Source organism: Taurulus bubalis (assembly GCF_910589615.1).
Source record: "Taurulus bubalis genome assembly, chromosome: 12".
NCBI classification, from domain to species: Eukaryota; Metazoa; Chordata; class Actinopteri; order Perciformes; family Cottidae; genus Taurulus; species Taurulus bubalis.
The window spans coordinates 13345877-13417965 of NC_136600.1; the positions used below are offsets into that span (position 1 = coordinate 13345877).

General features: G+C 40.7%; 2 protein-coding genes across 4 annotated transcripts; one reads left to right on the forward strand and one right to left on the reverse strand.

The window, feature by feature from the left end:
* Positions 1-2350: 2350 nt before the first annotated feature.
* Positions 2351-12477, reverse strand: LOC306744978 (protein argonaute-1; the record flags this gene model as incomplete). 2 transcript variants are annotated; one of them, XM_079227692.1, is made up of 17 exons in its annotated part: positions 12358-12477; positions 10517-10698; positions 9830-9966; positions 9379-9513; positions 9134-9221; positions 8137-8284; positions 7835-7954; positions 7601-7723; positions 7343-7476; positions 6836-7020; positions 6549-6708; positions 6077-6167; positions 3882-4076; positions 3591-3725; positions 3392-3493; positions 2854-3053; positions 2351-2459 (listed from the first exon to the last, which is right to left on the reverse strand). In XM_079227692.1, exons 1-17 carry the CDS (start codon positions 12460-12462, stop codon positions 2351-2353), a joined length of 2349 nt encoding a protein of 782 aa, XP_079083818.1. In that variant the 5' UTR covers positions 12463-12477. The 2 variants fall into 2 exon arrangements, with proteins under 2 accessions (XP_079083818.1, XP_079083819.1); XM_079227693.1 differs by lacking the exon at positions 3392-3493.
* A 9448-nt stretch (positions 12478-21925) lies between these two features.
* Positions 21926-29336, forward strand: dhdds (dehydrodolichyl diphosphate synthase). Of its 2 annotated transcripts, none has more exons than XM_079227783.1 (9): positions 21926-21952; positions 22298-22378; positions 23145-23261; positions 23353-23495; positions 24407-24523; positions 24671-24772; positions 24876-24990; positions 27748-27855; positions 28617-29336. In XM_079227783.1, exons 2-9 carry the CDS (start codon positions 22316-22318, stop codon positions 28857-28859), a joined length of 1008 nt encoding a protein of 335 aa, XP_079083909.1. In that variant the 5' UTR covers positions 21926-21952; positions 22298-22315; the 3' UTR covers positions 28860-29336. The 2 variants fall into 2 exon arrangements, with proteins under 2 accessions (XP_079083909.1, XP_079083908.1); XM_079227782.1 differs by lacking the exon at positions 21926-21952 and adding an exon at positions 22033-22174.
* Positions 29337-72089: the final 42753 nt, after the last annotated feature.

Consider the following 72089-nt stretch of genomic DNA (forward strand, 5'->3'; position numbering starts at 1 on the left):
TTCAGACAGTGAGGCTGTGTGGAGAGGAGCGGACTCTCCTGTATCCACATTATGCATTACCAGGGTGACTGCCATTTCGTCTTCCCCCTTTGCAAGGTGCTTTGTGGCTTCAGTGAGTGAAGAACTGCATCTGGTTTCAGTGATACTGGGAAATGCCCCAAGACTGATTTTCTTTTCTTTTTTTTAAAGCACAGAATGAGGGTAAAACATTGGCCCCAACTGTGAAAGGCCTGGCAACTGGTGAGCCGAAATACATAACAGGTTAATATTATATATTTATATATACAAATTACCTTGGACAGGATGACTGATCAGTACAAAGGCATTTTGATTATGCAAGTTAATAAACATGATTTTTAAAATCAAACTCATCTGATCCATTATCTTTTTATCCCTTTCAGCTCAAAGGGGCTTTAATCCTCAGATGAGATTTGAGGCGCTTAAAGGGCAACTGAGGTGAAATTGTGAGACCGTCTCCACAGTGCCCTCTTGAGGATGCACCCTGACACTAATCACAATATTCATAATAATAATGACAAAGAAAAAAGCAGTCTTTAAAACCATTACACAATTGAGGCAAAATGTCCAACAGGCATTCCTCTAAGGAAACCAAAATAAGGTGGCTCAGAATATCCAGTCATAAAAAATAATTACATGCATTTTCTTTTTCCTCCATCCAGAAAGTGACTAGATGTAAAGGCAGGGCATATTAAGTAGTAGTAATAGTGGCCCACCCTGTCCAAAGTAGCAATCCCCTATCTGTGCTGCCCATGCACACAGAGCACCAATGGGTATTGGCTAACACAAGCTAGGGGATTGGGGCAGGGGATGCTGCAGGTGTGTGATGCTAAAAGTGAGGATAGACAGTAAGGATACAAGCTGACAATGGAAAGATTGACAAGTGATAGTTTGGCTTTGGAAGGAAATAAGGGGACAAGTGCATTTGAAGAGGTTGGTCTCTATATGCTAAGAAAGAGACTGAGAGGGCAGCTATGTGTGTGCTTCTGCTATTCAGGCTATGAGTTGTAAATGCCTGCAGAGGGAAGAGCTTTGTGGAAAGTAAAAACGGGGAGGTGTGTGTATGTTTCGGGGCGCGTGGGAAAGTTGAGAGTGCACTGTGTGGTATCATCTCCACTGATGCATGTTGGAATGTGCAGAATGATCGGTGCAAGGTAAATTTGCTGAACGCGAGTTCAGCTTTGCAGCACTTAAGTGATCGCAGACTTTATATTTGCCTGCATTCAAATCGACGGAAGAGTGTTGACCTTACCTATTGCCTTAGTTACCTATTAGTTCGGAAAGCTATGCAGGTGTGGGTGTCTAGCCTTAGGACAGACAACTCCTATTGAACTATTTGGAAGTAAAACAAATCAATAAGTCAATTTTTTTAAAAGTGCCTCATAAATACTAAAAGAGCAACGCATACAGAAATGAAAGATTATCGTCATGTTTAAGTGCCCCTTTTCCATTGCTTGGCATCACTTTTGGCTGGTTATAATGCTGGTTTAGGTGCATGGGGTGCAAGTATATTTGATAAACTCTATGCAAATAGTCGCTCTATCATTATGGTAAGCTTGCCTCTATAGGCTAAATCTCTAAGGGACTGGCCAACCAGCACAGAGTGCTGCAGCACTTCTCTCCTATGAGAAGTGCTACATATGCTACACCTGCTCTTTCTGTCTCTGCTAAAATAAAGACCAGAGGGCTAGCCTCACATATTATCACATGTTCTAACAAACGCTTATGTGCAAGACTGGTGGCACCTACATGCTAACACTAAGTGCTAATGTATCATACCTCAGACTCCTCAAGGCAGTTAAAAAAAACAGATAAAACATAAAAAACATGATACATGCAGGTGTGCGTGCCTAGTACCACCCCTCTGGAGGATCCCCGTACTAAGGGCTTCGAACACTGGCATCCGGCAATTCGGATGGGTAAAGAGGCAGCATCGTGGTGGCAGTTAAAAAGGTTTGCGATTTCTGTTTTTCCTCCCATCCGTATTGCATACTGACATACAGTTCAGAGTGTGAAGGTAGCGTACAATACAATTACATAATAATAGCAACATAAACAAATTCAACATAAAAAGAGCAACAGTCCTGGTAAAGTCAAAACAATAAAAAAGACAATAATAATATTCATAACCGTTTTGAGTGCATCAGGCTGTAAAGTCTGCCTGTGTTTTACAGGTGAAGGGCCTTATGTTTGAAGGATTTGGGTGAATGACTGGCAGGTCTGGGGAGTATGTCTGGTGGGCAGTCATTTGGAATATGGGGATGAGGTGGTGGTGGGCTGTGTGCCCACTCAGGTAGAAATGAGGTGGAAGGGGATCGATGGTTGGTGTAGCTCAGGCGAAGTACATGGTCCTCAGGGTGTCGTGGTGAATCTGAACAGCTTTGGCCAGCGCCTGGGGATCCCGACCGTTACTCTGACCAGACACATGGCTGCCCTCTCCACTGCAGAGAGATGACAAGGAGAGAAGTTGCAGAGCGAAGATCAGTCACACTTCATTTGCGAAATGAAAGCAGACAGAGTGAGCATCCTTGAAGGCTTGCTGTACATTCCCTCTTACACATCAATAGCACTGTCTCTCAAACCTGGGGTCACTTCATATGCAGACAGTGTCGCAGAGCAGGTATATTAGGACGGGTGTACTTTATAATTTATATATTTGTGATAATGTAAGTAAATACGTTTTAAATATTTCAATGAAAATGACAAAAGCCTACGTCAGACTTTAATTTACATAACAAAATTATTTTAAGATTTTTTTTCCAATCGCTGTAGGGTGTAAAAGTGTTGGGGACCAAAAGTGGCGTCGCAAGCATCGTCTTTCACAACCGCACTCACCTGTCATGTTCTTTGTCCACTAGATGGTAGCGAGCGCGGAAGGCCACCAGACGGGCGTAGTAGGCTGGCGCAGGGATGGAGACCGAGCGGGTACAGCGCACGTAGGTGTGGCACAACTGGTACGTTAGAATCTGCAACTCATCTGCCGTGAAACGATTGTCATCCCATAAGACATAGTAATGAGACGGCCGGCTGGTACCCTGGAGACGGAAATAAAAATTAGATGAAATACAAATGTATCTGCAATAGTACTGGGGTTGGACACCTTTTATATATTCTTTATAATAAATCACCTCTGGCCAGATCCTCCTTTTATTATTACATTTTCTGAATATGTTCTGCTCTGCCATTTTATTGTATTGTGTATATATTGGGTATTACCCATACTTCATGTTTAGTATGTAAAATGATTGCTGCTGCCACAAACAAATCCCCCCCCGGGAATGAATAAATGTGAATAAAGTACAGTATCTATCTATCTATCTATCTATTCAGGGGTTTTAAAAACACCAACACATGTTTCTTCTGTCAATAATACCTGTATACCCGCGTGGCTGCACAGGTAGAAGTCAAACTCAAAGGGATGAGTGATGCTGGTGTCCACTGTAGTCCCTGCAGGAATATTCCCACTCTTCCCAATCTATCACACAAAAAAATAATATCATTACCCATATCAAAACAAGTAATTATGAAAAGAGAGCCATTATTAAAAATGTGTTAGAAAATTGAAAGCGCACCCTTTCAGACTTGTCAGCACAGAAGAGGCGTGTGTGGTGGCGTTTCTGCACCACAATGTAAGTGATGCCTGGCTGATAGTCTTTCTCCAGCTTGATGCACGCATCTCTGATGGCCAGGAGCTCGTAGTGGAGAATCTGCACACCAGAACATAGTTTTTTGAGCACCAACTATGATATAATGAATTTGAGAGAAAAATGCACCTTGCCAAAAACAAATGAGGTGACAAGGAAGGCATTTTTACACATTTAGGACAATCCATTGAGTCTAGTAGTCATCAGCATCAACCGTACCTGTGGCAACTGTCCCTCAGGAACTCCATCTCTGTAGAAAATGATCCTGGTGGGCTTGAACCGGGTCGACTTGTAGAATTGAATTAACAGTTCGCGCACCATGTACGACAAATCTTCAATGATCTCCTGCCTGGGCCTCTGGACTCGCACTGTGGCACAGTATCTGCTGGGATGAGCATCCATACTGCCTACCACCTGGAGGAGACGGGAGGAAGGGCTTAGTGACATATATGCATATGATAAGGTGCTTTACATTAAGGCATCCATCAAATGTAAGACAGAGAAACAGAGAAAATTATGTTGGTTAGACTCCACCTCAATCCAGTGTTACCACTCATTGGTCCCAATGCGTACATTTGTGCGTTAGCATCCCCTAGAGGCCGCCACTGGGAATGTGGGAGGCTCTTCATCAGCCTTTTATTTTTCTTCCCTCAAATCCTTCCACTGCACAACAATCATCATTTTTAAACCAGTTTTCTCCACAGTCGGGAGGAACCAGACAGACCCACTCTCCTCTCCCATCCTGTCTGTGTGTGACTCCTGCGTTTGTCATAATTGCTAGGCAACAACACAGCCAACCACAGCTGAGCCGAGGTCAAGGGCGGGCGGGGGCTGACGTCATTTCCTTTTTAGATGTGAGTCAGAGATGAGCCATTTGTTTCCCTTCATCCCTCCCTGACCCCTTTAGAACTGCTTTTCTTTTTTTCGCGTTCAGCCTCTTATTGTGTATCTGACGAAAAGTCAGCTTGACTGCAATTTCTCAGGAAGTGGACTTTTAAAAGCAGGACATTGCAACTAATTTAATGCAAGAAAAAAAAGAAAAAACAAAGCACCTTGACAGTTTTAGGCTTTAAGCTTTAGGCTTAATTGCTTGTTAAGTGTAATGAATTGCCTGAGAGGGTATATACTTATTTTACTATAAAATAGGGCTTTATTAATGATGTTTTACTGAAAATGCCAAAATGAATCAAATGCCATCCAAAGGTACCAGAGCTCAAGGTGATGAATTGATCTATTCAGATTAATCCATCAAACGGTCAAAATAAATCAGAGCATTTCCCCATTTCTGTAAATGATGAATACTCAAATATGTGTGCAATGTAATGACACAGTGTTAAAGATTAAAAAGGTGTTGAAGCTCTTCTGCCTCAAACTTACTATTCATGGCTGTAGGGTTCTTCTTTTACCGGCATTGCTGTGCGCCACGGTCACACAGTGCCACTGTCACCCAGCAACCACGACCATGTGCATTTTCCGTTCCATGACATCTTGAGGTCATTTGCATTATTTACATAATCTTTTTATTTTTTTGCCTATAAAATAGGAGTGCCTCTGCCAACGTAGCAGAATGCACTGCCATCAGAGAAGCCACACTACACTTTGGCAATATTTAGATTTATTTCTCTCAAAAGATTTTTTCTTTTTATTTATTTTTTAAATATTTTTTAAAGGCAACTATTCACCCGATGTATTTCCACTTCTAGCCGTCTGAATGTTGGAGCTGACACAGAGCTGCTGCATGTGTCCAACACAAACTGAACCTGCCAGACAGCCATACATATCAATTCTGTGAAATGTAGGAATCAATTACTTTGATTTGTTGGAATCTATAAGAAGTGGCAGCCAAGTGGCTCAAGCTGCTGTTCCTCTTATAATGGCCACTAGTCTACTTCAATCTTAGGGTCTCAAAAGCCAATTTATCTTCCTCCAATGTGTCTTTGTGTCAGTTTTAGAATTAAACTTGAATATACCAAGTTTTAAAAAAATGTGTCTCAGCCCGTTCTCTTAGACTATGTCCAGATGTTCTGGCTCCACTACCTGACAAAGATGGCAATAAACAGCAAACCCAAAGTCAGCCATTTAGAAATAAAACTAATTCATGGAGGATGTCTATTATCTTTAAATGATAAAGAATAGAGACAATAATTACACAACCTATTGTTTCACCTCACACTTACTTCCATTATAAAATAGCCTAGACTTTGCTGGGTTTAATCAAGTAATCATTTAGTCTCTAAATGCCCATCACAACTCGGAGAGCCAAAAGCACTCCAGTGTCCGCTGCACATGACTGTAACATGCATGCCCTGATCGTGTGTGACATGCAACATTTGCACATTCCTTCCTTTTTTTTCTGAGATTGTGTTAAAGGTCAACTAGTGTTGTTTAATGAAGGTGTTATTTCTAAGACTTACAGCAGTAATGGAGGGCTTCTTGCCATCTCCAGCAGGGGGGTGCGTGACGTCTGCTCCCAGGAAGATAACCGGCTGCTGGAACACTGCTGACCTGAGTGCAAATGGAGGAGATGGATTCATAAATATGGAATAAACTTTTTTAAGATGATAATTCTATGGTTTAACAGTGACATGTATGGGGAAAAACTGCAATCCCAGGTCTTATGTGGACAGCAATGACCTGTGGCAGTCGCCATGAACGGGTTGCATGAAGGTCAAACACCTGCTTGTTATATATATATATATATATATATATATATATATATATATATATATATATATATATATATATATATATATATATATATATATATATATATATATATATATATATATATATATATATATATATTTTATTACTTAAATTCTCACTGTGGTCCTCCTGCCATAAATGTGTAGAACTAATTGAAAAGCAGCCCAAACAAAAGCTCACCGTTGGTGAGGCACCAGGATGTTGTTGATGCCTCCCAGCTTCACGTTGATCTTGAGGCAGAGGTTGGAGAGCGTCTGAGGGGAAGTCTTCACCACGTTCTTCACCTGGACGCACTGCGTGGCCATGCCCAGGAGGGTGTCTCCTACACGCTTTACCTCGGCTAAAGGGACAGTTTTGAAATGGTACATGAAGAACACCATGATGCTAAAGGGGCAGAGGCAACATAGTGTCAAGTTGAACGTGATGTCTTTTAATGATGTTCAAGAAGAGAAAATGACACAGCCTACCATAGACAGGAGTTTTTCCCGGCAGGATGACGATGATGAGCTGCAGTCCAGAGTAGGTGTTCTTCAGGTGTCTGAACATGGGCTCCACGCTGTCTGCTCCCTGGGCGTATTTACAGAAACATGGCTGACCTTGAATCGGCATCCCAGCATCCTTGGAGATTTTACGCAACTGGTCTGTGAAGTTCCTGAAAGAAAACCAGAGTAGTTGAGACAAAATTCAGCAAGCTAACGCTTTTCATACTTTGCACTATATCTCTGCCCTGTCATCAGGAAATATTATTAATGATATTATGAAGAAATTGATCATTGTGTTTGAGATATCAAATATAGGCAAAATATGGCATTGTAGATTAAAAAAATGTCTCTTGCTAGCAGCTAAATTATACATGAACCTAATGATTTACCAATATTAAATGCAAAACAGCCAAAGCATTTTATGGGGATTTTTATGTTTTTATTTCTCCCAAAATAAATGTATTGCAGCTGTTGCCACTCATTAGTACTTACTTGAGCACCTCTTCTCTGCACTGTTTCTGGGGGGCAAAGCAGGCAATCGCCCACACTTTGATCTCGATGCCGTTATAAAACTGCTTTCCCCTCATGTCCCACACTCCCTGGTTGGGGGTTGCTATGGCACGGTTCTGTGGAACAGAAGATCGGAGGAGAGAGAGCGAGAGAGAGTTTAAAACTAAAACCTACTGCATACACTCCCATCATAACTCAAAAACTGATCATATTTGCAATAATAAATGAACCATGTATTACCCTTCCTCCATACTGCAGGATGGGGGCAGGAAGCACCCTGCCCGTCACCTCAGCCATTTCATCTTTCACCTTGATTCCAAACTCCTGGATGTAGGGGTCCAGGTTGAAGTTAGCATTCTTCATCTGTAGAGAGAAAGACCATCCATCAGTCACACATTCCCATAAATAAATAAATATGCACCCTCGTTACGTCCGCTGTGGGGCTTCCCTCCACTAGTTGTCTCTACAACTCACCAGCCTGCTGATCTCCTCTTGTCTGTCGGGTGCGGAGCGAGCTGTGGCTTTGATCATGGTGGAGGTCTGATTATCCGTCAGCTTCTTGATGCATCGCTGACCTGCTACAATGTTACACACCTGGAACGAGTGAACCCAGAATCATTGGGCTGTAAATATTGGTTATTCACAATAATCACATTAATCCTGGATGCATCTAAAAAAATATATTTTTTAAGTCATTGTACATGGTGTTTTTACATATGAATAAGTGATAAACTCAGTTATTGTCACAGCTCAATTCTCCTTGAGTCCTTTCTCACCTCCAGAGGCAGGTAGGTGTGCTTCTGCTCCTGCCCCACCTGTAGACAGGGTAGGTGGGGGTATTTTAGCTGCAGGTTGTACTTCTGCTTGAAGTACTGGGCCACTGTACATTCTACGGTCTGCCCACTTTCGAGCTGGAGGGGAAACCTGGTTGACAAGAAACATGAAATATGGTGTGAGCTGGTGAAGAGGATGAGGTAATGATTGACAGAAGATTTTGCGTGGATACACCCCTGTCGGGTCGTGAGTGTGTGGCGCATCAGTGACAAATGTCACCGTCATCGCAATGCGTCTCTTGCCAGCTCCCGGCTTGCTGATTCATCATCCAGGTTGATGTTAAAAGTACTGACAATCACAACTCAAGACTCCAGAGTAACATATAAAAGTGTATTTACTCAGCAAGCAATTCTCTTTGTTTTGCGTTTTTAAACCAAAGTTCCAATCTGTATAACATTTTACCAAATATAATTTCAGCACTGAAAATACATAATTTTGGATTAAATGCTGACTAAGGAGGAACCTCTCAAATGCAAACACTTCCCAGGGATTGAGAACCTTTTGAGGAACGGCAGGGACTAGAGATTAATAAATATAGTTCCTCTAGGAGAGTTTCAGGTGCAAAGAAAGTGCCAAAAAAAAACAGATAAAGAGTAGAAGCAGGACAGGCTGTTGTGAGGACCAGTGAGTGACAGAGTTAACAAGAGTTGCGCCACAATAAATAACCATTAAAAACTATGAAGCTGTCATTGTGGAGACAAGCGTTCTCGAGTGTTCAGAATTATTTTCTACCGCTGCATTTCTCATTTTCATTCAAACATCAAAATCATGCAACTGTAACTACAGAGAACAACAGGTCGACTGTTGTCGTTTCCAAAATCCATCACGGTTCTAGTTGGCCTTAACCTCATGGTTCCTCAGATGCAGTGGATATCCTAATAACGTAGATAAACAATGGGTGCATTTGGCCATGAAATTCAATGCTGTCTGCATTCTCACGTTTGGTGGCTGGCTGGTCGTCGGGTGACATTGCATACACGATACTTCCTCTTCATTTGGCCACAGTGAGTCACCTCCACCTTCAGGCCTGGGAATGCCAACAATGTGGTGTAAATAGACACAGAAAGGCAGACATGATAATTAGAAGAAGAAGAAGAAGATCTTTAGACAGAGGCATGAAGGTGTGTATTTATTTCCTTGTTGAGGGCTCATCATGGTGTGTTTCACACTGGCCAGTAACCCACCTTTAATCTCCTTGGTGAAGCGGACCCTTTGCGAGTCCGTGAGAGTCTTGGGCTGCTCGTCGATATTGCGGATGTCCAAAACTTCACACATGAACTCGATTACAGGCTGGGCTTTGTAGAAGGCCGTGGCGGACACTAGGGGGAGATAGAGAGCAGCAATACGTCCATAAAGAAGAGCAACTTAACAAAAGGTTGATGGATGCCCCGCTACTTTTATGTGCCGTCACGTCACCATTTGAGGTATTTATCAGAGTCAAAATAATGTTACATTCTGCCAATAGAAGCCTATATTCATGATATAATTATAAACCAAATAATGATTGACGATTCAAGTCCTCCTTGGTCCCAGATTAATTTGACTTTTCCATTTCTGACCCACTGTTTCTGTGTCATGCAAAGTCAGTAAAAACAATGAGATCACTGGCTGACGCTCAGTCAGTTGGTGACTCACCATCAATGTTAAGCATCATCTTCCACATGGCGGGGCGCACAGACTGGTGGAAGCCAAACCAGACTTCCCTCCCCCCACCCAGTGGGTGGTAGTATCCTTCAGGTGGGGAGAAAAATGATCGGCCCACTGGAGTGTACCTAATTAGAGGATGTGGGGAGGAGAAAATGATGAATGTGCAAAAAGATTTGACTTAATACAAAGCATGACCTCAGCATGACTTCATATTCAGTAAAGCTATCATCTCATGTAGGAGGCTTCAGAATAAGAGAGAGAGACAAAAAAACAAGAAACCTGCATGGAAAAACACTAAAACTGGACTAAAGAGGAACAGTGCTGTGTTTATCTGAAACAGACAAAAGACGGGGAAACATTCCCACTAAACTTCCCAAACTGTGGCTTGAAGAGTTATCGTTATGCCCCTGCCCTGCATTGTTTAGTGGATACATTCACAGAGGTCTCAGCTAACAACCTTTGTTTCGTGTCTCTGACCCCTGAAGCTATGATGGTCTGATGTATGCGAGTAGAACAGTCCAGTTAACCTTGCTTGACAACTTGGCAAAAACATTGCTTCCCAATCTCCTTTTATGTACATGAATATAACTCAATTTGACAGGAGTGTGCGGGGGGTTGCCGTATGTATGTATGAGTGTTTGTGTAACTGGGAGACAAAGGGTAACGACGATGTACCTCATAGAGGCCAGGTGGCGCATCGCCACATCCAGGGCTTGGACCGAGTCGAGGGGAACCTGCAGCCGACCGCTGACCAGAGTCTCCTGCAGCTGGCGCCATGACACTTTGGCCAGCCAACGGATGGACACCTTGAAGATTCGATCTTTGCCCTCACCTGGGATGGTTACCTCAAAATCTACCTGGAGAAATAGAGGACAGAAAAGACAGAAACGGAGAGGGGAGGTAAAGAACAAGGCTGCAGGAGAAGGAGAACAACAACAACAACAACAACAACAACAACCAGAAATTCAATGAAGATGGACTACTAGCAAGAAAAGACCCTTATCAAGCTGTGCAGTATTCTGGAAACCCCATTTCATACAAGATCCATTATTCAAGAAGGCATCAAAGTGGGTGGTTCAGAAACAGAAAAAGAGTTGGATGTGAAAATGAATGCGACGTTGAAGTGTGAACGGTAAATGTGAAGCTAAAGCCAGCCGCTTAGCTTAGCATTAAGACTGGAAACTGGGAGATGCAGCTCGGGCCACCCCTTTTTTTTGGTTCCTCTGCTGTGTCTGTGGTCTCCAGGTCTGCAGACCTGATTGCAGAGTAATCAGTGGCATTGGACACACCTGGGCCAGTTGTGCCCGATGCATAAAAGCCTGAGCAGCAGTCCTTATTTTGGCAGGGCTCTTCTCACCCCACACCGCCGTGTCGGCACTTTTTTTTTAACATCCATGTAGCACATTTTCAGCCTGCTGCAGTTCTGACTTCACAGTTTCTCCTACATTTGTTTGTTTGACTTATTTTGACCTGTGTTTCTCCTGTTTTTGTCACAATTTTAGAGCCTGGCTGTGACACCAGGTTCTTTCCAAAACTAACACAATCCACCTACGAGCACCTCTAGAGCTCACATATTAACACATATCTTGTTTATAATCAGAGATGTGTTGGACTATTTTCTATTTTCCTCTGAAGTTGCAAGGTATACAGTGGAGACCCCTTTGAATAGAGCCATGGTTGCTTTTCCACCCCGTTTCCAGTATTAATGCTAAGCTAACTAGCTGTGGTCATAGACGGTATACAAGAAGGGGGCATAGTCATTATGTCGTTTTGAAGCCTTGAGTTTGTCAATTTGACCATCACCATCTTTGCTTTTTGCAATGAGAGAACAGAAGTTACCATATTTGGAGGAGGGACGTAGAAAGGTTGTGATTATGGTCTATTTTACTCTAAATGGACCATCAGTTACTAAATTAACATCATGCTGTATTGATGAAGACTTCAAACTAGAGATTGAGACCATAAACTCATGTTGACAATGTTTACCGAGGTAATAAATCAAGTGAAAAGTAGGGTCGATTTCTCATAGACTTCCATACAATCAGACTTGTTTTTGTAACCAGAGGAGTTGCCCAGTAGAGAAGATGCAGGTTTTAAGACACTTCCGCATTGGCTTCACTTGTCAGAACCGGAGGTTGCCGCCTGGCTGTAGACTAATGTATTATCTAACTCTCGGCAAGAAAGTGAATAAGTGCTATTCCTTAAAATTAGAAGACAGAACTCAAGGTTCTCAAATGTACATTAAAGTAGAAGTCCCCAACTAGACAGTTAGTGTTCAATAATACAATAGATGTTTGTGATTGTTATGAATACTGGGATAGACACAAGTGCTTTACAGGAGATAAATTGTGCTTTCTATTCAGTGCTTTTCCCCAAAAACCTTCCTCCCCTTGAGAAATAGTGTAACTCCTGTCCCAACGGGGTTTAACATCTACTTCATTGATCCCTGAGGAGAAATGAGTTGGTGATAATAGCATGGTGTAACATTGTAAAGCAAAACAACTTCAAACATCTACCTTCTCACTCCCAATAGGAAGCGCTAGCACCGTGTAGATGTTCTTCTTGCCGTCATACACTGGCTTTCGGTCGCCAAAGAGCTGGGGCTTGAAGTGTTGCACCATGTATTCCACCACCTCCCTGTAGGAAGAGACGCACACGAACACAGTATGGGATTAATGCGCTCCAAAAAACAAGAAAGAGACCCCGCTCTGCCAATTAAACCCATCGCCTGATAAGGTGGGGGGAGGGGCAGTTCTAAAGATGATAGAAGAATATTGATCAAGCAGGATGCAGCTGTTGGGTGCAATATCTCATGGTCACAGGGGGGAGGCAGGGACAATAAGAATAAGGGTGTGGGCAGGGGCCCATTTTTCAATGCACTGTGCCTTGGCCTTCATACAAGTGTGGGGGATGAGGGGTTGTTCTGAAAAGAAAAGGGTCAAAGGGCTTGTCCTTTGCAGGCCTTCTTAAAACTTGTTCAACTTGTCTTGAACCGTAAAACCAAAAGAGACCCTCTCTGAATGTTAAAGCAGGTGTACGAACACATGCAACGTTCAGGGATTCTTCCTTCCAATTTTAGGTTCCACGGATTTGTAATCAATTTGTTTCCATTTCTGCTCCCACCCTTTAATTGGGAGGACAGCAAAGCTCAAGGACTCTCCTAGAGTTGTCTTTTTGCTTTTCACAAAGAATTGCAGATTCAATCAAAGAACAAATGCGAATTGAGGCCACTAGTATTAAGTCGGGGCTGTTTAAATACAGATAAAAACATAATGTCAAGTTATTCTTTTCAGTTTGGGGGGGAAATAAGTAATTGGTCTGGAGGAAATATGCAAAAACAAATAATACAGTTATCATTAAAGTTGTGTAAGTCTAAACAACCGGATCAACAATAATCTAGTCTCCCCAACATTTGTAAACTAGCATCTTGCTGCAAATAGCCAGATGCAATTTTTGCACAAAAAAAGAAAACACAGCCCATCTATCAGGGTTTCCTAGATTGATTCTAATCTCTCCATTTTACACCCCATCTTTCTAAATGACTATTGATGAATCTCCAAAGGACCAAGGCCATTAGTCAGCAGCACTGGGACAGTAAACCTGAGAGCTCATGGATTGGGGGAGTGCCTAGACAAAACACAGAGTTGGCCTATATCATATTCCTGACACACAACTCCACACAAAAGACCACACGTTGTAGCTTGTTGACAGCCACCTCATAGTGTGACAATGAGAGTCTAAAGCACAGAGAGAAGAGGAAAAGGGAAAATGGCATTCTTGTTTTTAATTTGTTACAGCAGGAAATAAATGAAGGGGGCCATTAAAAACTGTCTAGGAATGAATGGTTTCATGAAAGAAATATACTGAGATTGCAAACCTGTAGCAAGTAACTACTTGCTTGCCTGAATAGTTCAAGAGTGAACTGAAAAGAAAACCATCTCTTCACAGTCAACACAGAACATTTAAATTGCTCCGTTCTAGTTTCTTGTAAACTTTAGGCTCCTGCGTCGTATCGGAAAGCTACTTGCAGTATGTTTATTACATCTACTAATATCCTTAAAACCTGACTAAAAATAAGTGATTTTTGATTTTGACACAATCCTTTTAAATGTACCCTGCATCAGACACCAAATGATTCAAGCCCACTCTGCAGCATGAGGTGAAAGGGTCAGTTAAGTTAGAGCCACTCTTGACTCCACCATCTGTCCAGTCCAGTGACTCGGACACAGCTACTGCAGGAGAATGCTTCCTACCGCTTAATATGAAGTGAAACCCATGCATGATTAGGCGTTTTATTTTAGCCGGATTCTGCACAGACGTATGGACTTTTTTAGTTCCGAAAATACATTCCATTGCCTGAAAATGTTAAAAGCAGGTCACAAAGATTAGTTTTTATGCCCCCAATGTGTGTCATTTATGACCAAATATTCTGTTTTTTACCTGCACAATAGAGATGCATGGTGCAAACAATCTATATAAGGCAGTCACGGGCCAAACGATAGCAAATGCAAACTTTATACTGCAAGTAAATGAGTGTGTTTAGACCTGAAAATCATTATTGTGAGCTGAGGAGCTCTGCTTTAGCTGCATCAGGTTTATTTTTATATTATTTTAATCACACAAAAACATGGCATTCAACTTGTAAAAAATAAATAATAATAAAATTACAAAGAGTTACATTTAAATCAAAGTTGCATTGTTCATGCTGAAAGTAGCTGTTGCTTTTCACACTTCAATTTCAACTTGTTCCACTCCGCGTGTTGACTTCTTAAAATGCATACCTTGCTGCCACAAGAGAATAAATAACCACTTAAATGTGACAACAGACAAGTACTGATCGTTTAGATTACTGTGGGACACCACAGACAAGGCACACAAGAAACACCAGATGAAGGTGTAGCCACGTCATATCACCTGTTGACTCTCCGCGGGCACTTGTCAGGCTTAATGTCCACCTCATAGTGATAGACGTCAATCTTTGGGATCTCCACCTCGAAGTAGTTGGCCAGCAGCTTGATGGGCTTGCCCACGGTACCCATGCCTGGCCGGCGGGGGGCATGGAACACCTGCTCCAGGGGTGGGGGGTAGGCCTCCATGGGCTCTGGACAGACAGGAGAGCGAACCATTGATGAGGACAGGTGACAAAGGGGAGGCGGTTCAAAGCCAGACATGAGGAAAGAGATAAACAACGGTTAAAAGTGAGGAGGTGAATGAAGTGGTTGTGAGCAGCAGAGGCCAGGGCGATAAGGGCCAGGGAAGTGGAAGAAGTTGGGAAGGAAGCGTCGGCAGGGGCCAAGAGGACATGATTGGTGGACACCCGAGTGAGTGGCAGGAACAGGAAGACAGGAAGAAAGGAAGAGGGAAGATAGGAAAGAGAGACATGATCAGAATGGATCGGTAAAGCAGCAAAATGTTATATGAAAGACTAGATAAGGGTGATGAGAGGGATATTGACAAGGCATTAGGAAGAGGAACAACCAGATCAGGTCAAATGAGGACGGAACCACATCACATCACATGCATTCAAGATGTCACAGGGGATTCTGGGATTCGGCATACTCCACCCTTATTTTCAACATTTTATAGACCAATTGATACAGCAATTCTTTGTGAGAATAATTTGCAGATTTTATATCGATAATGAAAATAAAATCAATAAAGGAAATCACGGGTTGCTCTAAACATCTTTTCGCTTTCAAAATAGGTCTTTCTGAAAATGTCTTCATCCAACAGACACTTCATGTGTCAGTTATTTTTCAGTGGTTTAAATTTGGCATTTGCTCGTTCAAACTTGGCCTAAAAGAAGTCATGCATTTCATTGGCAGAGGAATTAACAAGTAGCCCACCGATTAGTGACCATCATTTCTTAAAAACAAGTCTGAGCCAGTCAGGAGAGGGGGGGGGGGGGGTCGGGTGCCTGGGCTGGGTGCTAGATGTGAAGCTAGCTATGACTCCTGCCTGAGAGAGGCCCAGTGCCCTAACCTCTGGGTCCCCAGAGAACAGCCCTCCTCTAGCACAACAAAGACCCCAGCTGCCCTGCTCCTCTGTCTCACACACACACAGAGAAATACACGGGTGTACGAATAAGAGGGAGCGCCCTTGCTACGGTGAACACCCACACCCTCATACACACAAACAGAGGGGGCCCCCTCTACATTCCCAGCCTCACCATGGAGACACCACGGCAACACAGCATTGTCATGGATATCAGGGGATGTGTGTGTGTGTGTGTGTGTGTGTGTGTGTGTGTGTGTGTGTGTGTGTGTGTGTGTGTGTGTGTGTGTGGCTGTTGGAGGAGATGGGAGGGTGCCGCTGTGGTCATATTGAAGAGACCTTGGCCTTTTTGGTCACTACACTGAGCGGTGTGGATCCAAAACTGGAAAAGCCCTTCTTTAAATAGCTGCAATGGAAATCCTCTGGTCCAACGTACCACCCAATCATATGCTCACTAAGCTTTTTGGAAAATGCCCAACTGACAGGAAGTGTAACGTCAGCCATGAAACACAGAAAGATGCGAGTAGAATCACACTTCACTGCAACGACTCGGACAAACACCATGAACACAGACGCCGGACATGTGCTGACCACACGCACTCCGCGTGGTTAACGCGAGTGTGTGTGTGTGTGTGTGTGTGTGTGTGTGTGTGTGTGTGTGTGTGTGTGTGTGTGTGTGTGTGTGTGTGTGTGTGAATACTCAAGCGTCTCGAGTGAGTTGCACTCACACAATGACACACACGTCTCCCTCGTGCCAGTGAAGGCAGATGGTGAGAAGCGGAGCCAGCGCTTTCACACATCCCAAGACAATAGCCGTCTTTCCCGGGCGGTAAGCCTGAAAGCAGAGCTTTTGGTACCGCATCACAACAACAAGACTCTCACAACTTTCTGCCTACAATGACGTAAAGAGTTGTTAGATCAAGAAGTCACATGGGAAAAGACTACTATCAAGTCATATCAAGGGGGAACATGTACATGTACACTTTGTTTCGGTTCATTTCATGATCCTTTGGTGAGACCTGCGGTACGTCTTCAAGCATTTCAGTACTAGACGGTAACACTTTTATATTCTGGGTTCAGTTTGCCGCTTTTAAATAATTCAATTTTGACTTTGGTGATAATAGCAGTTTTCAAGGTGTTTTATGATAAAGGATGAGCGGTACTGAGCTTCAGTGCAAGCAGAAATAATAAAAAAAAGACAAAAGACACAAGGCTTTAAAATCTCAAAATAGGGAACAGTGGTGACCCCGTCCCTCATCAGGAGAGCACAACAGGCCAAGTGCATGAATGAGAGGGAACAGACAATTATGCATCAATTGTTTTGGCCAAACAGTTCTGCTCTCTGAACAATTGGCTGTTGACCATGAGCTAAACATGGCAATCAGCTTTATCTTGGAAAATAGCACATTGAATAATCACACTTCAAACACAAAAGCAGACTTTGAGATGAGGGGCCCCTCGGGACCCTTCCCCCCCCCCCCCATCCTAAAAAATAAAAACAAGCCCATTCAACTGAATTCCATGTTCTGTGTCTGGATTGACGACATAATTTAAATCTCAGGCATACTTGTACAAATAAAAGGTACAGTTAACCGGATCTGTAAGTTCACCATCTTCCTCTACAAATGAAATAGCATTCCATTTATAAACCCTGCCTTTACAAAGTACAAGACCGACTCAAGGCTGGATTATGAATGCTAGGGTTCACGATTTTCCGCAATAAGTGGACTTTAGACCTGGTCATAAAGATTGTGTTTTAATTGGCTGCTTCCACACCTCAGACATCCAAGAATAAGCAGCATCGGCACTGATAAGCACTAGCTGTAAATCTCAAGCGTGCAGATGGAAGCCCCACACATGATGCACAGCACATGCTTCTCAGTCTTTCCAACAAACAAAAAAGAATAGCTTCTCTAAACTCTAACAGCAGATGCACGGATATCCCAATTGAGGATTATTTTTGGATCAACGTGTATAAATAATTCACGTGTCCCTGCAGATGTTGGAAGTCTGTGTCCCTGAGGTGTGCGTGCAATGTACAGATGTTAAACACTTTAGACCACCTGAGCAGTGTGATCCTCCACAACCTGTCAGTGAGCAGGGAGGCCGGTCTGCTGTGTGGGGAGTGCGGGGTGCAGCTGCTGCTGCGGTGGTGCTGCTGCTGCTGCTGCTGCTTGAAGGCGGGCTTCGCCTCATCCCTCACCCAGATTCCCACGACCTCCCTGCCCCCGCGCATGGCTGAGGACATCGTCAGTGCACCTCGAAAGACTCCACTACACCTATAAATCTTAGATGAATAATCTCTGCAAAGTGCTGTGCATGCAGACTACCAGAGAGCCCCTCCACCTCAGCCTCCATCTCCATCTCGTTGCGATGCAACAGACCGGTTCTCACCCAGCGTCCCTCTACACCCCCCTGACGGAGCCCCGTTTTTTCCCCAAAACGCAGTATATGTGTTTGCAGCAGCCTTAACTGATACCATTTAAAACCACTAAAGTAAAACATAAATAAACATACCCTCGCCAGACGGTCCCGGCTCCATCCCATTCACTTAGCTGCGCGGGTACAAGCTAGCTTGTCCGGGTCCTCTGGTCCAACCGCCGGCCCCTTCAGGCTGGAGCCCCCTCCTCTCGGCGTGAAGTCCTCTTCTTCTCTCGCCCTCCCACCCCCCCCTTCCCCCACCAGAGCCCCCCCAGACCCGCAGAGGAGTAGAGGCAAACGGCTGATAGCTGCCGGCTGACCCTGGAGGCAGTAGCGGGAGAGCTGGAGGGCGATGCCGTCTTCTTCGGGACCTGTCCTCGTCGTCCTCCTCCGCGGGGCCGGGATTTTTGGCCGAGTTGTTCGCGGCTATGGGGTTGCTCGTCGGTTTGTGTTGTGCTCCTGCTCACCGTTCAAGCAGGATTCTCCATCGGAACAACAACAAAAAAGGCCAGCCCCTCACACCCCCACCCCAACAAAAAAAAAAAAAAACTTCTTCTTTGCCATTAGAAAGTGCAAAGGAACTGTTGATGAACTTGCTGTCACACCCCAGAGGTTGAAGGGGGAACTGCACTGCAGATATGCAAATATGGCCAGCAGCAAGTGTAAGGACAAGCTCTTTAACGTTTAATAAAGGAACAAGGGGTTCATAACGGCATTAATTAACAGATACACCCACAACAACAAATAGCCATAAAAAGAGTGAAATGTGTCAGTGCATTCTAAAACTTCACTTATTGGCAAAAAAACAGTAACATATTCTTCAAAAAAATCTAATTTCTTCCTTGGTGTGATTTATAATGGGTCTTTATCAACCCTGTTTTATTATTTCACTAGCAAAATCAGTTTTAATCATTTAACGTATTGTGATTTTGTTACAAATAGAGAGATCAAACTTTCTTTTTCTTTTTTTTGACCGAGGTCATATCCTCTTCATATTTAGCCACTAGTTTATCCAACAGATAAGCTCACTGGCAACTCATTGTCATCTTCCCAAAAGTTGTATACTTGACTTTTCTCCAGATAGGCCATTGTGTTCCCCTTAGGTTAGATCACCCAAAAAAGTAATCTCTCTTTTAATTGTAGTGCTTTGGAAATAAACATGATTATTCTCCCCAAGGGTTTATTAAAGACTAATTGACCTCAATCACAATCTGAAAGACATCAAATCCTGGTTGGCAGAGGGCTTTCATAAACTTAATCAGAATAGACCTGAAATTATATTTTTTTGAACCACAGCAATGAACCTCATTCCTTCCTTTTTTTGTATTAATCAATTAATCGAGCAATCATTTCAGTATTAATTAATATTATTATATATTTCATTATTTCAAATGTATTGAACACTTTGGGCCCCGATATAATGTTTGTTTGTTAATATGTACACTTAAAATGTGTCTGCACACTACATCCACCTGTTTAAACCTTATGATATTAAACCCATTTTAGTATTTAAAAAGAAGGCTGTATGATATGATAAATGAATACATTAAATATGAGTAAGGCAGTGGTGGAAAGTACACTCAGGTACTAAGTACATTTGTAGAAGTATTTTCATTTTACTTTACATTACTTTATACTTCAACTTTACTACATTTCAGTAGGACATTTTGCAAATTTCTAATATATTTCCCGACAAACTAAGAGTAAAATTCCACTTGCAAATTAATACATCACTGATACTAATTATGCAATAATTCAATATGTAATTATATGACCCATAACACTCCATGTTATCCTGTTATCAGAGCTGTATAAAACAGACTTTCTAAATGCTTGATTGTCAAGTGATTGACGAAGACTTCAGATAAATCCCGGAAGAACTTTGCAGGCCATTTAAGTGTGTAAATATTGGTAGAAATTGATGCAAACAGAGAGACAAAATTGTGATTTTTGTTTAATAGTCAATAAATAAATTGTTTTGTTTTCAATAAAATGTGCTAATATTTGAGGATTAGGAAGTGTAACAGCAGAGTTGCCTGTCTTGTTGAAATAGTTTAGGCTAGAGATCCCTTGTTGAAATAAACTGAGTGAGACTTAGTGACATCTAGTGGTGAGGTTGGAGATTGCAAGCACCAACATACGGAGCATTAAGTTATAGAACGTCATTAGTTGTGGTGATCAATAGTGTTTCCATCACTAGTTTAGCTTTTTACATCACTGCTCCCCTCTACCGGCACCCAGTCAACGTCAGTGCTCCTCCCACAGCACTCCTGACAAGCATCACTGCATATGATTAGAAATAATGATGATGTATATTACATATTCAGTATTTTAAATTAATATGAAGGATATTATTCCTTATAACCTGGCAGTATAATACGCATTTAGCATTTTCCGTATTGCTGTCTTATTTGAAACACTATTATACTACTCTGACTACTTTATTAGGGTCCGAGCGACTCACGTAGTCAGTCCGAGAGGACCCTATTGTAATTGTCTTTTGTCTCTGTTGTCTTAAATGTCTTTTTTAATTTGCATCTTGTTTATTGTATATAATATGTGTGTACGATGAGAGCTACGTGAAACCGGAGTTAAATTCCATGAATGTGTAAACACACATGCCAATAAAGCTGATTCTGATATTTTCCATCTCACTAAGGTCTACTCAGCACTCCTGACCTGCAGCATTACTGATGCAAGGCAATCTTATATTCAAACACAATACTTAATAATAAGTAATAATAATTAATATTCAGTTTCTTCTTTCTTTCCTGAGTGACAGAGAAAAGCTTACAAAATCCAGAGAGACTTGAGACTTAGAAAGCAGGATAAGGGTGCTGCATTGAATACGTATTACATATACAATGAATGCAAATATTTAGCATGATTCTATATAAAATATGGCAGTATAATACAGATTTAACATGATTTGTCTTTGCTGTATTATTCAAAACATATTGGCAGTGCTCAATCTCACGAAAGTTAACTCTGCAGCATTACTAATGCGAGGTAATTGTATTCAAACACTGGATTTGCACCTTTTCACAAACAAACAAGGCACACCATTGGGGTGATATACTGTATATTGAGTTTATTAACAGTGAGTTACAGTTGATCTCCATCGACGACAAGACCCAGAGCCTGATCTAAGAGCGGACTGACTCTTTGTTTTGACACACAAAAAACACGTTTTTGTAGAAAATCCCAATTGTTATCTTTAACACTACATAGTTGGCTATTAGTCTCATGCTGTGAAATAACGGTTTAATCAAAAACAAAAAAAAACTATTGTGTGGTTGATAATAATGCAGCCTAATCGTATAACACAAAGCGAGCAGCAACGTGGGGCATACACATAATTAAGGATATATTACAATGCCAGATACACGCACATTTTCACATAACTATATATTTACAAAGAATTACTTACAATTTATAATATAAATACATCCAAAACGTGGTCTGCAAACCACGACTAAATTACGGTTTGGTGTACTTTTATAAACGTTTAGCCCAATAAATTTACTTGTAACGTATATACAAATACTTGAGAGTATTTTTTTATGTCGTGGTATTTATCATTTTAACGTTTCTTAGTAGAATAGTTTGAAAATCTACTAACGTCCAACCGGAAATTGTCACTGCGCGGATACGTCACTTCCCTCCAATGCGGAAGAGATCGTCATCGTTAAAGCTGTGAGTTGGAAGCTATCTGAAATGTGATAATAAATGACAGTAATTGTGTGAATAGCGTCTGGTTCAGCAGTTTGAACGAGTGAAGCGGTTTCCACAAAGCGTTCGTGTTTTCCGCACGACGTGTGACTCAGTTTGGGCTTTTAAAGCCTCACAGCAGCTAGTTCATTGCATGTCTCGTGAGCCAAGCGTGCAGTTCATGGATAAATCAATCACTGGCTGCATGTAAGGTTTCAGAAATTACGCTCTTTTGGGAATATAAACAGTGACTTCGTCATTGTTTTTGACAAGTGAAGGGGTTGGTTTTAATGTGGACATTCATAACCATTTTTAATCACCTATTTTTAGACTGTTGAAAGCCCAAACATGTCGTGGATAAGAGAGGGTGAATTAAACCTGCTTGAAAAGATTTCAGCCAATATCCTGAAGGTAAGCCTCATTTTGTATATTCACAAGTACTTCTTTGTATGTAGCTACCTCTCGTTTTCCCCCGTTTTTTAAATCTTCAGATGCTCATTAAACAACATAATTTTATATTTAATATCCTTGCTCAAACCATACAATAGAAAACAAAACGAGTGTCTTTAATTGTATAATTTATTTCGATATAAAACACCCATTTGTGACTCGATTGTAATCAAAACTGTTTAATGGCAAGTACGTTTCACATACAAGGCATTTGACTTGATGAAACGTTAATACATAGGCGCACAAAGTGTGTGTACTTTGCGATCAGCACCACTCAAAGGCAGCAACTTGAGGTTATTACTGTTATCAATTAATTGGCTGACCCTAATCTCCACGGTTCAATTAGTCATTTGGCTCTTAATCTTGAAAATAGTGCAAAATGCTAGGAACAAATTTCCAATAGCCAGCTTTCCACTGCATCTCACAGTCTTCCTCGGCCAATAGAGGTGATACATCTGCTGATAAAGACTGAGATGCAGATGAAACCTCTGAAAAAAACTTGTTCAAACTACTATTTATCAGGTCATGAATGCAACTTAAAAGACAGGGAGGTCTTCACATTGTAAAAGCTTGAACCAGACAATATTTGCCATGTTATCGCGATTTGTTTCTTTTCTTTTTCTTCTTCTTCTTTCTTTAAGATCTAAACCACTGTAAATAGCATTACTTAATGTATCTATAACCCTACACTGGTCTTGACTCCCCTGATGTGCATTGTGTCTCCCAGGCGGGACCCATGCCTAAACATGTGGCCTTCATCATGGATGGTAACCGCCGCTTTGCGCGTAAGAAAAGCATGGAGCGCCAGGAAGGGCACATGCAGGGCTTCAACAAGCTGGCAGAGGTGAGGTTGCTGTGGGATTAACACTAGTCTTCCTCAAACGCATGAAACAGGTTGCTTATTTACGTGTGACCCTTTGTCCCTTCCGCACCAGACATTGCGGTGGTGTAAGCATCTGGACATCCGAGAGGTTACAGTGTACGCCTTCAGCATCGAGAACTTCAAGCGCACCAAAAATGAGGTGGATGGGCTGATGGAGCTGGCCAGGCAGAAATTTGAAAAGCTGTTGGATGAACGGTGAGTTTTAATATCCAGGAACTTTAAAATAGCTGTTTTACTTCACTGTTGCCTTCGGGGCAAGTCACATGTTCTACATCATATGATTCACAGCTTCCTTAAAGTTACATCGAGATGAACCAAATGCTGTGACTGTTATGTAGTTAAAATAAGTTAAGTGTCATTGGGAGACTGAAACGTTGAGTGTTTAAAAAAAAAAAACTGGGCTTCAGATGGATAGCCAGTTGTAACAAGACATTTTTCCAAACTCCCTGTTTAATGCTCTTAAATCTGCTTCACGGTTGCATATAAAAGCACGCACTGAAGAAACACTGGAGTGTTTTGCTAAAACTCGATACACTAACAGCCGTCAACACTGACACAAAATCTCCTCCCCCTGTAACGGCAAATGAGTAAGATGTACTGTGGACTGATGCCAGAATGGCCAAGGGGAAGAAAGGCTCACTAAATTGGAGTGTACAATATCAGTGATTTCCATGTTATTTTAGCTGACACTGACTTCTTCTCTGCAATACACAAGCATATGTAGTTTACACTTTTTAGATTATTGCCTCTTATTGTACTGTAAATGTATTCATTAGTGCAAATGTAGATGTCAAAAAAACAATCAACAAGTGAAGGCTCGTTCATCTGCAGTTCCATAAATGACCACTAGGTGGTGACCAAAGAGTGATCTAGTAGCCTATGTTTTATTGTGTCTTGTATCGATTTGCCTTCTGTTGCTGCCTTTTTGGCCAGGTCATCATTGTAAATGAGAGCTGCCTCTCAATTGAATTATCTGGTGACACAAAGGATAATAATGATAAATAGTACACGTTTGAGCAGCCTTGTCTAAATGGTTGTTTTTTTCTGCATGCTCCTCTTTGTGCTTATTTCTTGATTGTTCTCCTCCTGTCTCTCTCCTGCCGTAGGGAGAATCTGGAGAAGCATGGTGTTTGTGTGCGGGTGCTGGGAGACTTGAATATGCTGCCACTCGACCTTCAGCAGCTTATTGCCAAAGCTGTGCTCAGCACCAAGGCGCACAATAAGTATGTGTTTTATTGATTTGTTCCTCTGCTTCTATGACCCTCCTCATTAGTGGCTCACCCTTACCGCCACACTGGCCATATGATATGAACAGATTTCATACTGTACATTTATAAGTGACCACCGATATACAACCGCTTGTTTCGCAGATGCTTCCTGAATGTGTGCTTTGCCTACACGTCAAGATATGAAATCACCAATGCGGTCCGAGAAATGGCTTGGGGGGTGGAGCAGGGCTTGATCAAAGCAAGGTGACAATACAGAGTTGATCTTGTTGATATTCTATCAACAACCATAATGCAACCTGGGGAGCTTTTAGTCTAACGAGCAGCGTTTGTGTTCTGTCGTGCTCAGTGACGTTTCAGAGCCGTTGCTGAGCGAGTGTTTGTACAGCAGTAAATCTCCCAATCCTGATCTGCTCATCCGCACTTCTGGAGAGGTGCGACTCAGCGACTTCCTTCTTTGGCAGGTGAGAGATGAGAACGACTGCATGGAAACATAGTGACGTGAGATGATTTATATTATGATTATCGTTAACTTTGAAAACACTAAAGTGGGAGATGTGAATTCTAAGGTTTGGTTTAGGGCAGGGGTCGGCAACCCGCGGCTCTTTAGCCCGTCTGTTGCGGCTCCCTGAGGCTTTGACAAAAAAAAAAAAAATAGAAAACTTTTTTTTTTTTTGCCCAGTGGAAAAACTTTCAAAGGGAATTCCTCTTATCTTGGAGTTTTAGGTGATATTGGGTCAGTGAAAATAAAAATAAATGTTTAAATATTTCTTTCACTAAAATGTGCGTCACGTCGCTGTCAAGCCTCCGCTCCTGCAGCTGCTACTCGTGATTCAGAGCCCCGCCCTCACGCGCAGATGAGTGCAGAAGAGCGATTCCTCAACTGCTGCAGCAAACTGAGTAAAGTAGATCTACTTTCAGGAAGTGGATCACATCTCCAAACTCCACTACTGCTGCTGGTTCTGTGTCAGCTCATGAGTAGGGTTAGGTACCGAGAACACGTCCGGTACCTACCGGACCGAAAAGCAACGCAGATTTCGGTGCTTCCTTCCGGTGCCTGAGCCGATTTAAATACTTTTTTTTTACACTACTCTGTAAAGTTGCACGGTATATAGATACTAAAAAGGTATTGCGGTACCCGCACGCTAAAAACGATTATTAAAATAGCGCGGTTTAGAGCACACTCGCTGCTCTGCTCTCTGTCTGCCTTCATGCAGAGCGGGGCTCGAGGGGGCGGGGCTTCCAGCGCTCACACACACACAGTGCGCGCACACAGAGATCGCTGGAGACACGAGCACGAGCTTTTGAACGTCCGTCCTCGGCTTGATGGAACAAATCTCTCCAGTTGATATTAATGATGACGTGTAGTCCAGTAAAGCAGCAGTTTTAGGATCCAACAGTATCTGAGTTCTGTTGCACACGGTCCCATCAGGCCACCTGATTGGACTGGTGTCTGTTCTTTTTTTAAATATATATTTTTGTAGTTTGAAGTTAAAAGGTTTGAAGCTGTAGTTTGAAGTGTGTTTTGTATGTACTTATTTATGTATATCTATAGTATACTTTAAACAGTTAATGATAGTGTTCAATTTGAAGAAAAAAAATTGCCTTGGCAATAAAAAAGTATCGGTTCAGGCACCGTTTAGGCACCGGTATCGTTTTAAAAGTATCGGATTAGCACCGGTATCGGAAAAAATCCAAACGATACCCATCCCTACTCATGAGACAGTGAGGCGTCCGTTAGTAAAAACGGATCCGTCCTCCGTTTGCGGTGCTCTAGTGAGGAGGACGCTCAGTGTAAACGTAGCAAAAGATATGCGTTTAAAATGTAAAACTCAGTGAAGAGGACATGTATCGAACCTGCTACCTTGCAGTTACAGGGCAAACACTCTACCACATGAGCCACAAATATAGATAGTACTGAAGGTCTGCATAGTTGTGTTTTTAATTAACCTTAATGTAGCTGACACATGACTATTTTTTGTTTGATAGTTATGAACAGGTAAAATAGCAATACAATGTAAAAAAAATGTCTTAATTCTTGTTCTATAATTTCATAAATACAACAAACTATAGTTTTTTGTATATATAATATGACTATATATAAAACTTCAGAAGCTGTGATATCAAATCATTTTTGCGGCTCCAGACAATTTTTTTTTGGTGGAAAAAGGTCAAAATGGCTCTTTGGATACGAAAGGTTGCTGACCCCTGGTTTAGGGTGAAGTGATCATTGCAAATTAGGAGCACTGGCTCAGCTTTAGGTATAGCAGCTGTAACCCTGGTTAGACTTGTATTTCAGGTTTCAATGCTCAAAGTAGTAACCTACAAAACATGACCTTAAAGAAGGCTTTTAGTTTATGTAGACACAGCCCAGAATATGTCTTCGACGCATAGAAAAGAAATCTGAAAACGTTGAAGATGTTTGTCAGATTAGAAGAAAGAAGTCTACTTTTAAGACTTTGTGGTGATCATCCGAATTGGAGATTTGGGGTCGAGTCCCGTCTCATTTCCTTTATTTGTAATAAAGTGCTGCAGGAAAGACATATTTTATCAGGCCAACCTCAGAAGTCATCATTTCACTGGTTCCCTCAACAAAAAGCCGCAGGCCTTTTCCGGCAGACGATAAACTCTGTGGCAAACAAGTTTATGATGACAATTTTAAAGCGGGAACGCAATCGCCAGGTGTTAAAAGTTAGGGTGAGTGAGGCTATAAACAGAGTTCACCACGGTCACATGAGCGCGAGTATACAAACAAGGCTGTGACGGAGGACGAGTCAACGTGATGTCGTAGTCTCATTTAGCCATATCTTCCTTGTCTCTAATACTTGTGTTCGCCACAGACCTCATTTCAAACGGCGAACCAAAAACCCATTTATAAAAAATACAAAAACATTGAATTTAGGGAAGCGGAAGTGCAAACATTATAACTAATTTGGGGGTTTTGGGACTCTTTGTGTAGCAGCAGTCATAGATTTCTTTTGCATTGCGCAATAGCAACCATACCACGTTAAGATCGTAAGAAAAGCAGGCTTTTTGTTTTCATGTACAATTTCTTTTATGATTCATACTTTCTTTTGTTTATACCGATAACCACAATGTATTATCCACCAAATTAGTCTTGCATTAACCAAGTAGACTAAATGATTTGATCATGAAGTCAAGCACTTTACAGCCTCTCCTCTGAGACTTCTATTGATTCTCTTCTCTCTCCCACTCTGCAGACTTCCCACTCCTGTCTTGTGTTTCAGTCAGTTCTGTGGCCCGAGTATTCGTTCTGGAACCTGTGTGAAGCCATTCTCAAATACCAATTAAATCACACATCCATTCAGGTAAGGCCTATATGAGGGGACACGGTTTGTTTGTTGTCACTGATGTGGAACTCTGCATTGGAGAGTCTCAGCGGCCTTGTGCAGTTCCCCTTCCTTTGCTCCTTTCTCTCATAAAACTGAACTGATACTTCTGATTGGTATATAACCTCCTAATCGTTGTGACAATGGGAGCTACACAAATCTTTCTTTAATAATTCATATTAAGCAATTCTGGGCACTTTGACTGCTTGGTTCATCACTCGGAAAAAGAAAAAAAAAGCCTCCAGTGAACAGGTGTTGTAAATTAGCATTTTGCTACAAACACTGAACACAGTGCATCTGTTTTTTGTGCAGAGATGCCCGTTATAATTATAATGCCACTGTGATGTCCATATCTAATAAAGTCTATAATAACAATAATAGCTACACAAATTAGTCTTTAATAATTAATATTAAATAAGTATGGGCCGTTTGATTGCTTGGTTCATCACTCGAAAAACATTCACAAAATGATGTAATGTGTCTACTGGAGAAACATCCGAAATTGTGAGCATTTGAATGCAGGAAAACTGTTTTGGGCAAATGAGGAATAAGTGCCCGCAGGTATATTTATTAATATTTTGAATATATACGTAATGGGATATTTGCTATATCAAATTATTGACTCATCAATATCAACAAGTGCCAAACATTTGTGTTGCCGACCATCTGTCACATAATATGTGCTTGGGATCAGTATTAGGATTTCTGTGAACATCTACGTTGTTGTTGTTGTATTTTAGAAAGCCAGAGACCTCCATCGAGAGCATCAGGCCTTCCAGCAGCTGGAGGCGGATCGTGCTTGTGTAGCAGAGGACCTGCAGCATCATGGGAACGGGAAGCCTGCCGACGCCCAGAGGAGACAAGAGGCACTGCTGCGCTACAGCACCTGCCGGGAAGAACGGATCCAGGACTTCCTAGAAGCGCTGAAGCACAAGAGAGACTCTTTCTTTAATGACTTATGGAGCGGCGCCGTCTCGGCTTAGGAAGCCTCCGAGGACCACGGCCCATGTTGAAGTGGGGATGTATCCCCAACTGTCCTCTTCCCAAAAGGGCTTCCCTGGAAAAATTATGAGTGAACAGTAACTGGGAATGGTTTCATTGTGTTACTGAATTTTAGGGGGAAAAACAAGAGGGCAATTTTACCCCTATGGGGCTGTAAAATAATCGATATTTATGATTGAAGATATTAAAAGAAGTCTAATATGTGGAAATGTCTGGTCAAGATGTAGTTAAGTAATTGTGTAAATTGTCTGTCAACTGCATGCCATAGATTGGAAGATCGAAGTACAGGAATGAAAGCCAGTGGTCCTGTGTGTTGGTAAATGCTCCCAAAGCAGCCGTCCAGATTCATGTCAGTGCAGTTTTGTCATGGCCCAAAGAAAGTGTTTGTCGAGTGTGATGTTGATGACGTAACTATATTTTGACCAGCTTTCTTTAACAGAATAAAGTGATTATTGTATGTCAGCTATGATTAAATCATGCAAGAATCTGACCTTTGTACTTTCCTTTAATTTCTACTAGTAACTGTTGGAGGAAGTACTGGACCTCTCCACTAATTGACATGGTACATAGACAGTTTTATTTGAGAAATGAATTGCATGTATTGAATCAGTATGATTGTGTGTGTGTGTATATACACTCACCTAAAGGATTATTAGGAACACCATACTAATACTGTGTTTGACCCCCCTTTCTCCTTCAGAACTGCCTTAATTCTACGTGGCATTGATTCAACAAGGTGCTGAAAGCATTCTTTAGAAATGTTGGCCCATATTGATAGGATAGCATCTTGCAGTTGATGGAGATTTGTGGGATGCACATCCAGGGCACGAAGCTCCCGTTCCACCACATCCCAAAGATGCTCTATTGGGTTGAGATCTGGTGACTGTGGGGGCCATTTTAGCACAGTGAACTCATTGTCATGTTCAAGAAACCAATTAGAAATGATTGGAGCTTTGTGACATGGTGCATTACCCTGCTAGAAGTAGCCATCAGAGGATGGGTACATGGTGGCCATAAAGGGATGGACATGGTCAGAAACAATACTCAGGTAGGCCGTGGCATTTAAACGATTTCCAATTGGCACTAAGGGGCCTAAAGTGTGCCAAGAAAACATCCCCCACACCATTACACCACCACCACCAGCCTGCACAGTGGTAACAAGGCATGATGGATCCATGTTCTCATTCTGTTTACGCCAAATTCTGACTCTACCATCTGAATGTCTCAACAGAAATCGAGATTCATCAGACCAGGCAACATTTTTCCAGTGTTCAACTGTCCAATTTTGGTGAGCTCTTGCAAATTGTAGCCTCTTTTTCCTATTTGTAGTGGAGATGAGTGGTACCCGGTGGGGTCTTCTGCTGTTGTAGCCCGTCCGCCTCAAGGTTGTGCGTGTTGTGGCTTCACAAATGCTTTGCTGCATACCTCAGTTGTAACGAGTGGTTATTTCAGTCAAAGTTGATCTTCTATCAGCTTGAATCAGTCGGCCCATTCTCCTCTGTCCTCTAGCATCAACAAGGCATTTTTACCCACAGGACTGCCGCATACTGGATGTTTTTCTCTTTCCACACCATTCTTTGTAAACCCTAGAAATGGTTGTGCGTGAAAATCCCAGTAACTGAGCAGATTGTGAAATACTCAGACCGGCCGTCTGGCACCAACAACCATACCATGCTCAAAATTGCTTAAATCACCTTTCTTTCCCATTCTGACATTCAGTTTGGAGTTCAGGAGATTGTCTTGACCAGGACCACACCCCTAAATGCAGTGAAGCAACTGCCATGTGATTGGTTGATTAGATAATTGCATTAATGAGAAATTGAACAGGTGTTCCTAATAATCCTTTAGGTGAGTGTGTATATATATATATATATATATATATATATATATATATATATATATATGTATATATATATACATATATATATATATATATATATGTATATATATATATATATATATATATATATATATATATGTATATATATATATGTATATATATATATATATATATATATATATATATATGTGTATGTATATATATATATATATGTATATATATGTATATATGCTATTTTTGTTCAAAGCAAATATTTAGCTAGTAGTTATGTGTTGGTATATATAAAGCTGGGTAACTATGATTCCTTCAACTTTATCTCTTACTTATGTAAACCAAACTGCAAAACATTTTCATTTACTTATTAGGATTTGAATGCCCTTCCATTGGAAATATTAACATTAACAAAATGCAATTGCTGTCACTTTAATCCAATGGGGTAGGAGGTATTGAGGTACCTTTTAAAATTAGCACTACCACAGTATAAAAATACTCCATTTCTAGTAAAAGCAAATGCTGACTAGCATACAAAATGCACTTAAAGTATCAACAGTATACTAGAAAGCTAAATGGGCCCCAGTTTGAGTTTTTACTGATCATATATGAATTATTGGTATAGTATTACTCATGCATAAACAAGTATGCCGCATTTTAATGTTGTCAAGGTGGAGCTAATTTAAACTACTTTATATTATGTTGGATAGTTGACATTGCATTGCATTATAAAATGATTACCTGTTTTGTATCAAAAGACATATTTAGATACTTGGAGTATTTTTTACACTGTGGCATTGCTACTTAGATAGATAGATATTCCTTTATTAGTCCGGCAGTGGGGAAATTTCAGGATTAGACCAGCAAACAGGGTAAAGTGCACACAAGAGACATAGTAAAAAATCAAAACAAGTAATATAAATAATACACAGTAGAAAACAGTCAAATCTACAATACTGAAATATATATATGTAATATATAATATATATGCACATGTATACATACATACAGACAGACAGACATAATACACATATAACTATTATTACTTATTCTTCAGTAAAAGTACTTATTCAACCACTGAAGTAGATGGTGAACTGGGCTTACTTGTTGTCTATGATGCAATGCATTCTTTCGACACCACCCTCAATCAGGGGCCTTCAATACAGCGCCCCCTCGCGGCACTGATCAGTATTTTTCTAGGCTGCCTCCTGCGTCTTTAACAAATGGGCGGTGCCCGGACGCACGTGACGTATTTGCATCCAATGACAGACAGCGAAACACAAAACTGGTTCGAACCGGTTTCGTTCTTATATTTCACCGTATAAACTACAAAAAACATTCGTTTGCATTATACATTCGCCATTTTACGCAGCGACTGGTCGGTTGTTGTGTGTTATCTCTACGGGCAGAAAAAAAGAACGAAAAAAAAAACCCGTCTTTACGATTCCATTTATTTTCTCTCTGTTCCCTTCCTATCATCAACATGGGCAAAACGAAGGTAAGACGTTTTATTTTATTTTTAACTCAGCGCGCGCTTGGCCCGTTTTAACTTGAGTCAACCGTGTGATAGATCTGCATCAGAGGAGCGTCATCGTGCCCTCACAGTGTGCAGCCATGGCGGTCCGACAGGAGAGAGCTGGGCGGGCATCCTCCTCCCCGGTCGTCGAAAATTAAAGTTTTGCAGTCTTGGTAGTCACGTGAAATGCACCGTTATCCGATAAACACGACCGTTAAACGAACATAATGTTATTTTCATGCCCTGCGACAAAATATCTTGACAAGTGCAGCCGTTGACGTTGAGCTGTCTTGTTTTTTTTTGTTTTTCCCCCTCTTTTGCAGCCGGTTGCGGGGGTTGTAGATAACGTTACGCGCTGAAACGTTAAATGGGGGAAACGTTAGCTGCCTGGTTCGATATGAGCGCGCAGCTCGTGACCTACTTATTGATTACCGAATAGGGTTAAGGTTATTGAGCATTAGAAGTAAGTTATTAGGCGCAACTTGCACGTTTCAGGAAGGGGTTGGGGGAGGGGAGGTCACATTTATTTATTTATTTTTTCACTCTGTTTTGAGTCTGAAAAGTCAGACTTGCTCATGCACGTCTGTTCGAAGCGGGTTCATCGCGTCGTCTGCCGGACTGAATTAAATCTAAATTGGCCGAAATGTCTCTCGGTCGGCTGGCATTATCACAACGTCACACGTGTGGGTATCAGTGAATTAACGTGTGTGTGTGCATCGATGGGATTTTTTTTCTTCTTCTTCTTAATCATTAATATATTTGATTAATAAATCAATTTTGCGTGTCGCGATTACACACCGTGCAGCCGCGTGTAGTTTCAATTGATTATATTTTTACATTAAATAAAAAATGATTTCTTTCTGAAATCTCAACCTTTTTTTTTAATTTTATTTTTATTTAAATTTGTTTGCAACCCCTGCAGGCCTTTCGTACGGCTGCGTTTGGTTCCATAGCTACAGATTAGTAAAGTAGTAATCTTATCGGTTTCCCAACAGCTGTCTGTCGGCGCGCAGTGACACAAAACAAAGGAAGCTGTCAGGGCGCCAACACGTCAGTGACAGGGCAGCAGCCACATTTGAATTCAAATATGCGCGGGAACTTCTTTGTCACGTCCGAAAATTGTCTTTCTAGTATGTCTGAAGAACTCCGAGATTTTAGGATTAAGGGATATTTGAGTTGTCGTGAATTATGATATTCAAATTTTGATATTGTGTTTCTTTCTTTTTTTTTCTCTCAATTGTTTCTTTCAGACAGCACCCCAAACTGAAAAAGAGGTTTGTGTACATCTCCTATTTGTGGACATTATTCATGATCTGATATCATCATTATTCATGATCTGATATATCTGATATTGCCTGATATATCTGATATTGCCGGAGTATAATAATAATAATAATTGAAGTAACTGAGATTTGTGGTTAAATGCTGCTTTGAGTGTAATTTTAGTTTTTAGTTTTCTGCTTCAGTCATTTTGATAAGATTAAGCCATCTGATGCCCCCTTTAGGGCTGTGAATAGCATGTTTAGTTTGGGTCATAATGTTAATTCAGTACATCTGCAATCATTACTGAAGATTTTCTTTCTCCATCTAAATAGGAAGGCGGCGTCCTACGACGTTCCTCGCGGGCGTGTGTGACTGCTACTGCTGCTTCTACTGTAAGCTCCTTCAGAAATTTTGTTTTGTGATCAATCTTGTTCCTCAACCAGAAGTTTGTTTTCTAACAGCTTCCTCTGGGGATTAACTTTAACCTTGACATTTTAATCGGCATGAATCCATTGACTGTCTGTGTGCTTTCCAAAAACATGCATCACTCAATACATGAAAATCCAATGTATTTTTCTATGATCTTTTATTATTACAATACTGAACAGAGGGAGATGGTCACAAAATATCTTTCCCAAAATGCTCTTGTTGTTAATCTACTGTCAAATACTAAATGAAATGTCTTTTTGTTTTGCAGAAACCTACCAGAGCAGCGGACGCTAAGAAAAAACCTGCTGTCAAAGTATGAAACTGATAACTAGCTGATATCAACAGAACGTCGCTGTATGTCACGTGTGAAGCCGATTCATGGCCTTCAATTCCTTGAAGGGAAATTAAATGTGGCCTAGTTCAAGAAGAAAATACCTTTTGATGGACAATTTAAATGTGTTGGTATACTTGTCTTTCTTCATTAATCTGAAACATGTGATGATTGTATACTTGCTTGAGTGCGCTAATCAGCTAGTAATCAATTGTCATGTCATTTGTAGAGGGTGGTCAAACCAAAGAAGGCCAAACAAGCTGAAAATGGGAACCCCAAGACTGAGGTTTGTTTGAGAAAGATCTTGCACACCATTTATTTTCTTTAATGAATAACTTATCTGAAGAGTGTCGAGGGGATGAGAACAACCATTACAAATGCGATACGGGTACACAATTTATATAAAGGAATAATTTGAGTATTTGTAGGGTATTCAATACATACACACAAATGCTTATCTACCATAAAACTTGATTTGAGAACACAAATCACATATTTCTGTGTTTTTGAAGTATAAACTCCTGGGCACAAAAATTTAAAAATATTTTTCCTAATATTGAGGGAGTGCTAGTAACTTTTGGGTAATATGCTAATGATTGTGAGCAAAAGCTGTAATTGTGAACTGGAGAAATGACACTGCCAAACAAATGAAAGTTCGGTAAAGTCAACAGGTTGTCTGCATGTCCAAAAAATGTAAGTGTAGAAACGAGATTTAAACTTTTACCATTTATATTTAAATGACATTTTAGAAATCAGATGTTCTGTCAATACAGTTTTCCCTCCATTTTTATTTGGTATTAAAATAATTGTAAATGTCTGTGTCCGACTTGATGGCAATATTAATTTACTAAATCGGGTGATCTGGAAGAAATAATGACAATCCCAGTGAGGGCAATGTACTGCTGAAACGAGCAATGCATGTGATGTGTAACGTTGCTTTCTTATCTTCTGTCCCCAGGAGCCAAAGGCCGAAGCCACTGAAGCCAAATGAATAACAGTTGAAGTGCTCACTCTGTGTACTTGGTGATTGTACAGTTTTAAATTAGTATTTTTTACCAAGTTTTATATTACAAATGTCATTTATGTTTGTTTTGGGCTTGCACTTGTAACAAAAGTTTGTTGTCACATTCATATCCATTTTATATCGATTTAAAAATGATTACCGTCCATATCTCGTAGACGTGGCATTTTTAGTTTGTCTAATCTTGGTTTTGTTTTTTTTTTACTGCTGAGTAATAGATATTTTCCACCAAGTTGGAATTTGAATCTCATTTTAAACATTATAAGGCAGCTAAAGCATATTGTTAAAATTTGAGGGAAAATAGGAATTTTGCCTTTTATCTCGTATTTTAATGTAAAACTAATAAGAAATTGCTTACCAAATGTTTTGAAACACTGTATGTTGAAACAAGTTCCAGTCAGTGAAAATACCACACAAAAAATACTGTTATTAGGTCAAAAAGATTGATACATCCCAAAAACATGTATGATGTGAACCTGGTCATCTGATGATAAGTCCTGTTAAGTTATGTTTCTCTCCTGACTGAAGCTTTTCTGACTTTAATGGCTGATTTAAATGTTCTTGAATAAAATTTGTCAAAAATGTTTTCATGGCATTACTTTGTTGCAACATGAAAACATAAATAGGAAAACAGGAAGTAGTTTTGTTTTGAATAGGTGAGCAGCGGTCATGTCATGCTCATTCCTGTTTTTTAAGAATTCTCAATGAAGATGTTTTTCTTTTGTACTCCTTTATGTTAGTAACTTAGGTGTTATTTTTCCACCTGCTTTGATCTTTAATTGGTTTCTTCTATACTTGACTAAGGATGCTGATTGAAATGATGAGCCTGAACTTCCTTGGATAATATAAATCCCTTCACCAGAAAAAAGCTGAATCTGTAAACTTCCTAAAAATGTCCTTTGAAACATGTAAACACTACTGGGAACTAAGCAACAAACTATACTGTCTTTCAATTGTATGAATTTACTGTTGTGAGGTAGAATTATCATATTAGTTCATCCGGGTTGCTGCTTAGTAGCTAATCTCCATTTCTACTCTTCATGTGCCAAAAGATTCAGCTCCAGTGATCCTGAACAAAACTATGAAGGACTGGATTTATGAAGTCGCACAACTTTTAACATATCAATCCTGGTGTAAATATGATTCAGTCGAATCAGTATTGAGTTGAAAGTGCTGTGATGGGTTTTCCGCTCTGGAGAAGCCTCGGTGTCTTTGCACCGCAGTGCCAGTAGAGCGCAGCACTGCACTCGGGTGAGATGCTTGTCCTCCTTCTCTTTCTCTTAACTTTTCCAGCCTGTGAAAGTCGGACAAATATGACGCGTTTTGTTTTGAAACCTTTTACCAGACTGCTCCCATCATCCAGGGTCCTGCTGTTGTTATGGTTCAACACAAGGAGACCTTGTACGTTACAAGCACTGTTCAGGATCCATTATCCTTGATAATTGTTTGAAAGCTGTTGCCAGTCCAGGTCTTTAAAAAAAACACAATTCATGTTTTTTTTTTGGTATAGATATACATTCCTTGTTATACATATTTTGTATATTAATCTAGTATTTAATTCCCCTGTTTTTGTTTGAACTGTAATGTCTGTTGTGCAGTCGTTTTATTAATAAAGTCATAAAAGTAATTGTATTATTCCGTCCTTTTTAACCAGTATTAACCAATCATTTTCCAACTTTTGAAGCACTATTTGTTCTAAACAGCTCACCAATCTCACCATAAATTCCACTTAGTAGCTATTCTGGAGCTTTCGATCAAATCACGATCTTCCTCATCACATGGAGCTTGCTGGAATGTTGTCATGGAAATGTAGATGTAGATTTGTCAATCTCAATTTAGAAACTATATTAGAACATTTTAACACATGGATGAGAAGTCATACGGTCACCTTTGCCCCCCTCGGCTTGACCGCATGTGGGGTGCCTCTCTACTGAGTATGTGTAGCCTCGGTTCAGGAGGACATCGTCCTTTTTTCCCCTCCTGGGTCCACTGACCCCAGCCACGTTTCTACAGTCACCACGGGTGTGGTACAATGGGCCCCTGAGGCCCTTGGGCTCAGACATGCAAAAGGCCCCACCAGCTCTCCTATACGGGCAAGACGCACAGCCGTTGTAGTTGTTTAGCCCCTTCATGTTGTCTTGTGGGACGGGTCTACTTTCTGTTCCAAGAGTCAGAACTAAACATGAAGAAGCAGCGGTCAGCTTTTCTGCTCCACATATCTGGAACAAGGTTCCTAAAAGCTGCAGGATTGCTGAGAACCTGAGCTCCTTTAAATCCAGATAGAAGACTTTTCTGTTTGTTTTTCTGTGTCAATGAATGTTCTTAATTGTTTTGAAATCTTGTTTTCTTCTGCGTTATGTTTTGATGCTTTTAATGGTTTTATGTGAAACACTTTGAATCGCCTTGTTGAAATGTGCTAGACAAATAAACGTGCCTTGCCTTTGTAGTCATTGCATATCTCTCTGTGATAAGTTATCTCTTTGTAGTCGTTTTGACCTTTTTGTAGTTGTCTTTTGTCAGTGGCCGTTTGTCCCTTTTTCTGGTCGTTTTGCTATTTGTAGTTGTTTCATGTCTCTTAGTCGTTGGGTAGATTGTCTGATACAAGCTAAAAGCTGTGGTGAGATTGCTTTTTTTTATCAAATACTTTTTTCAAGGCACACAACTTTCTCAGTTTATTTTGAAAATTCTGATCACTTTTAGGACTAGGCTGGAAATTGAAATAGATATAAATTGGGTTTAAAGCCAACATGGACAAGAAGTTGCTTAGAAAATGGAAATTGAACATCATGTAGGTGATTGTGACAACTGGCTCCATCTGCTGAGGGAATAATGGGTGATGTGAAATATCCAGAAACATCTACAAAACTGACCTTGTTATAAACAATATTGTGTTTACGAAATAATTTTCAATCTCGCTCAGATCTTCCCACAGAGCAACCAACCGTAGTCTGTTTTTTTAATGCAAGTCTCCCACACCTGCTTTACCTATTTAAGATCTACAATTTCAACTTAATAGATGAAGGAATGCTTTTGAGCCACAGTATGTAGGTCATATGTCCATAGTGTGCACATGACATGTGCGTGTATAGTCTCTGTGTTGGCATTTCACGGCGTAAAACTAAACACATCCCGGGATTTACCAGCAAGTGCCCAACATGAGAGCGTAAAACTTGGACGAGCCCATTCCTTTCAGACGTGGGGGTCTATGTGCTTCACATGCACACCATGCATTGTGTGTGCTGCAGGACTCGCAGGGCCACACCCCCCGCCTATACAGCACATGTCCCGGCCTCCTATAAAATCTTTACATCCAGTACATGTTGTACCTTCCATCCAAACGCAGGCTGAGCGACCCCTCACACACCCTAAAGACCGGTGCAGCTGCAGGTGAGCACTTTGTTGTGTCCTCCTCCCAATTAGTAGTTTTACAGAAGTGTATTGCTACAAAAAAATAAGTAAGCGATGTCAAACAAGCGTCCACAGCTGGTTTTATGACTCCCAGAGAAAGAAAAGTGTCCTATTGTCTCTGGGTAGGCAATTTATGTTGATGTTGCTTATTTGAGTAATCTCCTCATTTAAAACTTACATATTTTTGGTGACGTAATTTCTTTTGTTTATCGTAAAAAGTATTTTTTGAGTCAGTTGTCGGCTTATGTTGAAACTAGAGACTTTAAAGGGCAAAAGCACCTACAATGAAGAGTTTCGTGTAAAAGATTTCCCGTCCACTAATCTAATTAATTGACATTTTCATGCAGCTGACTGTGACCAAATGGTAGAGGTATCTTTCTTGAACAACTTGTCAATGTTCTTTCTTTGGCAGTGTGGCTGTTAATTTGGTACAAATGCTGTGGTTTAAAATGACCATTGGGCATAATTTCCCATGTGTTATTTGAGTGTTTAAAAAAACGGGGGAAAAAAATATTTTTCATGATTTATAACCTAGGAGAAAACAGTGTTTTTGTTTTACATCCAAAAAGACTTTACTTACGTAGAATGATTTCTTTGCACTCAATGCGTCTGTGTAGTCTCTAGTGTTGAAGTCCCTGGCCCCATTACATGTCATCTGTACATTGTGTTCCCTGGCAGTAGAGAGCCTTGAGAACAGACGGCACTTTGCGCTTGAAGCGCAAAGATACGGTTGACTCTAGATTTAATTTGTACTACGAATGAAGATTCTTGATGATTTGATGTCTATCAAATGAACATTGAGGCGTGTCCAATACCACACAGCTTATGGTATTCCCCCTTGTGTTTACTGCTCTTTGATCAGCTGTTGGCCTCTGTATCACAGGTTGGATTACAGCCTGTTCTGTTGGGCTACTTTCCCTTTTGTTGATTTAGGTTTACACTTGTGTGTCATCTTAGAGGGTGGCTTTAACAGTAGGTAGGCAAACAGTTTAGCTTGACGCTAATGAACGAGCTTGAGGTCTGGCTCATTTAACTGACAAAACAAAAGCTTCATTCTTCAATGTGGTACTCTCCCAAATTCAACTTTTCCTTGTCAGCCATGTTTGCCTCTTCACAGCAGGGGCACAAAATGGAGGTCATGTCTAGTTTTTTTTGTTTTGTTGTCATCTGCACCTGAGTACATTGGCCACTAAAGGGTGGGATTGGGGGGGGGGGGGGGGGAGTAGCTTTGCCGTGCCCTTTAATTGAGCTTCGTAAAACAAATTGTAAAAATGACTGACTTCCAGTTCACATGGCAATTAATTAACTATTGCTAGGATAGCATCTTGCAGTTTTTTTTTTTTTTTAATTAAACAAAATTTAGGGCCACATGATTAACTGTGGGAATCTTGGATATATTGATACTAAAAAAGAATCCGTGGTTGCAGCCGTAATTATTTTGTGACGAGTTTCCACAGAATTTAGCATTACTTTTTGGTGACACACATTGGCCCTACACATTGTTTTTGTGTGCGCGTAGACTATAGCTGTAATGGTTTGTCTATGAGCCGGACCTTCACAGTCCGGGGTGTGCAGAATACACGGTTTGTAGCGTGACTCTGAAACCAAAGTTCAGAAGCGCAAACCTTTTTGCTGTACGCAGCATGAACTAAGGTCAACACAGCCAGCTGATTGTCAGTCACAGTATGGAGAGCATGATTTAAGACCTGACTGCTGGTTCCCGCCCACTGACGGCTGACTGAGGGAGAGAGTTGAGTCACACGGAAAGTGTGTGTTGCTCCACCTTTCTTGTGGGGTAACTTTGTGACTGGAAACCTATCCAACATGCTAAAGCACATTCCATGCCATCGTCGCCCAGATCGCTGGGACGTAGAAAAAGCAAACCCGAGAGCCCAACTCCTCATCACTGCTGCTTTCAGGCAGCGTTTAGAAGCAGAACAGGATAATGCCATTACTAAAGCAATGGGCATGTAGCCACGGTGGAACACTCCAGCTTTTGTTATTTTAAACAATTTAATGATTTTTCAATTTCATAACTAAGATGCTTTTCAGATAGCCTTTTGAATGTTCAGTCCTCGTACAGTGTTGGAAATGTTCCTTGTTTTTACAATGGAAATAGTTTACCAAAGTTGCCAGTGGGCAATATGCTGCCTCAGTCTCCAGCAAGAAGACTGTTGTCACTTGCAATGCTTTCTGTTCATATTAAAGGAAAAACGTATCATTATACATTTTTCTATTTCCTGCTGTTCTAAACTCAACTGTGTACGATTGCACTCCTTGTCAAAAATGTTTTTATTATGGAAAATAATTTGAAGCCACATGGGCTTCTGATCAGTAGTTGTCAGTTACAGCATTGCATCACAGACGAGTGTCCACAGAGAAACCATGGTAACAGTCGCGTACATACATAGTCATGAATGTGGCGGATGCCCAGATGATGACTGTCTGACCACACAGTCGGGTTGATGATGATGTAATCCTCAACTTCTGTTGCCCGGCAGGAGATTTGTATTCTGTCGATATTGGTTGTGCAGCTACTGTGCATCATTCCGCTCGCTCTCAGGGCTGCAGAGGGATTATTAAGTGACATGAAGAGGCGGGACCAAGAGAGGGGGAAAGAGTGCTGATATCTCATTGGCTGTTTGGTGTAGAGTACACAATGTCCCCATAAATGTTTACGGGGCACTATGGAGGCTGATTGACACCCTCCCAGGCGTTATTATTTCCCCCCATCTCAGAGGGAGGGATGAAGTAACTTGACTTCAGATGCCAGCTAGGGGTGGGGGAAACAATCGCTTCAGCATAATATCGCGATAGTTTGCGTGGCGATTTTGTATCTATACACGGAAGCCAAGTATCGATTTTTTTTTTTTTTTTTATTTTTTTTTTTTAATGTAATAAATTATGGGAGGCATCGGAGAAAGAAATGAGAAATGCGCCGTCCGCGTGTAAAAACGTCTGGACTTCCTGTCACTCGTAGCAGCGCTGCTGCACAGCTGTTGCACGGCGCACAGGACAAAGACTTTAACTCGAGCATAAATCAAACTGGCTGCTGGTACACTCGTAGCGCTGGAAGCGGCCGGTGTTACGGATTAACAAGCGGCCGTGTTAACTGGTGACTTCCGGCCGAAAGTCGCCAGTTAACACGGCCGCCCGACGCAGTTACTGGAGAAGTAATATTATGAACCCAGACACGGCGGCGTTTGATGCTCCGACCTCTTTACTATTTCTGCGTTATACTTGTTGTGGAAATCTCAGTTATTTTTTATGGTGGATGGCAGAAATGGAAACTCTTTGCACATAGATAAGCCCCGCCCCCTCTTTGGCGCGTCCAGCTCGAATGACGCGACTATGCAGACTAGCACAAGCAATTCAGTTTGTCAGGTGCAACATTTATGAAAGTGTTGGTCAGTTTGTCTGCTTGACAATCACATTTTGCTGCAATAAAAATGAAGTGAGATGAACAAACTGAAAACGTTATCTTCTTATATACAATATGTTGACAAAGTTTTCCTTTGGGGACAATTTGCGGTGAAAAAAAGGGAATAAAAACGCAATATTCAATATCGCAGAATTGGGACACAAGTATCGTGATAGAATCGTGGGACCTCTGGTGATTCCCACCCATAATGCCAGCCTTTATTTGTATAATCCTTCCTGATGGAAACACTTTTTTTTTGTCTTATGTCTACAAGCTTTAAACCTGTTTTGTATCATTAAAATATTAGGACTCTTTTTCATTTGAGGTAACTATGAAGTCGTTTGGCCAGAAAGCAAAATGTCGGTCATTGTCCGTGTGTAACTAATAGATTATGTCTGCAGCTGGTATGTTGAAACGTGGTCACAATTGACGCACATATGGGAGGAAACACCCTCTTGCTTTCATGGTAGGCCTCAGGTAAACCTGAATAGTTCACAAGTGATTCACCTGGACTGCTGCCAAGGCATGTAGTGAACCACTCCTAAACACACGCATCTCAATATGAATCAGCTGCCAGTAAGGATGTTCAGGATTCAGACTGGTGATTTATATTTTTACATAATCCAAAGGAAACTATTACAAAAAATGGTCAAAAATCTTTACTTGGAGTCTCTTGCATGGCTCGGATGCCACAAAATCCGCTGATTCCTACAACTCCCACAATGCACTTCAATACTATCTACTATTTCACTGACCATGCCCACTTATTTCAAACCGCTCCCTGACTGTTTTAAACGCAGTATGTCTGCTAAAAACTTGAAACCTAAACGGAGTACCTTGATGGCATCATTGCAGTTATTAGGAAGTCTGCAAAGCTTTTCTCCGTTAGCTGAAAATACGGAACGGTGATAATTAAAACAAAAAGGGTGAAGGCGCTTGTAGTGTGGATGATGTCACGCCCCGAGTGGTCCCTGTTTTATGAGGACCTGGTTGGCAACGAGCCTGCATCACCATGAGACTGCTACTCAAACAATAGTAAATAGTTTAAAAGAGCCACAGGTAATACCTGAAAGTGCCCCTCTTTCTCCTAATGGGCCTCCACAAACTCTGACCTGCAAGTTAAATATTTGTGTAAAAGCTACTTCTATCAGATTATAGTTTTGCTTGCTTGGAGTCTTTTGCTCTAGTCTCTTAATCCTCCTGCTGGAATGACCTCCAATAATGAGTTAAACTTGTTGTTAACGTGACTTATTTGGTTCTTTTTTGACTTTTAAATTAGAAGCCCTAAGCTAGCTCGTTGTTCAGATGCCAATGATCTGAGTTGGAGCTAAATTCTTGTCTTTGTTCAAGGTGTGACCAAACTCTACGAAACCCAAATATCCCGATAACACCGTGTGACTCTGTATTTCAGTTGCAGCACTTTGAAGAAAAAAAAAAACAAGTGGATGTTAGTCAAAACTGTGAAAACTTCAAGTTGTGTGATGTTGACACTGGTTTATTATCAAAGATCCATGGAGAGCAACTGCAACTATTTGTCCACTGAAGAGGAAACGGATTATATAGCGCGGCCAGCCACTAGCGCAGTTAAAACACGCCACTAAATTAAATGTTTAAAGGAGGACCATTGCTGTTGCATCTTTCTAATCTGGCTGTTTGTCAGGTTCCTGGTGCACAGTCCTGAGGTCTGTGGCATTTAATTCCTGCTCCAGCTGAGATTAAATGGACACATCAGGCTGGTTATGTAACTCTACACTCTGACATGCACGCTGCTTAGAAGGCAGTGTCACGCAGTGTTTTCTTTGCATTATTCCTATTTAAATATGAGTCAATGAGCAAATCATATCTGGCGGTTCACAAGGTTTTTTTTCTTTTGGAGGGAGGGGGTGGGAAGTGTGCGTTTTGGGAAGTAACTCACTGAGAGTAATGCATTTTGACAGTGTTTTTTTTTTTTTTTTTTTAAGTGGGCGTGTGCTGAAGGCGAGCCCGCAGATGTGGTTGGGTGAGAGCGGGGCTGTATAAAAAGGCGGGGCGCGGCGCAGAAGCGCTCTAGTCCAAGTTGGTCGGTCTCTGGTTGGCATCAGTTTGGCTTTTTTAGCGTGGTTGGGAAGTGGAAGGTCTCCCTGGTCTGTTTCAGGCTTTAATTTTTCTTTTTGGCAATCGAAACAGCCTCTGGAAGGTGAGGAATCCCGACCTGTTTAGTGTTCACGAATAAGAGTAACTTTTCACATCAGGGGCAACTTTGAAAGCTTGGTTTGCATTTCTGTTTCTCGTAAAGGGTGCAAGTGGTGTAAATGCTTCACATGTTTTTGCCTGCTCCTCCTCCGCCTCCCTCACCTTCCCTGGAACCTTGCTCACAAATGTTTTCAATCCCAGCTGAGCGCGACTTACCTTGTTAATGGCTCAAATGCCTGAGTGGGTTTGTCTTTATAATGTAGAACCTCATCTGTTTTTGTTTTAATCTCTGGGATGCCTTTTGAGATGACTTTCCCCATCCTTTCAACAGTAGAGACATCCAGTTTGCAAATGTTAATTCTTGCCCTCTCCCTTCTGGGTGCTTTTTGTTCTTCTACGCAACGGATTGGACGCACATCCATCCCTCCATATGCTTTGGTGCTTAACAATTGGTGTCCAATGACTATGTAAAACGCTATTTTCTTCATCAGTTACACATGGGATTGTCCTTGCGTGATTTTTAAATGACGTTTAAGGCTGTTTATGGCGCAGTATGAGTAGAGGCTCTGTTGCTTTGGCTCTAACATGACCATCTAATAACCGAGGGGCTTAAAGGGGCATTCCAGGAGGAAATGGTGTCCGATCTTAAATAATTATATGATCACTATCTTGTGTGTCTACATTGTGCTCGTATTGGATCCGCACATGCAAGCTTTGTGCCATGCCTCCAGGCCAGAGATGTTCCTCCCTCTTGCCTAGATCAGCTGGTTTATTTGCAAGTCAATGGCATTGTTCTCTTCCTCTTTTGGCAGCAGTCTGGAGGATATACCTGGGAAATGTATATCATTTTTATTTGTGGATCTTAATTTTAGCCTTGGTTTGTGTTCGGCGCAGTTACTAAGTGAATTCCCCGTTTTTCGTCTTCTTTGCAGGTCTTGAGAGCCCCCCCAGCTCTTCCCTCTTTTTGGCCCCACCTCTCCACTTCAACAGACATGATCATCAGACTGGGCAGGCTGACTCCTGGATACTTCCGCCTCCTCCAGGTAGGTGTAACATCACCACAGTGTGCGGATGATGGCTGAGCTATACTTTGCATAACTCTATTTGAAAATGAATGACTTTTTATTTTAATACTGGCATATACACTACAAGCCAGGAAGAAAGTGGAGTTGGACTCCTCCTGCTCGCAAGCTTCATTCTCACTTTTTGCAAATTGTATTTTAGCTGTCAACGTGTCCATCAGTTGGTCTTTATCCTTTGCTTGTAGAGGCATTAACACTGGTTCTAATCTGAACCGCGTAAGACGAGTGGCCCAGTGCCGTTCTGTGGCCTACAATCCGCTTTCATCACCGGTATAATTAGGGGTGACACTAATCATTGTGATATAATTTCCTCTGAGTTTCTTTTGTTCATCCCGCTGTCATCATAATCCACTCATCAGTAGTGACCCTCCATATGTATCGCCCACTGTGTAAAGTCTTTGTTTGCTTATTTACACTAATTTGGAAACGAAGGCTGTCTGCTTGTATGGCTTTACATTGACTCAAACGCCTAACAGACCGGACAAAAGTGACTGCCTCGTCCATAAGAATTGACACATTGGCGGGACAGTACATGCTTCTTTGTCAAGTATTTATTTTGGGGAGTCTACTACAGTGGAGACAAATATTTCAACATGGTGAATGCAATTTAATAAATTTGTGCTTGTGGACAACATTGTATGTATACACATGTAGATGTTTAACTACAATTTCAACATCCAGTATCACTTTCACGTTTTTGTACAGTTGTTTCACATTGTGCTTTACAGTTACATCTACTTAAAAAAAAATGGTTCAACAACTTGGCATCGATCAAGCAAGTAGAAGAGCACTTGCTAAACAACAAACAAAACACAGGCACACAGTTGGCATGATCTAATGTGGGCAGTCATTCTATACTATACAAGCCGTTTGATTCTGGGTACGTGATTTGCTCCTTGGTGCCGAGAACATTGTGTTCCCCTACTGCGCAAGCCTCTCTCCTCCTGAATGTCTAATAACTTCCCCTGCCAAGGGTTTGGTCACTAGGCAGAGGGATGTGGCGCTGAAGGTGTTTGCTCTTTAAGAGAGGGAAGTCTCTCAGGACAATAGTTGGTGACTGCTGGTCTTTCTACAGGTTTGGTTTGGCCAATGACTGGCTTATTGCTTCTACTGTTGGCTGACCTCTGACCCTTGTCCTGTTTTGGTTTTCTTTTTGTCTTTTGCAGAGGCAAGTTGCTGGTGAGGTGCAGACTCAACCACAGGACCGTGCTGTCAACCAGATCGCCATGATGCTGGCCATCATGGGCTTGAGTTTGTCCTACTACAGTGCCAAACAGATGACGGAGAAGGTCCAGGTCCAGCCTGCGCCCTGAAGAGACTAGACTACTCTGATGGTGGAGATAACACATGAGCCAATGAGGGAGGGAGGGAGGGGCAAAGACACAGCAGTGTCATCCAGGACCGCACTTTTCTGACCTCAGTCATAGTCACACTCGGACACTGAATTTCTGGAATCCCTCACACACCATGCGCAGAGACTTCCGGGCTGCTGCTCAGTGTTTTATACTTTCTGTTGTCTCAGGGTTTTGTGGGGGATGGCTGTCTTGGGGCCGTAGATGAGAATGGTTTAATGGGCTGGTTTTGGGTGGGTGATCACAACCAGCTGACTGTCAACTGGGTCTGACCTTTAGTCATTACAAAGGTACATGCTTGCAAGATGCTGCCAATACTGTTCTCAGCTACAAAAAGGGAGGGGGGAAACTCTTGGATAACTGTGAATTTTGCCAGGGCTCAATGCTTGTCCAAAGGGGGTTAAATGGATGAACAGTAATGCCTTTTTTTTTTTTTTTTAAAGGAGAAGCTATCTGCAATTGAGATGTACCTTGTAATGAAGTGATGGCAGGCCCAGAACACGGTTAAAGGGGATAGAAAGTTAGCCTGACACCTTGTTTTAGGTTTTCTGTCATTTTGTTTTTCCTTCACGAGTGAACCTTGCAGATCCTTGTGAACAGATCAAGAGCTGTATTCAAAAACCATCAACATATATACTTGTGAAATGTATCTGTCAGCTTCAGTGAATAGTTTTGCAGAAACTTTATTTTTAAACTCTACATTAGATCTTCAAAGGGACTTAAAACTACTCATATTCCCCCCCCTGTGATTTCACACTATTGTACCATAAATCAAGTGCTAATAAGATGTGTGACTATCTTTAATAGGCACGCTGGTTAAGAACCCTTTCTGCAATATCATATACTTGTTAAAGCAAATATTTAACTTTACTGAACATTGCATGGGTGTGCAGAATTTTAATCCAATCAAAGTCTTGTTTTTATTGATCGATGAATGTATAACTTTATTTTGTAAAGATTTAATAAAGCTGTGAATATTTTGAATGAGAGTTTTGTGAACTATGGCAAACGGTCTGCGTTTAAACAGTTCCTCGGTTGGCGCTGGAGAGTTGCAGTATTTCCTGCATCGGAGAATCTGTGGTGTCATTCGCACGCAACAGGAAGTGGTGAAGCTGATGCACGCAGTCTTTAAGTGATGGAGCCTTTTCATACACGCTAGTGTACCCTCTTCCCACGCAAGCCCAAATGTATAGTGACTTTGCAAAAATGTGGTTGTAAGGATGGCTTTGATTGAGAGTAGGAAGTAATGGGACGTGAGGACTGAAAATGACTAGTTGTATGTTGACGTCTACACTGGAGCTTGTATTGGACTGTTTTGAAGGAACAAGAGGCAACTAATGATGGTTTATTGGAACGATCAACATGCTCCACATAATCCTTTTACACAAGTAATAAGATGATAAAGTTTTAAAACGCAAACAAATGGATTATTTTAGTTGGTGTGAATATCCCTTATTGTAATGTCCCTGGATTGTGATTTAAAAAAACGTTCTGGCAAGATTTGTCCTCCATAAAGAGGCCACCTTTAAACGCTTGAGTATTTATGAAACGTTCTTGTTTTACACACTGTTTATAAATTTGTGTGAACTAAAAACGTGCTTGGTTCCCCTGCAACACAGATGGGTTTAAGGCAGATTGGCGATGGCTTTTCTGCACGTCCTCCCTTTCCTCTTTCAGGGCGTGGAGTTTAGAAAGTGCGCATGCCTGTTCACTGTCTGATGTGATGCCCTGTGACAGGCTGAGACCTCGTTGGGTGCCACGTGCGCCTCTGCCCACGCCGCAAGCCCCTCCCCCTCGCACATCACTGGGCAAAAATCTCACTTTGCAGCCTCAGTGATGCTAGGCTCAGGACACAACCCTTAACGAAGGCCGCTCATTGGCTAACCGGTGATGCGTCACCAAAATCGTCCTGGTTCTGAGCCACAGAAACAAAGGGATGGGGATAAGGTCATTGGTGGGGAATGTGGGCGTGGAAGATCATTATTTGGGATTGAGGTGGGGGCTCCATTCCCTTTTGTTTAATTTAGGTTTGATATCTAAAGAATTGTCACAAAGGGGCATAGGATTGCACTCCGAACGAGTTGGCGTTGATTGTCAACCAAGTGAAGTTCTGTAGATGAGATGGTTTGGTATGTTTGTGAAGGCCTTTTAAAATGCTTTTCGTAGAAAATGATTGGAATTCGGAGCTGCAGGTGCAAAAAGTAGACGCGGACAGGACGCCGAGGCTCATTCTCAGATGACTGTCACTTTTAATCTTCTTGACGAGTAATTATGAGAAATATGCTCAACTTGTGTGTGTGTGTGCATGATGAATCTATTTGGCGGCGAAAGAATGTGTTGCTTCTGTATCCTCTTCGAATGCGACTTATCCTCGACTGGCTGTATAATAAGGAAGAAACTCCATTTGAAGCATAATAGCACTTTAGCTTTATTTTCTGTCTAACAGTATATGTACCCCTTTTGTGTTTGAGCCTCACAAGGCACTCCCTCCCTCCTGTGAATACATGTTATGTTTTGCTGCTCTTGTTCAATAAAGACATTAACATATATTTCTTCAATATAATTTTATTAACTATTGTCTTGTGATAAGTCTATTGCTGAAAAGTTATGACTTGGTTGATAGTCACATTATTTATATATGGACCAGGTTAAGAAAGTGTGTGTGTGTGTGTGTGTGTGGACCAAGGCGATGAGCATTTTACGTCCCTGTTTGGTCAACAAGACTGTCAGCATTTTTATTAAACCACAAGTTTGATTATGTTCTTGTCAGATGGACATAATCAATTAGAGAAGCAAAAAGGTTATTTTACATATTGTTTGCTGACCAACCCACCTACAACCACTACTGTAGAGTTAGCGTGGGCCCTTATTTTGCCAGTTTGCACCTCAAGGCCTTCACAGGCTTCTTAGTGGTTGTTTTTATTATCAGTTATCTTGAAATGTTTTTGAGTATTTGCTCACTCTTACATTCTGGGCCTCACAAGCAGCGTGAACATTGACAAGTGTTAATGTTGAGACTCCAAAACAAAATTGCAGGAATTCATCACAGGATTGCGTCCAAGGGAGGGTGAAAAGAACTAGTTACGACACGCTGCTCTTTATATATTGGGGATAACGATGCACATTTTCAGATAGTCTCTCCTAGGTGATATTTATAGTGTCGTACAAAAAGTACAAATACATCTGGGCTCCTTTCTCACATAAGGACAGCAATCACGGCTGTAATTTTTCTAAAGTCACACAGTCCCCCTCATTTCAACATTGGAAAGGTGTAGAGGGTTTCCAAAGCTTAACATAGTTATACTGTATAATACATGTATATGACATGATCAATGTAGAGCTGGTGCAAAGACAAGATCACCAGCACACAAAGAATGTAAATCACAGTCCTGCAGATCAACACAGCTGTTTATGTGCAGAGACCACATCGGGTCATCTCAACTTCCCTGGATGAGTCAGGCTGAAGAGACGACAGCGTGCACGTGCCCGGCTGGAGCATGTGCTGAATGGAGGTTCACTCTGGGGGTGGGAGGCTCGGCACGGAAGGCTGCTGTTGTGACTGGTGCCTAACGTGCCGACTGCAGAAAAACAGTATCTCTCAGATCCCCGACAACCCCACCCTGCAGCACAAACAGCAGCATCCACTTTTATCAGCTGCCACCTCGAAGCTTCTTTAAATATCGGCTGTTACTTTGAAAAATACCTTCTAATAATAACAAAAACAATTGTTCAGTGATCATTAATATGTGTTTTGTTTTTTAATTACTTTTATGGGCCACAGGATAACCTGCCATGCCACAAACACGTAAACTGCAATGTGCTATATACGTTAATTTGACAATCGTAAGTTGTATTTATAGGTTTGCTGCAGCTGTTCAGTATCTCAGCCCTTTAAACTGCCCGGTCAGTGATGTATGTAGGACGCCATGTTCTGTCTCCTAATCTCACTCAGTTTTTTTCCTATCTCCCTATGGCTTCCTTTTCATTAGGATTTACTGAAAAGCGGCTTATCTCTGGACCCGAAGAGCTGTTTGTTTCCCTATTTATGGGCTGAAAGTTTTTTTTCCCCCACTGGGTTTATGGTCATTTTGCTTTATGACTGTCACTAATTGATGCGATCCATTTCAGACAAACAGAAAATGTGCAGCCATATATATCAGACAAACCCTACAGATTTTACACTGGCTACTTGCTTAAATAATGTGGATAAAAGACAACAATGTAGAAAATAGGTCATAGTATTGGCACGCCACCACATATCAAACATTATACAACCAGCTGACAATGAAGTTTCAATGACAGTTTTTTCACTTAATTTTGTTTAAATCCTCTGGTTCTAGTGTATTTCAGGTATTATTGACACACTAGCAGTGGGGCTGTAGGATGGTGGTGTTGGTCAGTTGGTTGCTCCACCACTAATAACAAAACTAGTCATCCTCTCAGCCTCATTTGTGTGTAGTGCTAAATAAATGTTAGCAACACGCTCAACATGCGCTTAAGATGTCGATGTAGCATTGTCATCGTGAGCAAGTTAGCATTTAGCTCACCCTCACAGAGCCGCTAGGGTGACTAACTCTTGTTTACACCTATTTATTTTGTTTTAGTTATTAAAGCTCACTACAATGTCACTCCACATAAAACTACCATCTGTTCATCATTCGCCGTGCCACCAGGAAACACATGGAGGAAATCATTTGCAGAACATCTTTAGCCAGAGCTTTCTCCACAGCACTGTGTCAGCTCTAAAGAAAGCTTAAATAGAAATCACTGGAGAAGGAAGTCGTGACTCGGTAAACCACAGACATTCGGCACATCACGCAATTTGTGCCTCGCAGTGTTTCATATATTTATATATTCCCAGCAGATGTTAAGTATTTTAATTTCTGCTTTGCATCAAAAATGTTAAGTAGTAGCTTTCAAGACCAAAACAATAACCTGGTTTTATCATTAAAGTCTGCTGTAAAATCATCTAAAATCAGCAGTTTATCAACTCGTTTTGTCTTTAACCATAGAACACTAACGCCGGGTGATTTTCGCACGAGCGATTGTTGTTACGTTATTTTCATTGTGTTGCTTTTGTCTGAGTTGCGTGGGTTCTGTAGCTTCATGCTGCTTACAGACTTTAGTGAAGGTGGACGTGTCTTCCTGCTCCGATCACAGTTTTTTTCTACAGGCACCTGTTCGGGTGATTTTCACCCAAAGTTAGTGATAGTGTGACTATTTTTTCCGGATGGGTTTTAACATTGACTTTTAACATTAATTAAGTTTTCCTTCACATTACAAGACTCACACGTCCCAGGAACACGTGGACCAAATAACAAGTTCATAGCTCCTTTATTTATATTTGTAATCCTGTTTTATTGACGATTCCCAAATTTTTCATCAGATTTTGAGCCTTTTTTTAGGGTCCCCCCATGACACCTGTTTATTGTTTTATGAGAACTTCTATAGGATAAAATAAAAGAAGAGTACTTCAACTTGCCTTGTATTGTTGTATTTTAATATATTTCGATGAGAAGTATATTTTATCAGGTACATTATATCGGGTGAAATTCACCCGACGTTAGTGATAGTGTGACTATTTTTAACGCTAGTGTTCTAGGGTTAAGGAAGTCAGTAAATGTAAAGTTCAAGTAGTTTTCAGTGTAATTCTGATTATTTGAAGAATTCACATATGTCAGCTATTTTTTTGTAAAATACAGTGGAAAAACTATCCCACTGTATTGGATTAAACTGCCAAAACTGCCCCCCTGTATTTTCTGCATTCATTTATCCCTTTTCCAAATCACTTTAGACGAGTCTTTTTGACAGTGAAAGCCTGAGAATGTTGTTTCAACACCCCACAAGGTTTTCATGGGCACATTGTTTGGCTGAGCCGCTGTATGAGAGGAGCAGTGGACAGTAAGCTGCTGATTTCCTGTCTAAACTGGTGGGGGATGTTTGTAAGAATACTAGCGACTGTGGGAGCCAGAGCTGGGAATAGACGGTGGTTTGGAAATTATAGTCTCATTTCTTTCACGAGTGGATGGAATCTTATGAAATTGTATCCCTGGACAAACTGTCATAGATACTGTATAAGGTGTTTTTACAGAGCTTCAGGTGTTTGTATTTAGTATATGTATGTAAACAAAAGTGTGTGTGGGAGTTTTCTGTTACACAACAATACCTTTCTTTATTGTCTCTGCTCTCTTTCCAGTATTCACTGACTTTTTTGCATGAGCTTGGTGAGAAAAAGTCTTACCCAAATGTGGAGTGCCTTGTTAGGAATAGATCACCTTTCAATGCCATCGTACGATATTTACATTTATTATGGCAACGGTATACCTTCAGGGCCCTATTTCTCGTACCTGGCTTACTGAGTTAGCGGGCTAATTGTCAGGATAAGATGACGTAGGTCAGGCTTTCTCGGTTTCTCGAAGCAAGCTTAGATAAATCACCATAGCAACACATCCAAAAATTTAAACCTGCTCCCGGGCAGGCTTACTGAAATTCACTGGATAAGCTGGACACTCCCACGGACAAAAAAGGCAGCTCCCTTCCTCATTGATGAAGGAGCGATATTAGTTATATTAGTTTTATAGGGAGAGAGTTCTTTAAGATCGTCAGGATCCATCCTTTACATTATCATGACTTCCTGTACGCGGCGATCCTTGTAGATGTTCACTAATAGAGTCACACATTGCTGGCTGCTAACTGCTAAGTGAGGGTAAACAAAGATGTAGGCCCTAAACTAGTGCTGATGTATTTTGTCCCCGTGTCAGCCTCTGTGCCTGCTTATACCAGCAGCTCTTTGGGCTTTTATAGTTTGCATGCTAGAGTGTGGTCATAATAAATGCAAAAAAAAGCTGTATCTTGGTTTACAACAAACAAATTCTTTGTTTGTTGCTCGCACATGTTGCTCGTGTCAAAATGAAACGTGCTGTGTTGAATACCATCCACACCCTCATTTCCTTTTCTGTCACTAACTGCTGTATATGTAACTCACCCAGTGCCGGATAAAGTTTCACTCACATCCGTGATAGAACCCGAAACCCAAGACTGCTTTGAAGAGAATGCAGAGTTGATGAATAGCTTTAACTTTCTTATCGTCTCGTCTGATTCCTCTGTTCCCTTTTCCACTGCGACGCGGCTCCACTTAAGCCCTTTTGGATGGTACCAATAGATCCACATCCTTTTTGGCCTCGACTCGGGACGAGGTTCCAAGCGAGCTGAGCCGATACTAGAAAGTGGAGTTGAAAACAACACCAGACCACTGATTGGTCAGAGGGCATAATCACAAGTGCGACAAGAGACATCCTGCACAAACTCGCCGTGCAACCTAGATTTTAAAATATGTCAACCGTCAAAACTATGCCCTTCACTACACTACGCACACTCCAACCTACAAGTGCGGACGGTCTTCTTTTTTGTTGTCGATGAAAGGATCCAGCGAGTTTCACAAGGTGTTGCTTGTCCTTGGAAAAGTACGAGTCGAGTCGAGTAAAGCAGAACCGTGCAATACAAATTAGGCACAATCTTCCACACGGCTGCCATTTCTCTTCTTATATCAGGTCAGCGCAGGTTTATTTGAGGTACCTGGTTCTGTCACTCTGTCATGAACCCATATGCAGTACATGTATTACACAACATAGAGTGAGCTCATATCTGTATTGACACACACTTGCATGTAGGCTCAGTTTACAGATATGGTCTGTGTTGTTTATGGAATGAGAATGAAGACTTCTTTCCGAGTTCATACATGTTTAATTTGTATGATCTCTAAACTTGTCAATCAGACTTTTTACTGTGGGCACCATGGCATTTACAATCTGTGTATATTAAACCATTTGAATCTTTGAACGTCTGAGTCTATCAAATCTGTACAACATCATAGTTTTTACGGTGAGTCTGTATGTCTGCTTTCTGCTTGGTCTTGAACTTTAAATTCCTGTGGAGCTAAACAGTGAGGCCTCTGGCCGCGTAGTAAAAACCTGCTTGTAATTTATTCGCAGCCGGTTTGAACAGGTTAAATCCTGACAAAAAATAAATAAAAATCCTTCCACGGGTGCACACAGGCGCACACAACCACATACAGATTTAGAAAGGGGTTGGGATTGGAAGGGGCACCTCTTTGAAAACAGCTCCTGAAGTGTCCTCAGGGTACAAACTAGTGCCTATGCAATCACACATTAACTCACATGTGCATGCAAAGGCACTAATTGTCCCTGTTCACCTTTAAACTTGTGTGACCCCTGATTTTCCTCACAAAAAAACCCACACTGTGTCAGAATGTCCCCACCCAGATGTAAGAACTGAACCCCATCGTAGTATTAGACATTGACACGCGCTGCTTTCAGTTCTTGGCTATAGCTTGGTTTATAATCCTGGAGAGCAAAAGACGGCAGTCCTTATGTTATTATTATTTACAGTCATAACTGAGAGCTTTTGTATCACAAGAAGACTGCGGGTCTACAGCCGTGCCAACAGCTCTGTGAGGCCGATTGGTGCTTTGAGCTCTCTGTTCACGTCAGCAAGGCTAATACACTTATATTTTGCAGGCATTTTTTACCACGACCACCATCTTAGTTTAGCATACTATTATTTGCCTAACACCCAACACAAAGTATAGCTGAGGTTGATGGGAATGTCAATAGTTTTGGGGCGAGATTTGGTCATCGCCAAATTAATGAACAAGGGTTGAGCTGGTGATGGTGCCATAGGAGAAGTCATCACTAAACTTAGTACATGTAATTATTACATGACATTTCATTTAGCTGACGCTTTTATCCAAAGCTACTTACAATATGTGCATTCAACCATAAGAACAAACTTAGAACAACAATATTCATGTAATCCTGTGGGGAACATGAACGTGTGACACAAGTTTCATGGCAATCCATCCAACAGTAGAGACGTTTCAGAACAAAAAAAAAGTCAACCTAATGGTGTTGCTTGGGGAAAGGTCACTGGGTCACAAAAAGGCAGTAGGATTAATCATCTGGAGAGTGGAGACCATAAATGTCTGCCCAAAATGTCATAATATCCATCTAATAGTTATTGAGGATATTCACATTATAGACCAGAGCCAACAGACCAGCATTGACCCTTGAGTCACACTGCTAGTCCTCTATGGCTCTATACGCGGCTGGCCTCTGTGTATAAAGCAGACATGATGACGACTACACTATGGAACCTCTGTAAGTAAATCCTCTCCAACAGACCTCCAAGAGATTTTCAAAGTCATCCCAATACTTCGGCTTTAATTAACTTTTCAACAAATTTACAATCGTTGACTTCACAACTGTTGTTAGAGAGGTGGTAGCATGAATACGTTTTGGCCCTGGGCATTGAAGGCAAGGCAAGGCAAGGCAAGGCAAGGCAAGTTTATTTGTATAGCACATTTCAACAACAAGGCGATTCAAAGTGCTTCACATAAAACCATTAAAAGCATCAAAACATAATGCAGATTTAAAAACAGTTAAGAAAACATTAAAACAGTCAAAAAACAAAATAAAAGTAGAAAAAGCAACTTAAAAACCCATAACCCATAACCTTCTTTGTGATAAAGATTTGGAGACTTTCTTGCTAGATTTAGATTATTTTGAATCAAGTGCTGCTATAGAAGAAGAAGAAAGTATCCTTTATTAATCCCCTTGGGGTACTCTTCTCTGCATTTGACCCATCCCTGGATAGGGAGCAGTCGGCAGCCCTGAGAGGCGCCCAGGGAGCAGATAGGGGTTGAGTGTCTTGCTCAGGGACACTTCGACATGTGAGCTATGGGGGGACTGGGGATCGAACCGGCTACCTTGTGGTTCTCTCCTTGGGATAGAAAATGGCAACATGAGGCTGGGTTTTTAGGTTGGATGGGAATTATAATCTCTCAAACTGTGCTTCTTTCTCAAGATTACAACTCTGTTTTTAAATTTTCTTCAGTATCACGCGTTAATAAGACAGACTTCTGGTTCCACTGGGGATTGAACCCAAGACCTTCTGTGTGTAAAGCAGACATGATGACGACTACACTATGGAACCCTGTGAATGTATCTTCTCCAACAGACCTTGAAGAGATTTTCAAAGTCATCCTAATATTTTGGCTTTAATTCACTTTTTAACAATCTTACATTTGTTGACTTCAAAACTGTTGTTAGAGAGGTGGTAACAATAATGAGTTCTGACTCTGGGGATTGAACCCATAACCTTCTGTGTGATAAAGACTTGGAGACTTTCTTGCTAGATTTAGATTCTTTTGGATCAAGTGCTGTTATACTCTCCTTGGGAGAGAAAATGGCAACATGAGGCTGGGTTTTTAGGTTGGATGGGTATTATAATCTCTCAAACTGTGCTTCTTTCTCAAGAAAACAACTCTGTTTTTAAATTTTCTTCAGTATCACGCGTTTATAAGACAGACTTCTGGTTCCACTGGGGATTGAACCCAGGACCTTCTGCGTGTAAAGCAGACGTGATGACGACTACACTATGGAACCTCTGTGAATGTATCCTCTCCAACAGATCTCGAAGAGATTTTCAAAGTCATCCTAATAGTTTGGCTTTAATTCACTTTTTAACAATCTTACATGTGTTGACTTCACAACTGTTGTTAGCGAGGTGGTAACATTAATACGTTTTGGCCCCGGGGATTGAACCCATAACCTTCTTTGTGATAAAGATTTGGAGACTTTCTTGCTAGATTTAGATTACTTTGGATCGAGTGCTGCTATACTCTCCTTGGGAGAGAAAATGGCAACATGAGGCTGGGTATTATAATCTCTCAAACTGTGCTTCTTTCTCAAGAAAACAACTCTGTTTTTAAATTTTCTTCAGTATCACGCGTTAATAAGACAGACTTCTGGTTCCACTGGGGATTGAACCCAGGACTTTCTGCGTGTAAAGCAGACGTGATGACGACTACACTATGGAACCTCTGTGAGTGCATCTTCTCCAACAGACCTCGAAGAGATTTTCAAAGTCATCCTAATAGTTTGGCTTTAATTCACTTTTTAACAATCTTACATGTGTTGACTTCACAACTGTTGTTAGCGAGGTGGTAACATTAATATCTTTTGGCCCCGGGGATTGAACCCATAACCTTCTTTGTGATAAAGATTTGGAGACTTTCTTGCTCGATTTAGATTATTTTGGATCAAGTGCTGCTATACTCTCCTTGGGAGAGAAAATGGCAACATGAGGCTGGGTATTATAATCTCTCAAACTGTGCTTCTTTCTCAAGATTGCAACTCTGTTTTTAAATTTTCTTCACTATCACGCGTTAATAAGACAGACTTCTGGTTCCACTGGGGATTGAACCCAGGACCTTCTGCGTGTGAAGCAGACGTGATGACGACTACACTATGGAACCTCTGTGAATGTATCCTCTCCGACAGATCTCGAAGAGATTTTCAAAGTCATCCTAATAGTTTGGCTTTAATTCACTTTTTAACAATCTTACATGTGTTGACTTCACAACTGTTGTTAGCGAGGTGGTAACATTAATATGTTTTGGCCCTGGGGATTGAACCCATTACCTTCTTTGTGATAAAGATTTGGAGACTTTCTTGCTCGATATAGATTATTTTGGATCAAGTGCTGCTATACTCTCCTTGCGAGAGAAAATGGCAACATGAGGCTGAGTATTATAATCTCTCAAACTGTGCTTCTTTCTCAAGATTACAACTCTGTTTTTAAATTTTCTTCAGTATCACGCGTTAATAAGACAGACTTCTGGTTCCACTGGGGATTGAACCCAGGACTTTCTGCGTGTAAAGCAGACGTGATGACGACTACACTATGGAACCTCTGTGAGTGTATCTTCTCCAACAGACCTCGAAGAGATTTTCAAAGTCATCCTAATAGTTTGGCTTTAATTCACTTTTTAACAATCTTACATGTGTTGACTTCACAACTGTTGTTAGCGAGGTGGTAACATTAATACGTTTTGGCCCCGGGGATTGAACCCATAACCTTCTTTGTGATAAAGATTTGGAGACTTTCTTGCTAGATTTAGATTACTTTGGATCGAGTGCTGCTATACTCTCCTTGGGAGAGAAAATGGCAACATGAGGCTGGGTATTATAATCTCTCAAACTGTGCTTCTTTCTCAAGAAAACAACTCTGTTTTTAAATTTTCTTCAGTATCACGCGTTAATAAGACAGACTTCTGGTTCCACTGGGGATTGAACCCAGGACTTTCTGCGTGTAAAGCAGACGTGATGACGACTACACTATGGAACCTCTGTGAGTGTATCTTCTCCAACAGACCTCGAAGAGATTTTCAAAGTCATCCTAATAGTTTGGCTTTAATTCACTTTTTAACAATCTTACATGTGTTGACTTCACAACTGTTGTTAGCGAGGTGGTAACATTAATATCTTTTGGCCCCGGGGATTGAACCCATAACCTTCTTTGTGATAAAGATTTGGAGACTTTCTTGCTCGATTTAGATTATTTTGGATCAAGTGCTGCTATACTCTCCTTGGGAGAGAAAATGGCAACATGAGGCTGGGTATTATAATCTCTCAAACTGTGCTTCTTTCTCAAGATTGCAACTCTGTTTTTAAATTTTCTTCACTATCACGCGTTAATAAGACAGACTTCTGGTTCCACTAGGGATTGAACCCAGGACTTTCTGCGTGTAAAGCAGACGTGATGACGACTACACTATGGAACCTCTGTGAATGTATCCTCTCCAACAGATCTCGAAGAGATTTTCAAAGTCATCCTAATAGTTTGGCTTTAATTCACTTTTTAACAATCTTACATGTGTTGACTTCACAACTGTTGTTAGCGAGGTGGCAACATTAATATGTTTTGGCCCTGGGGATTGAACCCATAACCTTCTTTGTGATAAAGATTTGGAGACTTTCTTGCTCGATATAGATTATTTTGGATCAAGTGCTGCTATACTCTCCTTGGGAGAGAAAATGGCAACATGAGGCTGAGTATTATAATCTCTCAAACTGTGCTTCTTTCTCAAGATTACAACTCTGTTTTTAAATTTTCTTCAGTATCACGCGTTAATAAGACAGACTTCTGGTTCCACTAGGGATTGAACCCAGGACTTTCTGCGTGTAAAGCAGACGTGATGACGACTACACTATGGAACCTCTGTGAATGTATCCTCTCCAACAGATCTCGAAGAGATTTTCAAAGTCATCCTAATAGTTTGGCTTTAATTCACTTTTTAACAATCTTACATGTGTTGACTTGACAACTGTTGTTAGCGAGGTGGTAACATTAATATGTTTTGGCCCTGGGGATTGAACCCATAACCTTCTTTGTGATAAAGATTTGGAGACTTTCTTGCTCGATATAGATTATTTTGGATCAAGTGCTGTTATACTCTCCTTGGGACAGAAAATGGCAACATGAGGCTGGGTTTTTAAATTGGATGGGTATTATAATCTCTCAAATTGTGCTTCTTTCTCAAGAAAACAACTCTGTTTTTGAATTTTCTTCACTATCACGCGTTAATAAGACGGACTTCTGGTTCCACTGGGGATTGAACCCAGGACTTTCTGCGTGTAAAGCAGACGTGATGACGACTACACTATGGAACCTCTGTGAATGTATCCTCTCCAACAGATCTCGAAGAGATTTTCAAAGTCATCCTAATAGTTTGGCTTTAATTCACTTTTTAACAATCTTACATGTGTTGACTTCACAACTGTTGTTAGCGAGGTGGCAACATTATTATGTTTTGGCCCTGGGGATTGAACCCATAACCTTCTTTGTGATAAAGATTTGGAGACTTTCTTGCTCGATATAGATTATTTTGGATCAAGTGCTGCTATACTCTCCTTGGGAGAGAAAATGGCAACATGAGGCTGAGTATTATAATCTCTCAAACTGTGCTTCTTTCTCAAGATTACAACTCTGTTTTTAAATTTTCTTCAGTATCACGCATTAATAAGACAGACTTCTGGTTCCACTGGGGATTGAACCCAGGACTTTCTGCGTGTAAAGCAGACGTGATGACGACTACACTATGGAACCTCTGTGAATGTATCTTCTCCAACAGACCTCGAAGAGATTTTCAAAGTCATCCTAATAGTTTGGCTTTAATTCACTTTTTAACAATCTTACATGTGTTGACTTGACAACTGTTGTTAGCGAGGTGGTAACATTAATATGTTTTGGCCCTGGGGATTGAACCCATAACCTTCTTTGTGATAAAGATTTGGAGACTTTCTTGCTCGATATAGATTATTTTGGATCAAGTGCTGTTATACTCTCCTTGGGACAGAAAATGGCAACATGAGGCTGGGTTTTTAAATTGGATGGGTATTATAATCTCTCAAATTGTGCCTCTTTCTCAAGATTACAACTCTGTTTTTGAATTTTCTTTAGTATCACGCGTTAATAAGACAGACTTCTGGTTCCACTGGGGATTGAACCCAGGACCTTCTGCGTGTAAAGCAGACGTGATGACGACTACACTATGGAACCTCTGTAAATAGATTCTCTCCAACAGATCTCGAAGAGATTTTCAAAGTCATCCTAATAGTTTGGCTTTAATTCACTTTTTAACAATCTTACATGTGTTGACTTCACAACTGTTGTTAGCGAGGTGGTAACATTAATACGTTTTGGCCCCGGGGATTGAACCCATAACGTTCTTTGTGATAAAGATTTGGAGACTTTCTTGCTAGATTTAGATTACTTTGGATCAAGTGCTGCTATACTCTCCTTGGGAGAGAAAATGGCAACATGAGGCTGGGTATTATAATCTCTCAAACTGTGCTTCTTTCTCAAGATTACAACTCTGTTTTTGAATTTTCTTCAGTATCACGCGTTAATAAGACAGACTTCTGGTTCCACTGGAGATTGAACCCAGGACTTTCTGCGTGTAAAGCAGACGTGATGACGACTACACTATGGAACCTCTGTGAATGTATCTTCTCCAACAGACCTCGAAGAGATTTTCAAAGTCATCCTAATAGTTTGGCTTTAATTCACTTTTTAACAATCTTACATGTGTTGACTTGACAACTGTTGTTAGCGAGGTGGTAACATTAATATGTTTTGGCCCTGGGGATTGAACCCATAACCTTCTTTGTGATAAAGATTTGGAGACTTTCTTGCTCGATATAGATTATTTTGGATCAAGTGCTGTTATACTCTCCTTGGGACAGAAAATGGCAACATGAGGCTGGGTTTTTAAATTGGATGGGTATTATAATCTCTCAAATTGTGCTTCTTTCTCAAGATTACAACTCTGTTTTTGAATTTTCTTTAGTATCACGCGTTAATAAGACAGACTTCTGGTTCCACTGGGGATTGAACCCAGGACCTTCTGCGTGTAAAGCAGATGTGATGACGACTACACTATGGAACCTCTGTGAATGTATCCTCTCCAACAGATTTCGAAGAGATTTTCAAAGTCATCCTAATAGTTTGGCTTTAATTCACTTTTTAACAATCTTACATGTGTTGACTTCACAACTGTTGTTAGCGAGGTGGTAACATTAATAAGTTTTGGCTCTGGGGATTGAACCCATAACCTTCTTTGTGATAAAGACTTGGAGACTTTCTTGCTAGATTTAGATTATTTTGGATCAAGTGCTGTTATACTCTCCTTGGGACAGAAAATGGCAACATGAGGCTGGGTATTATAATCTCTCAAACTGTGCTTCTTTCTCAAGATTACAACTCTGTTTTTGAATTTTCTTCAGTATCACGCGTTAATAAGACAGACTTCTGGTTCCACTGGAGATTGAACCCAGGACTTTCTGCGTGTAAAGCAGACGTGATGACGACTACACTATGGAACCTCTGTGAATGTATCTTCTCCAACAGACCTCGAAGAGATTTTCAAAGTCATCCTAATAGTTTGGCTTTAATTCACTTTTTAACAATCTTACATGTGTTGACTTGACAACTGTTGTTAGCGAGGTGGTAACATTAATATGTTTTGGCCCTGGGGATTGAACCCATAACCTTCTTTGTGATAAAGATTTGGAGACTTTCTTGCTCGATATAGATTATTTTGGATCAAGTGCTGTTATACTCTCCTTGGGACAGAAAATGGCAACATGAGGCTGGGTTTTTAAATTGGATGGGTATTATAATCTCTCAAATTGTGCTTCTTTCTCAAGATTACAACTCTGTTTTTGAATTTTCTTTAGTATCACGCGTTAATAAGAAGGACTTCTGGTTCCACTGGGGATTGAACCCAGGACCTTCTGCGTGTAAAGCAGACGTGATGACGACTACACTATGGAACCTCTGTGAATGTATCCTCTCCAACAGATCTCGAAGAGATTTTCAAAGTCATCCTAATAGTTTGGCTTTAATTCACTTTTTAACAATCTTACATGTGTTGACTTCACAACTGTTGTTAGCGAGGTGGTAACATTAATACGTTTTGGCCCCGGGGATTGAACCCATAACCTTCTTTGTGATAAAGATTTGGAGACTTTCTTGCTCGATATAGATTATTTTGGATCAAGTGCTGCTATACTCTCCTTGCGAGAGAAAATGGCAACATGAGGCTGAGTATTATAATCTCTCAAACTGTGCTTCTTTCTCAAGATTACAACTCTGTTTTTAAATTTTCTTCACTATCACGCGTTAATAAGACAGACTTCTGGTTCCACTGGGGATTGAACCCAGGACTTTCTGCGTGTAAAGCAGACGTGATGACGACTACACTATGGAACCTCTGTGAATGTATCCTCTCCAACAGATCTCGAAGAGATTTTCAAAGTCATCCTAATAGTTTGGCTTTAATTCACTTTTTAACAATCTTACATGTGTTGACTTCACAACTGTTGTTAGCGAGGTGGCAACATTAATATGTTTTGGCCCTGGGGATTGAACCCATAACCTTCTTTGTGATAAAGATTTGGAGACTTTCTTGCTCGATATAGATTATTTTGGATCAAGTGCTGCTATACTCTCCTTGGGAGAGAAAATGGCAACATGAGGCTGAGTATTATAATCTCTCAAACTGTGCTTCTTTCTCAAGATTACAACTCTGTTTTTAAATTTTCTTCAGTATCACGCATTAATGAGACAGACTTCTGGTTCCACTGGGGATTGAACCCAGGACTTTCTGCGTGTAAAGCAGACGTGATGACGACTACACTATGGAACCTCTGTGAATGTATCTTCTCCAACAGACCTCGAAGAGATTTTCAAAGTCATCCTAATAGTTTGGCTTTAATTCACTTTTTAACAATCTTACATGTGTTGACTTGACAACTGTTGTTAGCGAGGTGGTAACATTAATATGTTTTGGCCCTGTGGATTGAACCCATAACCTTCTTTGTGATAAAGATTTGGAGACTTTCTTGCTCGATATAGATTATTTTGGATCAAGTGCTGTTATACTCTCCTTGGGACAGAAAATGGCAACATGAGGCTGGGTTTTTAAATTGGATGGGTATTATAATCTCTCAAATTGTGCTTCTTTCTCAAGAAAACAACTCTGTTTTTGAATTTTCTTCACTATCACGCGTTAATAAGACGGACTTCTGGTTCCACTGGGGATTGAACCCAGGACTTTCTGCGTGTAAAGCAGACGTGATGACGACTACACTATGGAACCTCTGTGAATGTATCCTCTCCAACAGATCTCGAAGAGATTTTCAAAGTCATCCTAATAGTTTGGCTTTAATTCACTTTTTAACAATCTTACATGTGTTGACTTCACAACTGTTGTTAGCGAGGTGGCAACATTATTATGTTTTGGCCCTGGGGATTGAACCCATAACCTTCTTTGTGATAAAGATTTGGAGACTTTCTTGCTCGATATAGATTATTTTGGATCAAGTGCTGCTATACTCTCCTTGGGAGAGAAAATGGCAACATGAGGCTGAGTATTATAATCTCTCAAACTGTGCTTCTTTCTCAAGATTACAACTCTGTTTTTAAATTTTCTTCAGTATCACGCATTAATAAGACAGACTTCTGGTTCCACTGGGGATTGAACCCAGGACTTTCTGCGTGTAAAGCAGACGTGATGACGACTACACTATGGAACCTCTGTGAATGTATCTTCTCCAACAGACCTCGAAGAGATTTTCAAAGTCATCCTAATAGTTTGGCTTTAATTCACTTTTTAACAATCTTACATGTGTTGACTTGACAACTGTTGTTAGCGAGGTGGTAACATTAATATGTTTTGGCCCTGGGGATTGAACCCATAACCTTCTTTGTGATAAAGATTTGGAGACTTTCTTGCTCGATATAGATTATTTTGGATCAAGTGCTGTTATACTCTCCTTGGGACAGAAAATGGCAACATGAGGCTGGGTTTTTAAATTGGATGGGTATTATAATCTCTCAAATTGTGCCTCTTTCTCAAGATTACAACTCTGTTTTTGAATTTTCTTTAGTATCACGCGTTAATAAGACAGACTTCTGGTTCCACTGGGGATTGAACCCAGGACCTTCTGCGTGTAAAGCAGACGTGATGACGACTACACTATGGAACCTCTGTAAATAGATTCTCTCCAACAGATCTCGAAGAGATTTTCAAAGTCATCCTAATAGTTTGGCTTTAATTCACTTTTTAACAATCTTACATGTGTTGACTTCACAACTGTTGTTAGCGAGGTGGTAACATTAATACGTTTTGGCCCCGGGGATTGAACCCATAACGTTCTTTGTGATAAAGATTTGGAGACTTTCTTGCTAGATTTAGATTACTTTGGATCAAGTGCTGCTATACTCTCCTTGGGAGAGAAAATGGCAACATGAGGCTGGGTATTATAATCTCTCAAACTGTGCTTCTTTCTCAAGATTACAACTCTGTTTTTGAATTTTCTTCAGTATCACGCGTTAATAAGACAGACTTCTGGTTCCACTGGAGATTGAACCCAGGACTTTCTGCGTGTAAAGCAGACGTGATGACGACTACACTATGGAACCTCTGTGAATGTATCTTCTCCAACAGACCTCGAAGAGATTTTCAAAGTCATCCTAATAGTTTGGCTTTAATTCACTTTTTAACAATCTTACATGTGTTGACTTGACAACTGTTGTTAGCGAGGTGGTAACATTAATATGTTTTGGCCCTGGGGATTGAACCCATAACCTTCTTTGTGATAAAGATTTGGAGACTTTCTTGCTCGATATAGATTATTTTGGATCAAGTGCTGTTATACTCTCCTTGGGACAGAAAATGGCAACATGAGGCTGGGTTTTTAAATTGGATGGGTATTATAATCTCTCAAATTGTGCTTCTTTCTCAAGATTACAACTCTGTTTTTGAATTTTCTTTAGTATCACGCGTTAATAAGACAGACTTCTGGTTCCACTGGGGATTGAACCCAGGACCTTCTGCGTGTAAAGCAGATGTGATGACGACTACACTATGGAACCTCTGTGAATGTATCCTCTCCAACAGATTTCGAAGAGATTTTCAAAGTCATCCTAATAGTTTGGCTTTAATTCACTTTTTAACAATCTTACATGTGTTGACTTCACAACTGTTGTTAGCGAGGTGGTAACATTAATAAGTTTTGGCTCTGGGGATTGAACCCATAACCTTCTTTGTGATAAAGACTTGGAGACTTTCTTGCTAGATTTAGATTATTTTGGATCAAGTGCTGTTATACTCTCCTTGGGACAGAAAATGGCAACATGAGGCTGGGTATTATAATCTCTCAAACTGTGCTTCTTTCTCAAGATTACAACTCTGTTTTTGAATTTTCTTCAGTATCACGCGTTAATAAGACAGACTTCTGGTTCCACTGGAGATTGAACCCAGGACTTTCTGCGTGTAAAGCAGACGTGATGACGACTACACTATGGAACCTCTGTGAATGTATCTTCTCCAACAGACCTCGAAGAGATTTTCAAAGTCATCCTAATAGTTTGGCTTTAATTCACTTTTTAACAATCTTACATGTGTTGACTTGACAACTGTTGTTAGCGAGGTGGTAACATTAATATGTTTTGGCCCTGGGGATTGAACCCATAACCTTCTTTGTGATAAAGATTTGGAGACTTTCTTGCTCGATATAGATTATTTTGGATCAAGTGCTGTTATACTCTCCTTGGGACAGAAAATGGCAACATGAGGCTGGGTTTTTAAATTGGATGGGTATTATAATCTCTCAAATTGTGCTTCTTTCTCAAGATTACAACTCTGTTTTTGAATTTTCTTTAGTATCACGCGTTAATAAGAAGGACTTCTGGTTCCACTGGGGATTGAACCCAGGACCTTCTGCGTGTAAAGCAGACGTGATGACGACTACACTATGGAACCTCTGTGAATGTATCCTCTCCAACAGATCTCGAAGAGATTTTCAAAGTCATCCTAATAGTTTGGCTTTAATTCACTTTTTAACAATCTTACATGTGTTGACTTCACAACTGTTGTTAGCGAGGTGGTAACATTAATACGTTTTGGCCCCGGGGATTGAACCCATAACCTTCTTTGTGATAAAGATTTGGAGACTTTCTTGCTCGATATAGATTATTTTGGATCAAGTGCTGCTATACTCTCCTTGCGAGAGAAAATGGCAACATGAGGCTGAGTATTATAATCTCTCAAACTGTGCTTCTTTCTCAAGATTACAACTCTGTTTTTAAATTTTCTTCACTATCACGCGTTAATAAGACAGACTTCTGGTTCCACTGGGGATTGAACCCAGGACTTTCTGCGTGTAAAGCAGACGTGATGACGACTACACTATGGAACCTCTGTGAATGTATCCTCTCCAACAGATCTCGAAGAGATTTTCAAAGTCATCCTAATAGTTTGGCTTTAATTCACTTTTTAACAATCTTACATGTGTTGACTTCACAACTGTTGTTAGCGAGGTGGCAACATTAATATGTTTTGGCCCTGGGGATTGAACCCATAACCTTCTTTGTGATAAAGATTTGGAGACTTTCTTGCTCGATATAGATTATTTTGGATCAAGTGCTGCTATACTCTCCTTGGGAGAGAAAATGGCAACATGAGGCTGAGTATTATAATCTCTCAAACTGTGCTTCTTTCTCAAGATTACAACTCTGTTTTTAAATTTTCTTCAGTATCACGCATTAATGAGACAGACTTCTGGTTCCACTGGGGATTGAACCCAGGACTTTCTGCGTGTAAAGCAGACGTGATGACGACTACACTATGGAACCTCTGTGAATGTATCTTCTCCAACAGACCTCGAAGAGATTTTCAAAGTCATCCTAATAGTTTGGCTTTAATTCACTTTTTAACAATCTTACATGTGTTGACTTGACAACTGTTGTTAGCGAGGTGGTAACATTAATATGTTTTGGCCCTGTGGATTGAACCCATAACCTTCTTTGTGATAAAGATTTGGAGACTTTCTTGCTCGATATAGATTATTTTGGATCAAGTGCTGTTATACTCTCCTTGGGACAGAAAATGGCAACATGAGGCTGGGTTTTTAAATTGGATGGGTATTATAATCTCTCAAATTGTGCTTCTTTCTCAAGAAAACAACTCTGTTTTTGAATTTTCTTCACTATCACGCGTTAATAAGACAGACTTCTGGTTCCACTGGGGATTGAACCCAGGACTTTCTGCGTGTAAAGCAGACGTGATGACGACTACACTATGGAACCTCTGTGAATGTATCCTCTCCAACAGATCTCGAAGATATTTTCAAAGTCATCCTAATAGTTTGGCTTTAATTCACTTTTTAACAATCTTACATGTGTTGACTTCACAACTGTTGTTAGCGAGGTGGTAACATTAATAAGTTTTGGCTCTGGGGATTGAACCCATAACCTTCTTTGTGATAAAGACTTGGAGACTTTCTTGCTAGATTTAGATTATTTTGGATCAAGTGCTGTTATACTCTCCTTGGGACAGAAAATGGCAACATGAGGCTGGGTATTATAATCTCTCAAACTGTGCTTCTTTCTCAAGATTACAACTCTGTTTTTGAATTTTCTTCAGTATCACGCGTTAATAAGACAGACTTCTGGTTCCACTGGAGATTGAACCCAGGACTTTCTGCGTGTAAAGCAGACGTGATGACGACTACACTATGGAACCTCTGTGAATGTATCTTCTCCAACAGACCTCGAAGAGATTTTCAAAGTCATCCTAATAGTTTGGCTTTAATTCACTTTTTAACAATCTTACATGTGTTGACTTGACAACTGTTGTTAGCGAGGTGGTAACATTAATATGTTTTGGCCCTGGGGATTGAACCCATAACCTTCTTTGTGATAAAGATTTGGAGACTTTCTTGCTCGATATAGATTATTTTGGATCAAGTGCTGTTATACTCTCCTTGGGACAGAAAATGGCAACATGAGGCTGGGTTTTTAAATTGGATGGGTATTATAATCTCTCAAATTGTGCCTCTTTCTCAAGATTACAACTCTGTTTTTGAATTTTCTTTAGTATCACGCGTTAATAAGACAGACTTCTGGTTCCACTGGGGATTGAACCCAGGACCTTCTGCGTGTAAAGCAGACGTGATGACGACTACACTATGGAACCTCTGTAAATAGATTCTCTCCAACAGATCTCGAAGAGATTTTCAAAGTCATCCTAATAGTTTGGCTTTAATTCACTTTTTAACAATCTTACATGTGTTGACTTCACAACTGTTGTTAGCGAGGTGGTAACATTAATACGTTTTGGCCCCGGGGATTGAACCCATAACGTTCTTTGTGATAAAGATTTGGAGACTTTCTTGCTAGATTTAGATTACTTTGGATCAAGTGCTGCTATACTCTCCTTGGGAGAGAAAATGGCAACATGAGGCTGGGTATTGTAATCTCTCAAACTGTGCTTCTTTCTCAAGATTACAACTCTGTTTTTGAATTTTCTTCAGTATCACGCGTTAATAAGACAGACTTCTGGTTCCACTGGAGATTGAACCCAGGACTTTCTGCGTGTAAAGCAGACGTGATGACGACTACACTATGGAACCTCTGTGAATGTATCTTCTCCAACAGACCTCGAAGAGATTTTCAAAGTCATCCTAATAGTTTGGCTTTAATTCACTTTTTAACAATCTTACATGTGTTGACTTGACAACTGTTGTTAGCGAGGTGGTAACATTAATATGTTTTGGCCCTGGGGATTGAACCCATAACCTTCTTTGTGATAAAGATTTGGAGACTTTCTTGCTCGATATAGATTATTTTGGATCAAGTGCTGTTATACTCTCCTTGGGACAGAAAATGGCAACATGAGGCTGGGTTTTTAAATTGGATGGGTATTATAATCTCTCAAATTGTGCTTCTTTCTCAAGATTACAACTCTGTTTTTGAATTTTCTTTAGTATCACGCGTTAATAAGACAGACTTCTGGTTCCACTGGGGATTGAACCCAGGACCTTCTGCGTGTAAAGCAGATGTGATGACGACTACACTATGGAACCTCTGTGAATGTATCCTCTCCAACAGATTTCGAAGAGATTTTCAAAGTCATCCTAATAGTTTGGCTTTAATTCACTTTTTAACAATCTTACATGTGTTGACTTCACAACTGTTGTTAGCGAGGTGGTAACATTAATACGTTTTGGCTCTGGGGATTGAACCCATAACCTTCTTTGTGATAAAGACTTGGAGACTTTCTTGCTAGATTTAGATTATTTTGGATCAAGTGCTGTTATACTCTCCTTGGGACAGAAAATGGCAACATGAGGCTGGGTATTATAATCTCTCAAACTGTGCTTCTTTCTCAAGATTACAACTCTGTTTTTGAATTTTCTTCAGTATCACGCGTTAATAAGACAGACTTCTGGTTCCACTGGAGATTGAACCCAGGACTTTCTGCGTGTAAAGCAGACGTGATGACGACTACACTATGGAACCTCTGTGAATGTATCTTCTCCAACAGACCTCGAAGAGATTTTCAAAGTCATCCTAATAGTTTGGCTTTAATTCACTTTTTAACAATCTTACATGTGTTGACTTGACAACTGTTGTTAGCGAGGTGGTAACATTAATATGTTTTGGCCCTGGGGATTGAACCCATAACCTTCTTTGTGATAAAGATTTGGAGACTTTCTTGCTCGATATAGATTATTTTGGATCAAGTGCTGTTATACTCTCCTTGGGACAGAAAATGGCAACATGAGGCTGGGTTTTTAAATTGGATGGGTATTATAATCTCTCAAATTGTGCTTCTTTCTCAAGATTACAACTCTGTTTTTGAATTTTCTTTAGTATCACGCGTTAATAAGAAGGACTTCTGGTTCCACTGGGGATTGAACCCAGGACCTTCTGCGTGTAAAGCAGACGTGATGACGACTACACTATGGAACCTCTGTGAATGTATCCTCTCCAACAGATCTCGAAGAGATTTTCAAAGTCATCCTAATAGTTTGGCTTTAATTCACTTTTTAACAATCTTACATGTGTTGACTTCACAACTGTTGTTAGCGAGGTGGTAACATTAATACGTTTTGGCCCCGGGGATTGAACCCATAACCTTCTTTGTGATAAAGATTTGGAGACTTTCTTGCTCGATATAGATTATTTTGGATCAAGTGCTGCTATACTCTCCTTGCGAGAGAAAATGGCAACATGAGGCTGAGTATTATAATCTCTCAAACTGTGCTTCTTTCTCAAGATTACAACTCTGTTTTTAAATTTTCTTCACTATCACGCGTTAATAAGACAGACTTCTGGTTCCACTGGGGATTGAACCCAGGACTTTCTGCGTGTAAAGCAGACGTGATGACGACTACACTATGGAACCTCTGTGAATGTATCCTCTCCAACAGATCTCGAAGAGATTTTCAAAGTCATCCTAATAGTTTGGCTTTAATTCACTTTTTAACAATCTTACATGTGTTGACTTCACAACTGTTGTTAGCGAGGTGGCAACATTAATATGTTTTGGCCCTGGGGATTGAACCCATAACCTTCTTTGTGATAAAGATTTGGAGACTTTCTTGCTCGATATAGATTATTTTGGATCAAGTGCTGCTATACTCTCCTTGGGAGAGAAAATGGCAACATGAGGCTGAGTATTATAATCTCTCAAACTGTGCTTCTTTCTCAAGATTACAACTCTGTTTTTAAATTTTCTTCAGTATCACGCATTAATGAGACAGACTTCTGGTTCCACTGGGGATTGAACCCAGGACTTTCTGCGTGTAAAGCAGACGTGATGACGACTACACTATGGAACCTCTGTGAATGTATCTTCTCCAACAGACCTCGAAGAGATTTTCAAAGTCATCCTAATAGTTTGGCTTTAATTCACTTTTTAACAATCTTACATGTGTTGACTTGACAACTGTTGTTAGCGAGGTGGTAACATTAATATGTTTTGGCCCTGTGGATTGAACCCATAACCTTCTTTGTGATAAAGATTTGGAGACTTTCTTGCTCGATATAGATTATTTTGGATCAAGTGCTGTTATACTCTCCTTGGGACAGAAAATGGCAACATGAGGCTGGGTTTTTAAATTGGATGGGTATTATAATCTCTCAAATTGTGCTTCTTTCTCAAGAAAACA

Coding starts and splice junctions, on each gene's coding strand:
- dhdds (XM_079227783.1), top strand. CDS start 22,316: ATGTCGTGGATAAGAGAGGGTGAATTAAACCTGCTTGAAAAGATTTCA. Junction 22,379..23,144: donor TTTCAGCCAATATCCTGAAG/GTAAGCCTCATT, acceptor TGTGTCTCCCAG/GCGGGACCCATGCCTAAACA. Junction 23,262..23,352: donor GCTTCAACAAGCTGGCAGAG/GTGAGGTTGCTG, acceptor CTTCCGCACCAG/ACATTGCGGTGGTGTAAGCA.